General features: G+C 49.7%; 1 protein-coding gene across 3 annotated transcripts; it reads right to left on the minus strand.

Annotated features, from left to right (window-relative positions):
• Positions 1 to 6,530: 6,530 nt before the first annotated feature.
• On the minus strand, positions 6,531 to 37,129 carry TMEM273 (transmembrane protein 273). Of its 3 annotated transcripts, none has more exons than XM_036356030.1 (6): positions 37,014 to 37,129; positions 21,425 to 21,478; positions 20,518 to 20,658; positions 19,163 to 19,193; positions 17,995 to 18,018; positions 6,531 to 7,678 (listed from the first exon to the last, which is right to left on the minus strand). In XM_036356030.1, the coding sequence occupies exons 1-6, from the start codon at positions 37,057 to 37,059 to the stop codon at positions 7,654 to 7,656; spliced, it is 321 nt and encodes a 106-aa protein (XP_036211923.1). In that variant the 5' UTR covers positions 37,060 to 37,129; the 3' UTR covers positions 6,531 to 7,653. The 3 variants fall into 3 exon arrangements, 1 of the variants encoding a protein (XP_036211923.1); XR_004975218.1 differs by lacking the exon at positions 6,531 to 7,678 and adding an exon at positions 19,838 to 20,017; XR_004975217.1 differs by lacking the exons at positions 6,531 to 7,678; positions 17,995 to 18,018 and adding an exon at positions 19,838 to 20,017 and having other exon boundaries at positions 18,042 to 19,193.
• Positions 37,130 to 71,621: the final 34,492 nt, after the last annotated feature.

Genomic DNA, 71,621 nt, shown 5'->3' on the forward strand with positions numbered 1-71,621 from the left:
TTCCCGTTTTGTTTTTTTACTTCAAAATAAGATATGTGCAGTGTGCATAGGAATTTATTCATAGTTTTTTTTTAAACTATAGTCTGGCCCTCCAACGGTCTTAGGGACAGTGAACTGGCCCCCTGTTTAAAAAGTTTGAGGACCCCTGTGCTAAGCTGCTCAACTGCTAGCTATGATGTGCACTGACCACCAGGGGGCAGACAGTCGACTGGTAGACCAGTCGCTATGATGTGCACTGACCACCAGGGGACAGACACTCTGACCGCTAGCTTAGCTTGCTGCTGGGGTCCAGACAATTGGGACTAAGTGAGAGGGGCCGGACATGCCCTGGAGCCCTCCCACGGTCCCTCCCTGGTTGGCCAACCTCCCGTGTCCTTCCTTGGCCCTGATTGTGCACTGGTGGGGTCCCTCGGCCTGGCCTGTGCCCCCTTATAATCCAGGACCCCTTGAGAGATGTCGGAGAGCCAGTTTCACCCCAAATGACAGGTCACTATATGCACACTGACCACCAGGGGGCAGACACTCAACGCAGGAGCTGCCCCCTAGTGGTCAGTGCTCTCCCACAGGGCGAGCGCCACTCAGCAAGAAGCTGGGCTCACAGCTGGCAAGTGCAGTGGCAGTGGTGGGAGCCTCTCCCGCCTCCGCAGCAGCGCTAAGGCTGTCTGACTGTGAGCCTAAGCCCACAGTTGGACACCCTCCTAGGGCTCCTGGACTGTGAGAGGGCGCAGGCAAGGCTGAGTGACCTCCCATGTCCCCCAAGTGCATGAATTTCATGCACTGGGCCTTTAGTTCTCATATATTTATAGGTCATTTGCTTTTCTTTGTTCTTGGTAGCCTCAAATTTTACTTTCATTTTTCTGGGCATAGCTGGCTTCGGACTTATCTCACTAGAGCCTTCCTTTAAACTGGGTTTTGGCAGCTTTCTGCAGCATGGTAGTTTATTCTCTCTTTTGCTATGTCTCTTTGTTCTGCTTCTCACTTCTCCAAGCACACCTGCTACATGACCATCAGCAGTTCAGAATCCTTCCCTTTATCTCTGACCTGTCATACATCCACTCACTGTCTTTATGCAACTTGCTTTGTGAAGGAGAAACAGAGTTCATAATATCCAAACAGGGCACTGAACATCTTGGCATCTTGCCTGCAGCACAGGCTTCCTGCCCCTCCTCCCTGGAAGCCTGACCCTGGCACAGAGGCTCCCTGGCCCTTCTTAGCATCACCATGGTCTTCCACAGCCCTGGGCATTGCCACATCAGGTCCCAGGACCCTCTGCCCTCTTCCCTGGCACAGAGCTCCTTGCGCCTGGGCCGGGCACCACTCTGCTGTGGTCATGAGCCTTTCTTCCTTCCTGGGTTCCACAGTGCCCTGTGCCTGCCTCTGGAGTGCCTGTGCTGGCCCTGCTTGCCTGCAGCTTCCTGCACGTAAGCACCACACCATCTGCTCCCACCGCGGCAGGTACCCAGCTTGTAGTGGGTAGCATTGTAGAGCATGTACAAGTTCCGGACACTGTCCAAACTGTTCCGCATGCATAACCATTGGGAACTCATATCGCCCCGCCGTGGCCACTCTCCCCAGGCGACAGAAAGGGCATTGAGGTCAAGCCGAGGGACTGGGCAGAGTCATGCACAAAGGAAGTGGCAGACAGAGGAATTAGAGTTTGGCATCTGGGTTAGAGCCCATACTCTTAGCCAGGCCCAGAGAATGGTCCCGCCATGAAGGAGCACGTGGGTTGCTATGGTGAGCGCAACTACGTCTACAAAGCTTGGCTTGGAGGTGCAGACAATTTAAATGAATAAAGTATCCATAGGGTCTAGGTGACGGTGGCAAGTGTCTGAGCAAGTTTTCTCTTGTTCTGTCACCTACCTTCCTTCTGAAACCAGCCATTTCTTATGGACATCAGCCCCACACATACCCAACCCGAATGCATGTGAATCAAGGCCTGAGGGGGCATCGAGTGGTTCCTGTGACCTGACCTCTAAAGCTGGTGGAGCTGCACCAAGAGGCACCTGCATCAGCGAAGGCAGGCTCTGGGGGATGGGGCCCTAGAGCAGCCGTGGGCAAACTACGGCCCGCAGGCCGGATCCAGCCCATTTGAAATGAATAAAACTAAAAAAAAAAAAAAAAAAGACCGTACCCTTTTATGTAATGATGTTTACTTTGAATTTATATTAGTTCACACAAACATTCCATCCATGCTTTTGTTCCGGCCCTCCGGTCCAGTTTAAGAACCCATTGTGGCCCTCAAGTCAAAAAGTTTGCCCACCCCTGCCCTAGAGGATGGGCCCTGGAGGGTGGGGCCCTGGAGGGTGGGGCCCTGGAGGATGGGGAAGAGTCCACTCTGAAAACAGCCCCCAGGCCCTGGCCCAGGCTGCCCTGCCTCCAGTAGAGACCCCCACCCCATCAGGAGGCTGGCCGGCCTGCAAACTGCCCCAGGCCCCTCACCCAGGCCACCCACTTCCCAGCAGAGACCCCCCCCCCCGAGGGGGGGTGTGGCCAGCCTGCAAACAGCCCTCAGCTGGCCAACCTGCAAACAGCCCCTCGCTCAGGCTTGCCACACCCCACAAGGGGACCCTCACCCCTATAGGGGCATGGCCAGCCTGCAAATGGTCCTCAGCCCCTCGCTCAGGCTGGCCCCTTCCCCTAGCAGGGACCCCCCACCCCTATCAGGGTGTGGCCTGCCTACAAACCTCCCCAGGCCCCTTGCCCAGGCTGGCACCACCTCTCAAGGGGACCCCCACCCTGATCTGGGACCCACTTCAGGGCAGATCAGCCGGCTCCCACCTGTGCACCAGGTCTCTATCTTCTATACTAATAAAAGTGTAATATGCTAATTAGACTGGGAGACCGTCTGGGAGACTTTCTGGACGTCCTTCCGGACAAAGCCATGGTGGTGGGGCTGAGGCAGAGGTGGTTTGGGTGATCAGGCTGGAGAGGGGGTCCAGTTGAGGGCAAGCAGGCCAGCTGGGTGGGGCAATCAGGCTGGTAGGCAGAGTGGTTAGGGGTGATCAGGCAGGCAGGCAGGTGAGTGGTTAGGAGCCAGCAGTCCTGGATTGCAAGAGGGATGTCCAACTGCTGGTTTAGGCCCGGTGGGATCAGGCCTAAACTGGCAGTCAGACATCCCCCGAGGAGTCCCAGATTGGAGAGAGTGCAGGCCGGGCTGAGGGATACCACACCCCCATGCACGAATTTCATGCATTGGGCCACTAGTTCTATATAATAAAAGCCTAATATGCTAAGTCTCTGGTCATCTCGTTGGCAATTCAACCAATCAAAACATAATATGCTAATGATACGCTAAGACCACTCAACTGCTCGCTATGACATGCACTTACCACCAGGGAGCACTCTGACTGGTAGGTTAGCTTGCTGTTGGGATCCGGCCGATCGGGACTGAGCAAGACAGGCTAGATACACCCTGGAACCCTCCCATGGTCCCTCCCTGGCTGGCCAATCTCCCGTGTCCCTCCCCGGCCCTGATTGTGCACCAGTGGGGTCCCTTGGCATGGCCTGCGCCTTCTCGCAATCCAGGACCTCTCGGGGGATGTCGAAGAGCCAGTTTTGGCCCAACGGTGTAAAGACCAGTCCTATGATGCACACTGACCACCAGGGGGTAGATGGTCAATGAGGGAACTGCCCCCTGGTGGTCAGTTCATTCCCACAGGGGGAGTGCTGCTCAGCCAGAAGCCGGGCTGGTGAGCGCAGCAGCAGTGGGAGCCTCTCCCACCTCCACGGCAGCCTAAGGATGTCCAACTGTCAGCTTAGGCCCACTCCCTGAGGGCTCCCGGACTGCGAGAGGGCACAGGCGGGGCTGAGGGACCCCCTGGCCCCGAGTGCATGAATTTCATGCACAGGCCTTTAGTTATGTATAACAGGATATTATAACAATTAAGTTACAAACTTTTTATTAAAACATTTCTTACATACCGTTATATTGGCTGGGCCACAAAAATATTCGTTGTGGGCCCCATGTGGCCTGTGGTTCATGAGTTTGAGATGCTTGTACAGAATGCCTGCCCAGCATGACTTTGAAAGGTCAAAGTCATCAAAAGCAAGAACAGTCGGAGCAACCATCACACGGTGCACTCGGTGTCCTGGGCAGGTCCTAGTGCAGAGAAGGAGTACGAGGGGGAAACTAAGGAATCCAAATTCAGTCCAGACTTTAACGCATACTAACGTAATCATGCTGGTTCATTAATCGCGACATATAAACCAGACCCGCCTAAGATGTTACTTTAGTGCGGGGCTTGTGGGAACTCTTCGAACTACCCTCACAACTTTTAGGAAATCTAAAACGGTTCTAAAATTAATTTTTATTATAAAAATATATTTTAAAATTATATATTTCACCTGAAATTTCACCGACAATGAAAACTTTCTTAATCTCAGTGCCTGGATTTTGGGATGGGATCAAAGTGGACCCAAACCCGTTGTAAGTAATAGGTCCCATTTGCTGAGTGCCCATGACATGCCAGTGTTGTAAGAGGTTTATGTGAGTTACCTCATTAAATGCTTCAAAGACCCTATTGGGCAGGGACATCTATTAGCCCATTTCACAAATGGGGACACTGAGGCACCGCAAGGTTACATAGTTTGTCCAGCTCACAGAGAAGCATGTGGCAGGAGAGCCCCCATGCTCGACTGTGGTTCTGCACTCTCAGAGGGACCACACCTGAGGAGAGAACCTGCCAGTTGAAATTCCAGGGCCGTGGACACTCAGACCCAAACGCACTCAGTGAAGCTCATGTTGGTGGCCGGAGTGACTGCCCTGCAGCCGGCACGCAGCCTGGGAGAGGGCTGTCGCCAGCGACAGTGCACATGGGCAAAACCACATTCTCTGCAGGATGATTAACTCATCTGACACACCTGGGATTCCGACACATGACTCAGGAGGGAGAGAACCAGCCCGCAGGATGGACCCCGGGCACAGCTGGCCTGGCCTTTCGGCTTCATGTCCAGGCATCAGCCCCTCACCTGCACCGGCTCAGCGCCCTCCGTCTGCACACCCCATCGCCTCCGCTGACTCGCCCCTGCGCTCTCTCCTGGGCGCCGGAGCACATTTGGCGCGACTTCCAACCTGTGTGTTTGTAACCCCAGTTCACAAGCTTGAACAGCTGCAGGAGTGTGGGCTCGCACTCTCTCCAAAAGCAGCCCGTGCTTTGGCTGCTAGTAGTTGCAGACGAGCTGTAGACCTTTCCCAAGACAGGGCCCCTGGGTCCTCCACACCCGGGCACTGACACCAGGCCTAGGAGGTGGTGCTGAGCTGGCCTTTCCCTCACCCCCAAGCCTATCTGGCCACAAGTCTCGCCTCTTCACCTCCAAACAGCACCCAAGCCCATCCTCCCTCTGCACCTTTGCTGCCAGCATCCGCCCAGGCCACTCTCACCTCTTGCTTGAATTGGGCCAGGACTCGGGCTGAGGAGTGTTGCTGCATATCATGACTCACTTGAAAATCACAACTCTGATATCCCCCTCTCCACCTGCTGTTTGTCTATCTCTCAACTATTTTAAAACTTGGATGATGAAAAAGGATGCCATTTATTTACTTATACAAGCCCCATATACTCTAGAATAGAACATACCAAAGAATATATTAGAATTCTATGATATGTATACTTTCAACACACATAGCAGAACATAAACACATACTGATTTAATTTTATGTATGGATTTAGTGTATGTAATAAACATTATCATTAAGTTTGTGGATATAGAGATTAATACAGACTTAATTTTTGATCTTGCCAGATAACCCTCCCCCAGCTCACCTTCTTCTGGCCCAAGTACTAGGTTCTGGCATCAGCAAAGCCACCTGCAGCCGCCTCACCTACGCAGGGATGGCTCTTCCCCTGGTGTCCAGTGTCATCTGTCCCCTCGGCTTTGGATCCTGCCCACCAAGATGGACTGTCTGGGACCCGCATGTGTCCTGGGGGCCCAGGGCCCACTGGCTTATTCCAGCCACTGGCCTCTGCTGGCACGCTCCCCACGCACAGCCCGAGGCCATCGAGATGTCCCCACTGCAGACATTGCACCCAGAGACACAATCACTTCCCAGGCTGCTCCCAAGCACGCCCAGGAGGTCCGCCCGCCAGCACCTCCATCCCCAGGAGCCGGTCCCACGGCGAAGGGCTGTCGAGGGGGAGGGCTGTAGGACTGCCACAGAAGGGGGCCACGGAGCTTGGGTTTGGATATAAGCCCAGGAGACCCATTGCAAAGGGCCCCCAGCCCTTCCGCCTCCCGGCATGTTAGCCCCTACAACCCGAGGAGAGAGCACTGGCCTCCACACACTTCTCCGTGCTCTTCCACAGGAGGCCTGGTGGGGGATAAACACAACCAGAGCCCAGAAGAGGAGCTGGGAAAAGATGGCGGAGGTGGGGATGGGGAGCGGACCCCACAGTTCTGTCAAGTCCACAGAAAATGAAAGGATTACTGAGCACTCAGAGGCATGCCCTTCAGTTCACAGGTGTCTCTGCCTTTCACAAAGCCGATATCTTAATTAAAATGCTGCCGAAAGAGACAAATCAGTGAGCAGAGAGCTTGCACGATGGTTTATTCTCTTACACACAGAACACTGAATATGATGATCGCATTGCTGCTTTCGGTTATCAGTTAGCAAGGGCTGCTAATGAGCTACATTATTATCAAGTCAGATGAAAGACGCCCTGGGAATCCAGGCAAATTGTCGAAACGCAGCACTTCATCCTGTGACATAGCTCACCTGTCATCACACACGAGGAGAGTAATCCAGTCCAAAGAGCACCGTCCATAGAACCACCGATCTCTGCCGCGTGCAAAGGCCAGAGGGCTCCAGCCGCAGCCCCACAAACACAGGTCAGCATGACAGGGCAGAGCCGTGCGGACGGGCTGGGCCGCAGAGCCTTCCATTGATGGGAACAGTAAAAAGATGTTTCCGAGCCTTGTTACAGTGTGACAAGGCATGCACACTGAAACAATAACCAGGGAGTAATCCTGTGAGTGTAACAACCATCGCTTACACTGGAATAGCTTTCTCCCAGGCACAGCATCTGCTTCCCATGCAATTCTGTACTGGCCACCATGAGCGCTGCAGGGCTGCGGGTCAGCCTGTGGCCAGCAGACATGCCTCTCGCTCCAGCCTGCCATCTCTTCTTTGGAAGATCAGTGTTTCGTCTGTAGAAAGAGAGACTGCTCACGGTCTCCGTGCATCAGGGCGCCTACATGTTCCTGGGGCTTCTTCCGGCAGCTACGAAGGTGAGGCCAACAGTTCTGGAAAACGCCGCTTACCTGTCGCCAAGATGCTGGTGCTTAAGAGGCTGTGTCTTGAGTTTGGCTCTCATTCCCTGAGCATGCTCTGTGGGGAGGTTCCATCGACTGGAGTCCATGTCACCATGGAAGCCTGAACAGCTCAGCGTGGGTACCACGCAGGCAGGGAGGACAGACTGGCTTCCATCCTTCCTCACTCCTGGATGCGGTGCTCATGCCTCCCGCTGTGGGCAAGCTTCTTGCAAGAGAGGTGATGCTTTCCTCCAGGGCACAGGCACGATGGGTTCTGTTCATGCTATTATTTGCCCGGATTTTGACGTCCATCACCAGCTTTGGACATTCAAATTCAAGACATTCCCCACACTGCAGTAGGCAACATCAGACTGCCAGGCCCCGCCGGAAGTGGCTGCTCATTTAGAGTTCAATCACTTGTGCCTCTCTGGAAAGAAAGAGAACCATCCGGAAGACTTACTGACGCAATGACTATGCTGTAACTAGTTGTGACATATGCTATGTGACACACCATTAAACAGGTGTGAAAGGCCATCAGCAAATCTCAGCAAGGGGCATTTCCTCACGCAACACAGCGAGGGGCCTGGGGGCCAGTGGCTTCTATGGAAGAGGAGAGTTTTAGGTGGAGCTCAACCTGCGGCTGCTTTCTGCCTACCAAACCAAGACCACCACACCCATCCACCTCGATGACAAAAAGGGAAGAAGTCATTCCCCAAGGGTGCTAGGCACATCGAAGGGAAAGTGCCACTTTGAGACCTTGAAGAGTTTGCAAGATCTGGGCAAATAGAAGAGGAACAGGAGGACAGACCTACAGGAATGTAACTGGAAAGTGATACCTTCAAGTCTGAACTATACACTGTTATCGAGGTGAGGCGATGCTGTACTTAGTGCATCGGCTTTGACGGAGGGAACGCAGCACAGATATATATTAAAACCCAGGAACAGAGAAGAACAGGTGAGCTCACCAACCCACATCGCAATACAGTAGAAAGTAGGGCCGAGACCCTGCGGTGGCCCCTCCCAGCTAAGAGCCTCCCAAAAGCTCCATTTTGTGACTGAACTCACCTCAACACTTAGTTTCACATAAATATTACCTATAGTTGTTGCAGAAAGACATAGTTATGCCTACATTGCATACTTGCCATTCCATTGTGTGTATTTAGTCTTAATATCTTGATGTTTAATTAAATCGCCCCTTGGGGGAAGAAGCAGCAATAGCAGAAGGATGGGGCAGAGGAAACCACCAACGGACCAGCCAAGCCAACGGCCATAAAAGGGGCAGCAGGCACTTACCCACCCTTGTGTGGGGGAGCAAGGCAGAGGCTGGGGTTGCAGAGTTGAATGGCAGCAGAGCCGATGGAAAACAAGCAGTTGGAAAGGAGCAAGGATGGTAAGAAAGACCAGTGGGGAAAGGGCTTCTAAGAGTGGGCCTAACTGCGGTCAGGTGATGTGCTTCTTCTTGAAAGTATGATGGGCCAGGAGGACATAGCGTTCAAGTTGGCCTTGAGGCCCAGGCTCAACAGAAAGCTCATTCTTTCTGTTGTCTTGAACGAGTCCTGAGTTGAAAGGGCCCCTTCAGAGGAAGCCTGCAATGGCTGTCCCTAGCCAGCACTTGCGCTTGAATTCCTGATGCCCAAAGAAGATGGGCAGGTCATGAGACCATCTCTTCCCATCCCCGATGGCCCAGAGCTGGGGACAGACACCTGCAAGCCACCTCCCGGAGGAAGTTGCTCTCTGCCAGGGCAGCCATTCCTCTTCGGGTGGCTATGTCACCAGCCTGGCAGAGCCAGCCACAGCCTGCAGGAGAAGATAAGCTGGGAAGGAGCTGGGAGAGCATCGCTGGCTAGATTAGCAGGTGAATTAGGCTGGAGACCTAGACTGGACATTAAGAGAAGGAGAAAGTCTTTTGGAGACTGTAGGATTACAGTGACGGCATAAACCCGAGTCTTCTTCCACATCCTACAACAAGTATACAGATCAACAGGGTGAGGAGGAAAAGAAACAAAAGCTCTAATAACCAAGGGTCTATCCAGCCTGGTTTGCTAGGAGAGTCCCCGGGTGAGCTAATGCCCGTTCATGCTGAAAAGACTTGTGACCAAATCCAACACACGTTTCTGATTTTAAAAACTCAATAAAATAAGAATTGATGGGCACTTCCTTAATGTGATAACATGCACATACTTCAGCCCTCAGGCCAGCGCTTACTTAATGGAAAGCACTGGTGTATTTCCCACCAAGATCAGGCACAAAACAAGTCTGCAAACTGTTTCCACTGTTATTTAGCATTGATGTTCTTAGCAGATACGATCAGAGAGGAAAAAACAATTACAGGCATAAGAATTGAAAAGACCTGGAATTTGACATGCCATCATAAAATTTAGAACATGACAAAGGTGACACATAAAATACCAAGAAGGAAACCAATGCAAACAATAGCAATATCCAATAAGGCAGCTGCTACAATGTTAACCTGCAAAACCAATCCAAAGCAATCAATCACCAAGGAGGAGATGAACTAGGAAACTCCATTTACTAAAGCAACAAAAACATCAAATATTTAGGAATAAACAGAAACTAAAGTGTGGAACACCCATGAGAGTAAAATCTGAAAAATCTTCTGGGACGCACAAAAACAGACTTGTAATTGCACACCAATATCCCTGGTGAACATAAATGCTAAATTCCTCAACAAAATATAAGCAAATTGGATCCAGCAACATATTAAAAAGATCATACACCATGACCAAGTAGGATTTATTCCAGAGATGCAAGAATGATACAATATTCTCAAATCAATAAATGTGATACATCACATAAACAAATTGAAAGACAAAAATCACATGATCATATCAATAGATGCAGAAAAAACATTCAACAAAATCCAACACCCATTTTTGGTAAAAACTCTCAGCAAAGTGGGAATAGAGGGATCATACCTCAACATAATAAAGGCCGTATATCAAAAATCTACAGCCAACATCATACTCAATGGGCAAAATCTAAAACCATTTTCCCTAAGAACAGGAGCAAGATAAGGATGCCCACTCTCACCACTCTTACTCAGCATAGCACTGGATACCCTAGCCATAGCAATCAGACAAAAAGAAAACATAAAAGGCATCCAAACTGGAAAGGAGGAAGTGTAACTGTCATTATTCACAGATGATATGATATTGTACATAGAAAACCCTAAAGACCTCACCTAAACACTACTAGATTTAAAAAATGAATTTGGCAATGTAGCAGGATACAAAGTTAACACCCAGAAAGCTATGGCTTTTTTTATACACCAATCATGACCTCTCAGAAAGAGAAACTTTAAAAAGTCCCATTTACCATTGCAACAAAAAAATAAGATACTTAGGAATGAACTTAATCAAGGAGATAAAAGACCTCAGAAAATGATAGGACATTGAAAAAAGTGATGGGAAGATATAAAAAAGTGGAAGAGTATACTATGTTTATGGATTGGTAGAATTAACATCATTAAAATGCCCATGCTACTCAAAGCAATCTATAGATTCAATGCAATCCCTATTAAAATACCAATAGCATCCTATCTAATTAAAGAGAAACATGGTAATTAGCGTACGACCGCTACCCTTCCCATTGGCTAATCAGGACAATATGCAAATTAACTGCCAGCCAAGATGGCGGCCGGCAGCCAGGCAGCTTAAAGTGAACATGAGGCTTGCTTGCTTCAGTGACGGAGGACTCCAATGTTCCCTGCCTGCCGCTGCAGGCCTCTGAGCTGCAACTCTAAGCAACTATGTTACAAATATAGGAGCTAAACAGAACCCCAGAAACCTGCTTTAGTCCGTCGGGCTTCAGCCAGCAGGATCGCAACATTTTTTCAAATACAAAAGGTAAACAAAGGCCAGAAACCTGCTTTCAGCAGGGGAGGCCTAAGAGCTGGAGCCAAGCCTCAAAACTAAAGCTGGCCCAGAATAAAAAAAAAGAAAAAAAGAAAAAGAGGAGCAGTTTGGAGCTTCAGTCACCCCCAGCCTGAAAACAGCCCTCAGCCCCTCACCCAGGCTGGCCAGACACCCCAGTGGGCACCCCCACCCTGAAGGGTGTGTGACCAGCTGCAAACAGCCATCATCCCCTCACCAAGGCTGGCCAGGCACCCCAGTGGGGACTCCCACCCTGAAGGGTGTGTGACCAGCTACAAACAGCCATCATCCCCTCACCCAGGCTGGCCAGGCACCCCAGTGGGGACCCCCACCCTGATCCAGGACACCCTTCAGGGCAAACCAGCCGGCACGCACCCGTGCACCAGGCCTCTATCCTATATAGTAAAAGGGTAATATGCCTCCCAGCACCGGGATCAGCAGAGCCGTGAGGCCTCCCAGCACTGGGATCAGCGGAGCTGAGAGGCCTCCCAGCACCGGGATCAGTGTGACAGGGGGCAGCGCCCAAACCCCCTGATCACCCTGCGGCTCTGTGTGTGACAGGGGGCGGGGCCACAACCTCCCTATCCACCCTGCTCTATTCATGACAGGGGAAGGCGCCCCAACCCCTGATCAGCCCTGCTCTGTGCCTGATAGGGGGGAACTCCCCAACCCCCTGATCGCCCTGCGGCTCTGTGTGTGACAGGCTGCGGTGCCCCACGACCGTCCCCCCCAACGGGCCCTGCTCTGTGTGTGACGGGGTAGAGCCATAACCTCCCCATCGGCCCTGCCCTGAGTGTGAGAGTGGTCGCGCCCCAACCCCCTGAACGGCCCTGCTCTGTGGGTGATAGAGGGTGGCGCCCCAACCCCCCCTCCATGGACCCTGCTCTGTGTGTGATGGGGTAGAGCCATAACCTCCCCATGGGCCCTGCCAGGAGTGTGACAGTGGCGGCACCCCAATCCCCTGATCGGCCCTGCTCTGTGGGTAATAGAGGGCAGCGCCCCAGCCCCCTGATCAGCCTTGCTCTGTGTGTGACTGGGGGGAGCTCCCCAACCCCCTGATTGGCCCTGCTCTGTGCATGACAGGGGGTGGCACCGCAACCTCCTCATTGACCCTGCCTTGAGTGTGACAGGGGGCGGTGCCCCAACCCCCCAGTAGGCCCTACCCTGAGCGTGACTGAGGGTGGCATCGCAACCTCCTGATCCGCCCTGCTCTGTGCATGACAGGGTGCAGTGCCCCAATTCCCAATCGGCCCTGCTCTGAGCCCGACCAGGGGCTGCACCTAGGGATTGGGCCTGCCCTCTGCCACCCGGGAGCAGGCCTAAGCCAGCAGGGCGTTATCTCCCTAGCGGTCCCAGACTGTGAGAGGGCACAGGCCGGGCTGAGGGACCGCCCCTCCCCCCCAAGTACACAAATTTTTGTACACCGGGCCTCTAGTATTTTATAGATCTAGAACAAATACTCCAAACATTTATATAGAACCCAAAAAGATTCCAAATATCTGTAGCAACCTTAAGAAAAAGAACAAAGTTGTGGGGAATTTCAATACCAGATATCAAGTTATACTACAAAGCCACTGTAATCAAAATAGCCTGGTATTGGCACAAGAACAGACATACAGACCAATGGAATAGATCTGAGAAGCCAGGCCCACTCCATTACTCTCAGTTAATGTTTCACAAAGGAGGCAAGAGCATACCATGGAGTCAAGACAGTCTCTTCAATAAATGGTGTTGGGGAAATTGGACAGATACATGGAAAAAAAATGAAACTAGACCACAAACTTACCCTATACATAAGAAAAATCCAAAATGAATAAAAGACTTAAATGTAAGCTGTGAAACCATAAAAATCCTAGAAGAAAATATAGGCAGCAAAATCTCAGACATCTCACAGAGCAGAATTTTCACCGATACATCATCTAAGGCAGTGGTTCTCAACCTTCTGGCCCTTTAAATACAGTTCCTCATGTTGTGACCCAACCATAAAATTATTCTCATTGCTACTTCATAACTGTAATGTTGCTACTGTTATGAATCTTAATGTGACTATCTGATCTGCAGGATGGTCTTAGGTGACCCCTGTGAAAGGGTCGTTCGACCGCCAAAGGGGTCGTGACCCACAGGTGGAGAGCCGCTGGCCTAGGGCAAGAGAAACAAAGGAAAATATAAACAGAAGGGATGACATCAAACTAAAAAGCTTCTGCCCAGCAAAGCAAACCAGCATCAAAATGAACCAGGACCCCACTGTGTGGGAGAACATGTCTGCCAATGATACATCTGATAGGGAGTTAATTTCCAAAATACATGAAGTCCTCATACAGCTCAACAAAAGAAAGACAAGCAATCCAATTAAAAAAATGGGCAGAGGACCTGAATAGACATTTCTCCAAAGTGGGCATACAGATGGCCAAGAAACATATGAAAAAATGCTCAAAGTCACTAATCAGAGAGATGCAAATTAAAACCACAATGAGGTACCATCTCACAACTGCCTAATGGCTACCACCAATAAGCCAACATATGACAAGTGCTGGCAAGGTTGTGGAGAAAAGGGAACCCTTGTGCACTGTTGGTAGAAATGCAGACTGGTGCAACCACTATGGAATACAGTGTGGAGTTTCCTCAAAAATGAAATATAGAACTTCCATTTGACTCAGTGATCCCACTTCTAGGAATATATCCTAAGAAACCCGAAACACCAATCAGAAAGAATGTATGCACCCTATGTTCATAGCAGCATTATTTTTAATAACTAAGATCTGGAAACAGCCCAAAGGCCCATCAGCAGATGAGTGGATAAAAAAAGTTGTGGAACATTTATACCATGGAATACTGTGTAGCTGTAAAAAAAGAAGGATCTCTTAACTTTTGGAGGCACCTGGAGAGAATTATGCTGAGTGAAATAAGCTAGTCAGAGAAAGACAAATATCACATTATCTCACTTATTTGTGGAATCTAATGAACAAAATAGATACAGAGACATGGAAACATGCAGCAGACTGATGAATCTCAGAGGGAAGGCAGGGGAAGAGATTAACCAAAGAACTTACATGCATATATGCATAGACCATGGACAGACAGTGGTGTGGTGAAGGCCTGGAGAGGGCTTGGAAGTGGGGAAGAGGGGGTCAATGGGGGAAAATAGGGGGCATCTGTAATACCTTCAACAATAAAGATAAATTTAAAAAAACAACACTGGGGAAATAGGGTGGTTTTAAAAAATGATATTGAGATAACTGAGTTGCCAGATGGGAAAAAGAGGAAACTAAATCTTTATCTCATACTAAACACTGCAACAAATGCCAGTGGACAAATAAAAATATAAACCCACACAGGGACTGGAAAAATTGTATATCTGTGTATATACTAGAGGCCCGGTGCATGAAAATTTGTGCACTGAGTGGGCGGTCCCTCAGCCCGGCCTGCCCCCTCTCACAGTCCAGGACCCCTCAGGGGATGTCCTACTGATGGCTTAGGCCTGCTCCCCAGGGGGAGTCTGGCCTCCCTCTGCAGGAAGCGACCAGGCTGATCAGGTGAAGGTGCCGCCCCATCACCTCGCTGCTGCTGCCATTGCCGGCCGCAACAGCTACAAGGCCTGAGCCCCGGGCCTCGCAGGTGCTGTGGCTTTGTCCCGGTGGATGTCCGGAAGATGTCCACTCTAATTAGCATATTACCCTTTTATTAGTATAGATAAAACATTTATTTAATTTTATAAAATATTGTATATATGTAAAATTTTTAATCCATTATAATTTGTGAAATGAACACAGAAAGGGTAAGATAGAAACGATTGGCACCAGTTGCTCAAGGTGTGGTGGAGTGAACAGGGATGGGAGCAAGACCTCGGGGTTTGCATGCTCTTCATTCTCAAAAACACAATTAAACTAAAGGATTAAGAAAGAAAACAGGAACAGGGCAGACAGACTCAATCAAATATTTCTCACTGCGTCAAATTGGTAATGCAACCTCAAAGAGAAATAAACTCAATTTGAACACAATACTCTGTACACACAGAGGCTAAATTCCAAAAAAAGAAAAAAGAAAAAGAGGAATGGTAAAAGAATGTTCAAGTTGCTAAGTAAGTGTGTAGCTGTGCACTGTTGTAACTCTGTCAGTGTGTATATTATATGATACAGCAAGCGAGTAAAAGCTTTCATATGGTTGAGAAGCAGGGCCTTCACTTTGGAGAAGCCAGGGGGAAATATAAAAAAAGAAAAGCTTAAGAAGAACCTTAAGGTATTGAGTTTGTGATTTTAATATACATTTCCTGACTGTCCATTGAGAGGGTGTAGATGCAATAATGCTTCAGTAGTTATGAGCACACATTGTGCCCAGACCTTGGTTTGTGAAAACTATTCCACATCAAGAAAAGGAAGGGGAGAGAGGGAGAAAGGAAGAAAGGAAAGGAGGGAGGGAGGGAGAGAGCCAGGCAGGGAGGGAGGGAGGGAGGGAGGGAAGGAGGGAGTCTGGGGGAAATGTGATTCCAGTCTGAGCAGGGACAGTACAAGGTGAACTGGCATTACTGTGTTGTGTCAAAGTCTAGGAAATGCTCAATGACTAATGGGGTCCTGTAAAAGCCATGAAGAAGTGACTTGTACTGGATAAACTTGGGATAATTAGAGCATAAAAAAGATTCACGATGGCAATGAATTAAAATGCACTGAAGTTCATAGGAATAATGTTCAACTAAATGAAAGAAAATGGGCTGGGGAGAAAAATTCCTTCTTTGTAGAATACCAGCTGTTACATATAGAAGAAATGTTAGAATTAGAAACTAGGTATTTTGTAATTCCCAGTGAATAATTGATTCAAATGTAACTCATGAAGATACATTAAGTCACTGGGTGAAGAACTGTTGAGCACCCTTGGATTGCTTACTGGTTACCAGGGGGAAATCTGACCTCAACTACGTGGAATCCAGCAGTTGCTTCCTGGACCAGTGAGCAAACACAGCACCCCCCCTCCCCCCGGGGGCCTGGTGTGGGTGCCTCCTAAGGTGGCACCACAGAAGATGCAAGGGTCACCTCTGTGGCAGTCTCGACAAAATTCTCCATCTGGATTTACTCAGGAGGACAGAACCTAACAAACCAGAAAACGGGACATCGGACAGGGACAGGCTTGGGTACTGCCAAACTGGCAATGCCTCAGGGCAGCGATTTTCGCCCCGTGCAGCGCGGGAATGTTTAAAACCTGGAGTGCCCGGCTATTTACTCAGGGGCACCGGCCTCTTCCCTTCGACTGTCACATAAAAAATGACAACAGCCAACACAACAATAGCTGTCTGGTGTGAATGAATTAAAATGATAGCTATTTTTTTGTCAGATATGCAAAAATATATCTTTTGGTGTGCCGCAGAATTTTAGTAATTAGTTATGTGCCATGAGATGAAAAAGGCTGAAAATTGCTGGCATATGGGAGGGAAGCAGAGGGATTGTCCAATAATGAGAGAGAAAATAAAGAGACAAATCAAATACAATGATCCTGGCTTAGGGAAACAGAGCTATAAAAGATGCTTTTTAAACAACCAGAGAACTTTGAAGATGGGCTGCATAGATGATATTGAGTTATCATTCATTTTTCTAAACACGGCCATTGTATGGCGAGCATGTGGGAGGTAACAGGATAAGGTATTCAGGATGAAATGTCCTGGTGTCTATACCAGTTGTTAGTGGAGCAGGGGAAATAGATATATACAGAGAAAACGCAAGTGGCAAGTGCTATCTGTGACTCTAGGGCAGCGGTTCTCAACCTGTGGGTCGCGACCCCTTTGGGGGTCGAACAACCCTTTCACAGGGGTCACCTAAGACCATTGGAAAACACATATATAATTACATATTGTTTTTATGAATAATCACTATGCTTTAATTATGTTCAATTTGTAACGATGAAATTGGGGGTCACCACAACATGAGGGACTGTATTAAAGGGTCGCGGCATTAGGAAGGTTGAGAACTACTGCTCTAGATGAAGGGTGTGTATGTCTGTCTTTATTACACGGTCCTTTCTGCTTTGCAGTATATTTACAATGTTTCCCAAGAAGGGAGAGTGAGGGCATGTGGGCAGCGCCGGAGGGCAGGCCAGCAGGCCCCGGGAGTGTGAACCAGAACCAAGGATTCGGATAACCCAGAGGAGGTGCCTCCTTCCTGGGGAGCAGGTGCCCCCTCTGCTGGCCCCGCCCTGCATGTGCAGGCCTTGTCCACTGAGACCCCAAAGCAGAGGTGAGCATCCGATGCCTCGCCAAACTGATAGCTTGATGACACAGAGAAAAGTTTGGAATTTTTTTTCATCAAATGGAATAAATGGGCTATCTGTTTGACAGGCCTCTGTCAAGAGAAGGTCTCAGTAAATAAAATTAAAAAATTAACGGCCTGAGCAGTGTGGCTCGGTGGTTGAATGTTGACCTATGAACCAGGAGGTTAAGGTTCAGTTTCTAGTCAGGGCACATGCCTGGGTTGCAGGCTCGATCCCCACAGAGGGGCGTGCAGGAATCAGCCAATCAGTGATTCTCTCTCATCATTGATGTTTCTATCTCTCTCTCCCTCTCCCTTCCTCTCTGAAATCAATAAAAATATATTTTAAAAAATGAACTATCTTGCTGTTAAATCCCAGTTTTCTCAGCTCTAATCGGGCAAATGCCCCATAGTTTCATTTTACATCTTGCCAAAGTTCCACCTGCTAGGATTTTCTGCAAGTGTCCCTAAAAGCGGCCGGCTCCTGGTCTCGCAGCCTCCCTGGCCCAGGACGCGCGCCATTGGCTAGTGGCCACTCCGCTCTCGTGGCGTGAGGCGAGCCACCGCAGGCCGGCCTGTCCTTCTCCTTCAGTCAGTGCTGACTCCTGCAACCAACTCACCTTTCGGAGAAGTTGAGGTTCGACCTGCAAAGCAGAAGAAGAGGGTAGGCATCACTCCTATTTGTGATAAGTTATGGTAAGTGATTTATTAAATCGTTCCTGGGTGACAGAAAGCACATGCAGCTTTGCTGTAAGAGACTGACTTGCTTGTCCTTCGGTCTAACTTCTCCTGACTCAGCCTGACTCCATCTAGTGTCAGTTTCAGAAATCTGAGTTGTGCCTCCCTTTGCTTCGAGAATCCCTGTGCTGGTGGGGAGCTCCCATAGGCCCCAGGCCAGGAGCAGCTCCCGCACAAGGGGAGGGCACGTCCCGGGGGAAGCTGGGCGGCCAGCGAGGCCCAGCCACCCACCTCTCCTCCTTCGCTGCTTCCTTCCTTCCTCCACCACCCTTCCTCCTGCTGCCTGCAGCCCCTCTCCCTGAACCGCAGGCACAGGGCTTGTTGCTGGGTGACCATCAGCCACCTGGCCTGCAGTGTGGAAGTCGCTCCCTCCGGCTCTGGCGTGTCAGAATGATCCAGAACTCACACACACGCAAGATGGAGGGTTCCCTCTGACCCGGTCACACACAGCAACAGGAAACCAGGGGCTACCTGCTTGGGTTGCACTGTCCACAGCAGATCTTCCCAAACTCAAGCGTGTGTCAGTCATTCGTCCCACATCATCACAGCCGCTGCCGCCCCACCCTGCTAGTGGCCCATAGGCAGACACACGGCCAGGGTAAGCAGTGGGCGTGGTGAAACCTGACATTCTTGTGAATTCCAGTTCTAAGAAGTCCCTGAAGCAGAGCCTGCGACCAGCTCTGGAGACTTCCAGGGGCCCTGGAGTTTCCAAAACTAAGTTTCCTGAACTCAGAGAGTCCCTCTCGGCGTGTGGGCGTCCGGCTGGCCAGGGAGCATGGCCCAGCCACTCTGCTGAGGCTCCGTCTGAGCCTTCACTCCATCGCCCGGACACAGGCCCGGAGTGGCCACATGGTCTGCAGCACGTGCCCAGTGCCCAGGGCAAGCCCAAGCCCACTTGGCTGCTACACCCTCTCATGACACCTGCCCACAGCCAGAGGAGCAGAGTGGGAGGAGGGGCCATGGGAAGTGTTTCAGAAAAGGGCGGGGCTGCCAGGCCGGGAGCAGAACAGACGAAGCAGGCGGGACATGGTCCCCCAGCAGCAGCCTTACCGTGGAGCTCTCTTCTTTGGCGCGATGGTATCTAAACAGAGAGAGCAGGGCGTTAGGAAGGAGGCGCTGTGGTTGGTGTGCAGCTCGCTCAGTGCCAGGCAACGGGGGATGAGGGGGGGGGGGCAGAGCCACCTGGACTCGGGCAGGGTTAAGAGGCTCCCTAAGGGGGGGGGGGGCACTGGGGCAATGGTCTTGAGCTGAGGGCTCGCCGCCCCCCCCTTGGCACTGCCAGAGCCTCTCTATTCAGCTCCTGCCCATGACAACTCATAGCTTAGCAGGCAGGGGAGGCTGAGCCTTCCCTAAGCAGCCCGCCCTCCCCTCTTCTCCACCTGCAGCCCCTGGAGCTTCTGCCCTCAGGGGTCTGACGTGCACCTGCTCTGTGATGAAGAGGCTATAGCTCTCCCTCCCTCCTTGTTCGCAGGGATACAAAATCAATGGTAAATAAACTCCTATGGCAAATTGAGCCCCTCGTGCAATTAGACACGCTAGCATCCCAGGAAGGCCCCGAGAGCTGCTGCCCCCCCCTCTTCCTGGCCCAGACTCCCCCCTCCCCCATGCCTTCTGCATATCTTCACAGATGACCATTGCATTTTCTGGAGACATGCTGAGGCATCTCCTTCCTCGCCCTCAGGAAAGCCTCATGGAAAACTGCATCTTCCATCATCATGCCATTACCCCGTTCAGGGGGGTGGCTTTTGCAGGCCCCGTCTTGAGACAAAAGGGTGTCAATCGCTGTTGCATTCTGCCATCAAAAGTCACAAACTGCGCTGGCTGGTGTGGCTCGGCTGTGTCCCATGCACCAAGTTTGCCGGTCGATTCCGGTCAGGGCACATGCCCGGGCCGCGGCCTCGATCCCTGGTGGGCGGAGTGCAGGAGGCAGGCCATCAGTGTTCCCTCTCACAGGGACATTTCTCTCTCCCTCTCTCTCTAAAGAAATCAATAAAAAATCTTTTTAAAAAGCCACGCACAAACTGACAGCTCAGCGTCTGCGTGCGCTGTGCCCTGCAGGTGCCTCCTGGATTGAGGACTCCCTGTTTTTGAAAAAATGCAACTGGCCACACAGTCAGTGCTGGCAGCCCCTTCCGCCCGCCAGCCTCACTACCCCCAGGATCGGGTCCATCTTTCCCACCTTCCTTCAGGAACCCGATTCTTAGGACATCGGAAGCCACTAAGGAGAAAGACACGGAGACAGACGGAAGGACGGACAGGGCGGGGGTCACTCTATTTCTTCGCAGCCGTGCCTTTTAGTTTTTCTCTACCAAGGGCTCTGCAGTGGCCCTGGGTGCCTTGTGGGGTGGCTGCCGGGAACATGTCCTTGTCGGGGACAGAGCCCGGCTGAGCGCCCGTGTCCTTACCGCTGACTCCCACATTTGCGCTCCGCAGGTCTGAGGAATCAAAATCGAACAAGTGCTTCCTGATCATGCAGATCTTCAGGGCCAGGAAGCCCGCTGAGATGGCCACGCCCAGCGCCGTCCCGATGAGGGCGTATTTGATGTCTGAAGGGTGAGGAGACATTGAACGATAGCTCTGAGGGGCAGCACCTGCCAAGGGCGTCCAGGCAACCTCTACATTCTGGACGAAGCCCACGGTCACGCGTGTGACCCACTGAGGCTGACCTAACGTCCACTCTCCGGAGGGCACATAGGCTCCGGCTCCTTTACCCAGATTCTCCTCTCGGAACTCCGCCCGGGTCCCCTGGGCTGTGGGATCCCTTCCAAGGGACCAGCAGTTCCTTCCTCTGGCCTCCTGTAGGCCTTCCTCACTACACTTCCATTAGTTCCTCTCATTGCCTGCTCTGTGAGCGCTGAAGGCAAAGGAATGAGGCCTGGCTCCCGGGGAACCTGCTGGCCGCTGGGGAGCACAGGGCTCCCTCTAGTGCCCGGTGACGGGCCAGGCTGACCCGGGAGGCCACTCTCCTGCAGGAGGACACCCTGCCTGCCATTGAACTCCCAGCTGGAGAAGAGCTGATGGTGCGGGAGGGAGGGGCCTGGGCACAGAGCAGGGCCAAGCCTGCTGTTGGGATGAGGCTGCGGGCAGGCCAGTAGGTGCTGGAGCTGCACATCAGAGTGTGGACAAAGGTGGCCCGAGGACTCACATTCCCTTAGGACAGGCCCTTGGGCAGGACAATGTCCAGGACAAAGCTGCACTAGCCACTCAGGCAGGCCTGCGGGAGTGCCCTTCCTCTGTGTGACAGCTGTAAGAGGCCCACCGCCGCCCCACCCGCCTCGTCTCCCGGGCAGAGTCAGCTGGGCAGGCACCTACCAGTTTCCGCCCCAGTGGACTTGCCCGTTGCCAACACTTGAGCTCCTCCAACATCTGCAAAGAAAGAAATCCCCGAGTCTGTGAAAGCAGAACCGCTGGTGTGAGCAGGCCAGGCAGGGCTGGGGGGCCAGAGCCTGTCCCCGGCCACCCCCTCCCGCACGTCGAGAAGGCCTGCTGCAGAGGCCACTCCTGCTGGGCCGCCACCCTCAGGGGCACAGAGGTGGCCCTGGCTGCCTCCGACCGTCTTGGAGTCTTGATGGATTGCCAGAGCCCCACAACGCCCAGGCCGGGAGAGAGGGTCCGTTGGTGCAGTGAAGCCAGGCTGGAACTGGGACAGAGAAAGAAGAAAGGACACAGGTCAGAGTGAGTGAGGTGAAAAGAGCCAGAGAGCCAGGAACACAGAGAGAAACGCAAGGAAACGTGCGCACAGGGACACGCGGAGGGTGCGCCCAGCTCAGCCTGCAGGCCGGAGCAGGGAAGGAAGAGGAGGAGGAATGTCTAGTGTTGAAAGGCCTGGCACCCAGCACCCTTCCTCAACCTCGCCCACCAGTAACCCTGACCTCTCAGCTTCTGGCCCTCTCTAGCAGGGAGCCCATGGCCTGGGCTCAGTTCAACCCCATGCTCCATCCTGTGTCCACCCCAAGCCCCAAGGCGCCCCTACATCCTCGGCCCAAACAGGCTTTCCAGGCTGTCCTGCCTCCGGCCCAGGGTCAGGGACTGAGTGAGCACCCGCCCCGGCCACTGCTCTGACAGCTGCAGGCACTCAGGCAGGCCACATCCCTCCCCAGGAATCCCTGCTGGCCAGCTGCTGCAGGCAGCTTGTCCCTTCTGGGGGAGGGAAATCCTCCAGGCAGCCCTCCCCCTGCACTCCATCTCTGCCCTGAGCTCTAAGGAGCCGCTGTGTGAGGTCCATCCTGAGCTGCTAGCCTGCCGACCACACCCCTGCCTCCTGGGCCTTAGGCCCCCTGCAAGTCCCACGTGCTGATTTTCCCAGGCTCTGCAGTGGACGGAGGATGGAGGAGGATGGAGGGCCCTAGTGGGGCTGGCCTGCAAGCACAGCCAGGGGCTCTCAGTGCTCCCACGGTCGGATCTGAGAGAGACACGGGAAGAAGCCAGAGCCACTGCACTTGGAAGTTCTGGGTTCTTTTCAAACAGGAAGAGGGAGCCAGCATTCAGAGGACAGGCTCTCAAACCAGGGGAGGTCCCCGCTGCTGAGCAGGAGCTGGCTGTCCCAAGGCTGGTCTCCCCCGGGGGGCAGGCAGGACCAAGACAGCCGGCAGACGCACGGGGCCGTGGTAGCAGGCACAGTGCGCGTAGGCAATGCTGACCAAGTCTGTCTTGGCGGCCGGCGCTCCTTGCACTGTCCGGCTGAGCCCGGAGCGGGGGGAGCCGAGGCGAGCACTGTCCAGCTGAGCCTGGAGCAGAGCAGGGGCTGCCTCTCCCAGGGGGCGGCTCAGGCTCCAGGGTGGCCTCGCCCACACAGTGTCTGCATGTGCCCAGGTCGGGCCCTGAACCCAGGAGCTCTCGCCAGGCACACACCTGAGGCTATGCCTGCCAGAGGCTGCCTCCTTTGGCTGAGGAGCACAAAGGCACTGTGCCTGAGTCTAGGGTCTCTGCTTCTTCCTCATGCCCATTGGGACATGCTGTTGCCAGACGACCTGGTACTCTACCACCACTTCCCCCCCTCCCCCCGCCAAAAAAAACAGCTGGTTTTCAGCCCCCTCTCTGCAGCCCCTCCCACCTCAGTCCCACAGAGCACCTTCTGCAAGTGCTTCCCCACAGGAAGGAGCCTCCTGCAGGAGTCAGTGGGGGAGGCCGGGCCCTGGGTTCCCCGGAAGGGCAGCCAGCAGGCCTGCTCCCTGCTCCAGAGAGTGAGCAGAAGGCGCAGCGAGGCCTTGGCCCATCTCCCTTGGAATCTGACCCTCGCAGCGCCGTCCCTGACATCTAGAGCCCGTGCCGTGCACCCTGGTGGGCCCGCCCGCAGGGGGCCGCACTCTGCGCGCCCTATTTGCGAAGAGTCGGGCTGTGTGGTTGCAGCGCGGGGCAGTGGGGCCGTGGGGCCGTGGGGCCATGGGGCAGTGGGGCCGTGGGGCCGTGGGGCCATGGGGCCGTGGGGCCGTGGGGCCGTGGGGCCGTGGGGCCGTGGGGCTGTGGGGCCGTGGGGCCGTGGGGCCGTGGGGCCGTGGGGCAGTGGGGCAATGGGGCCGTGGGGCAGTGGGGCCGTGGGGCCATGGTGTGCATGGCGCTCCGATGTTGTTCCATATGTATCTGAACTAAAATATGGAAAGGTTCCCGGAGTGTTTGTCAGCTGAGGCCTGGCCATTCTCACCTTGGAACTTAAATATTGCAGAATGGCTTCTACCTTTGTATTTCACAAATTCCCACATTCTCAGCTACAAGAAAGACCCCAGTGTCTAGAAGAGGCATTCATCACCCCCTAGCTGAGTCCGCACTAGGAGCGAGACACTGCCGTGTGCTCCCCATGGCCTGGCAGGGAAGACAGGGTTGCCCTGAAGAGGAGGCCAGCGTCATTGGTGATCCTGACACCTGCCTGAGAACCTCGCCTCACAACCGGCAGGGAGTCTGAGCGGCTCCTGTGCGGTGGACACTCGCTGTGCGGCTGGCCCGCCTCCCCTGACCTTGGCCCCTCAGCTACTGGCAGCACCTGGGTTTTCCTCTGAGAATCACCTGCATGCGATTGCCCAGGGCTGGCTCCAGGATGGACCTGTGACCCATCCTGATTAATTAGCATATTCCTTCTTCCCGTCAGCAGTGATTGGTCATGGGCAGGGCAAGTGATCCAATTCAGGTCAGTGAGGCTCAACTCTGGGACTTCAGGGACAATATGAAGAAACAGGGGCCTCTTCCGGAATTGGTCCTTGTGGGCTCAGAGAGCCCCCCCGGGTGGAGGGGACCTGTGAGATGGAAGCGCCCCCAGAAGAGGGTCAGACCGGGACCAAGTCCTAAAGACAGCTCTGAGCCCTTGAATCCAGCTGTGCCTAAAGCACCTCTTTTCTTCTTGACGATTCAGTCACCTCAGAAGAAAACACCTTCTCCATCCTGATCTCATCTGAGCCAAGTAACTAACCTGAATCCGAAGGGCCCACGACATAGGTGGCAGGTCCTTCCCGGGCGCCCCTGGAACTCGGGTTGGCAAAGCAGGAACGCGACAGAGGACAAGGGTTTCTGAGCGCTGCCTGCCGCTCTGTGCTTTCACCGGCTGCCCTTCTGCGCGATGGCTCCTGTCCGTGGAGCGCTCTTGCTGATCCTGAAGACTTACCACCAAGGCCCCTCCTCTGAAGTCCCGTGCTCTCTGTTGGTCCAGGATCACCCTGCCACCCCGTCTGAGAATGGAATACCCACGCACCCGGTGGGACGCACGGGAACACTCCTGCAGCCACTGCAGGGCTGCGCCCGAGGCCGAGGCCGTGGGCCAGGTCCCAAGCCAGATCCCCTGGAGAGCGCGGAAAGGGAACTGGAGTGCCAGTGAGAGGGGGCAGCACCGTTGTGCTTCACACAGTTTGACCCTGGCCTCCCTTTTCTCATCTGAAGATGGGGTATAAGCCCCTGACATAAGAGAGGACTCCCCAAGACAGTTCCCTTCTCTCTGCCATTTGCAGATGAGGCCCACGAAGCCCAGATGTGGCAGCTGTGGCCCGGAGGCGCCGGAGGCCCAGAGCAGGAGGCTGGCCACCGTGAAGCAGGCCTGGGCTCTGCCGCGCTCCTGCTCCCGTGGCTGCTGGGTTTGCACAGACCCTTCCTCTGACCCGGCTTCGACTCGCAGACACCACAGGCTCCCTGTGCACAACCCAGAAACCATCTGGAGTTGCTCTTCCTCAATGCCCTTCTGGACTCATTAAAGAGACCGCAGCTGCCAAACCTCAGATGAGCAGGCCGCCCGTCTGGCTCTGCTGTCCTTGCTTCCTCTGAAGCCACGAAGGCTGGGGGAGCCGTGGCTGCCTGAGCTGTACAGTCTTGAGACAGAAAGCAAAGGAAAGAGAACAGCAAAGCAGAGAAGGGGAAGGGGAAGGGGAAGGGGAAGGGGAAGGGGAAGGGGAAGGGGAAGGGGAAGGGGAAGGGGAAGGGGAAGGGGAAGGGGAAGGGGAAGGGGAAAGGAAAGGACAGGGCAGGGCTGCCTCCAGGGACCATAACCCTCATTTCAGGGGGAGCGCATAACCCTCTCAGAGTCCCAAACCCGAATGAGGGGGTTGAACCCGGCCAGCTGGGCTCCACAGGAGTCTCTTACATGGGCCCGAGGGGCGGGGGCGAGGGGAGGAGCACAGTGGCTCCAGGCTGCCTGCAGGTCACACTGTGTCCTGTGGCTCAGGTGGAGCCTAGAGGGTCTTTGCTCTTTGTGGTGCCAGGTCACCTTAGGAGCCCTCCCTGAAGGTCCCCAGAGCCTTCTTGGCCTCAGTCCATCCCTGAATTCTGTGGGGCTGAGCACAGTCAGCAGAAAACTGTGACAGACAGGGCATCCCAGCCAAGTCCTGGGTCTCAGCCACGGGCCCCAATGTCCCAGGACAGCCCTCCTGCCCCTGCAGCTGCCCTGCCTCCTGGCTGCTCACCTCCCTCCACGTGGCTCACCTCTCAGCCTCAACTCAGGCCCTCCACCCATGCGGCCCCGCCACCCCTCCTGCCCTTCCGTCCCAACCAGATGTGGTGCTGGGGACCCCCTCCGTGCGCCTCCACTCACAAACAAGTGCCAGTCAGGGCACACAGCCGAGCAGTGGCTGAGCGAGGGCAGATTCCTGCCCTGAAGGAGGCCACAGCGCAGCAGGGGCAGGAGATGCCAAGCAGACTGGTGTGAAAGCTGTGCTCCTGGAACCCTGAGGAGCACGGAGTGAGCGTCCCTGGCCCAGGGGATGGCGCACAGTCCACAAAGGGGTGGGGCGATGACGTGAGGAGGCCTGCAGACCACAGGGCCAGGTGTATAATGGTGGGGTTGGGAGCAGGAGCAGGGGGTGGGCCACGTGAGGGAGCTGGGGCCTGTGCACACAGCAGACACTTTGGTCCGCCCTGCAGCAGTGAGCAGCTGCTGAAGGATTGCAGCAAGGCGGAGACATAATCAATCTGCTCTCAGCAGAACTCCTCCTCCAGGAAGCCCTCCCGGACACCCTGGGTTGGATTAAGGACCCTCCTCTATTTCTCTCTGTGTTTCCTTCTGGGCTGAACTGTCCTCCTGATAGACTGTCTGCCCTTGCAAGTTGGGGCCTGACTCATTCATCATTGGGTCCCAGAAACACCTCGTAAAAAGTCAATATTTGCTTAATGTAGGAGAAAGCCCTGTGTCCACGTGCCCCAGGCCTCTGGGACAGCCTTCACCTCTCCGCCTGGGCCGACTCCCTGGCCACGAGGCCCAGGCTTGCACAGGCCCCAAGGGCACAGGCCCGCCCTGGGCAGGAATTCCCAGCTGCGCGAGCATCTGTTCCTTCAGACAAGCAGGAGAGCGCGAGCAGTTCATCTTCCTGGGAACCATTAGCTGGTCATTTCGTGGAATCAGATTTAATAAAAGAAGTGGTTCAAGCCATTCTGGTGGGTAAATGAGGGTCTGGGTGTGACAGGTGCTTGCGGCCACTTTAAAGGGGAAGCACACACGGTCTGGCTGGGAAGTGAGTGAAAGTGCGCGGCCAGGCCAGCACTGGCTTCTCAGCCTCTCCACTGTGGCCCCACCCAGGGAGCCAGGACCACAGGGGTCTCCTGCAGGCACTCTGCCAGGAGCCCCTCCTGCCTTCACCTCCTGGGGCAGTTCGCTGGTGACAGCATTTAGAACAGTGGTTCTCAACCTTCTGGCCCTTTAAATACAGTTCCTCATGTTGTGACCCAACCATAAAATTATTTTCGTTGCTACTTCATAACTGTAATGTTGCTACTGTTATGAATCATAATGTAAATATCTGATATGCAGGATGGTCTTAGGCGACCCCTGTGAAAGGGTCGTTCAACCGCCAAAGGGGTCGCGACCCACAGGTTGAGAACCGCTGATTTAGAGGAATGAAATGTGAAAAAGCGAAGATGCTGCATACTGACCTCCAGAGAGACACCCCTGGAACCAGTGCTGGAAGTGACCCCTATAAGGCTAGGAGGGGTTGGTTCAATACATTTAAGAAAAGAAGTATTTGTTTATAGATTAAAGAGTACATTAGACATGCACTGTGTATAAGAAAGGTTGAAACAGGGAGTCATATAGGGGTCGGGGAAGAATTAATTCAATTTACATTGTTTCTAATGGGGAAAAAGTGATTCAGTTTTCAAACAAATCGCTTCTCCAACAGCCTTCTGAATGAATTACGTTCAAGAACCAAGGTTCCACTGTATTGAAAGATTCAACCACCCTATCAAACAACAGGACCCAACACTAGCAGAACACACATTCCCTGTAAACACTCCTGTAAAATATATTAAGATAGACAATACTACAGGTCAAACCTCAACAAATTTGGAAGAACTTAAATCATACAAAGTGTGTTCTCTGATCACAATTAATTCAACTGGAAATAAATATTAGAACGATTACATGAAATTTTCCAAACACTGGGAAACTAACAATACTCCTAAATAATTCATGGGTCAAAGAAGTCCCAAGAGAAATCAAAAGATTTATTAACTAAGAACAATGAAAACACACATATCAACATTTGTGAGACACAGCTAATGCAGTGCTGAGAGGGCAATTTATAGCCCTGAATGCCATTTTTTACATTAGAAAAAAGGAAAATCTTAAATTAATAATCTAATATTCCACTTGAAGAAACCAGAAGAATATCAAAATAAAACCAGAGCAAGCAGAAGGAAGTAATAAAACAAGAGCAGAAATCAATGAGATTGAAAGCAAAAATAATACAGAAAATCAGTGAAACAAAATACTGGTCCTTTGAAAAGATTAATCAAAGTGACAGATGTGTGGCAAGATTAACAAAGGAAAAAGAGAGAAGACATCAATTACCAAGGTCAGAATGACGCAGAGATTTCACCACAGACCCTGCAGACCTCAGAAATAGAAATAAGAAACTACCACGAAAAACTCTATATACATAAAAACCTGATGACTTACATAAAATTCCTCAAAAAGTCCAAACTATCACAGCCCTGGCTGGGTGGAGGGTCATATGGTACACCAAAGGGTTGCAGGTTCAATTCCCAGTCAGGGCATATACTAGGCTGTGGGCTCCATCCCTGGCCCCAGTGCATATGGGAGGCAACCAATCGATGTTTCGATGTTTCTCTCTTACATCGATGTTTCTCTCTCCCCTTTCCTCTCTCTAAAATCAATTAAAAAAAAACATATCATTGGATGAGGATTTTAAAAAAGAAAAGAAAAAAAGTACAAGTTATACTAACCCACCCAATATGAAATTTGGGACATTGAATTCAAAATCTACAAACTCCCCCAAAGGAAATCTACAGATCTAGAGCATTTTATGGGAGAATTCTAACAAATGTTTAAAGAAAAATTAGCACCAACACTCTACAACCCCACCCAGAAAACAGAAGAGGGAACACTCCCTCATTCGTTTTATGGCGACAGCATTATCGTGACCTTAAAACCAGACAAAAACAATGCAAAAAAAAACAAAACAAAACTGCAGACCACTGTCTCTCAGGAATATAGATCCAAAACCCTTACCAAAACGTTATCAAATAGAAGTCAACATGATAAAAGAATTATACATGTGACCAATGGAGTCTATTCAGGGATGCAAGACCTGTTCGATATCAAGAACCTATGAAGGTAATCCACCCTAGTAACCAGCTAAACAAGGTAGACATCACACAGTCATATTCAGTGAGGCAGAAAAGGCATTTGACAGAATTCCACACCATTCATAACAAAAACTCTCAGAAAACTACAAACAGAGGAAAACTTCTTCAACTTCTAAAAAAACAAAACACAAACCATAGCTAGCATCATACTTAATAGTGAGAACCAAGATCATTTCTCACTAAGGTCAAGGATAAGGCAAAGATATCAGCCATCACCATGCCTCTTCAACATAGTACAGGAAGGTCCTGCCAACCCAACAAGGGAAGAAAAGGAAATAAAAGGTCTAATACTAGTACCATTTAGAAAGGGAGACACCACTGTTCTAGGTGCAGATGACACCATGGTCTATGTAGAAAATCCCAAGACATCTAAAAAATAACTCTTAGAACCACAAGTGAGTTCAGTAGGAGGTAGGGTACAAGACTAACACACACTTCGATTGCACTTCTGTGTACTAACAATTACACACACAGAGAGAAAATGTAAATACAACACAATTCACAATCACTTAGAGATGCTTAGGTGCAAGTCTGATAATACATGTACTGGTTTCATATGAAAAACTCTATAAGGCTGATAAGAGAAATAAAAAAACTTAAATGGAAATATTTATGAAATTCATGGAAACTCAGTATGGCAAATATGTCAACTATCCCCAAATTGATAAAGAATTAATGTAATTCTATCAAAATCCAAGCAAAATTTTGTTGTTATTGGTAAGATTATTGAAGGGTAAAGAAACTAGAATCGTTAAAAACTTTTTTGAAAAGAAGAATAATGTAGGAGTTACTCTCCCATCTTAAAATACATATACCTACAGAAATCAAGACTGTGTGTTATTGGCAAAGTACCAGACACATCTATATAATAAAGAGCCAGGGTTGTAAGACCAAAGGTTGGATCAGACCAGAAGTCAGTGCTGGTGACCCAGCACTGACTGGGGCAGTACAGACCCAGCACTGACTGCTTAGGGGGCTGCACATCAGGCCTAGAGAGAGGCCTGCAGAGAGAGAGGCAGGGTCTGATCTGAAGCCTCTGTGGCAGCCATTGATCAGAACTTGCCTCTCTTTCTCTCCCGGCCTGGCCAACAGCTCTGCCTCCATTTCTCTCCAGGCGTCCACAGGGGCTGCTGATTAGCCCCGCCTTTCTAATTAGGCCCTGTTGATAGGCCCAGAGACACTGACTGGCATAGAAACTGACCAATCAGAACCAAATCTGGGTCAACTGTGAGGAGCCAATAGCTGTCTAGGAGGTGGAGCTTTTGATGCTGACTGGCATAGAAACTGACCAATCAGAACCAAATTGGCCAGCAGAGGAGGGCAGTTGGAGGCAAGATCAAGCATGCAGGGGAGGACAGTAGGGAGCGAGATCAGACTGGCAGGGGAGGGCAGTTAAGGGTGATCAGGCCAGCAGGGGAGGACAGTTAGGGGCGTTCAGGCAGGCAGAGGCAGTTAGGGGCAATCAGGTTGGCAGGGGAGAGCAGTTAGGGGTGAGCTCGTGCTGGCAGGGAAGGGCCATTGGGGGAGAGATCAGGACAGCAGGGGAGGGCAATTGGGGATGATCAGGCAGGCAGGCAGAGAGGTTAGGGACAATCAGGCAGGCAGGCAGGTGAGTAGTTAGGAGCCAGCGGTCCCAGATTGTGAGAGGTGTGTCCGACTGCTGGTTTAGGCCCGATCTCTGTGGTCTGACATCCCCCGAGGCATCTCCAATTGGATTGGGTGCAGGCTGGGCTGAGGAAACACCCCCTCTGTGTACAAATTTCGTGCACCAGGCCTCTAGTGTATATATATATGTATATATATATGTGTGTGTGTGTGTGTGTGTGTGTATATATATATATATATGATTGCTTAAATGATTGCTACAACCGGACACCCAGACCAGATAACCAGTCGGTAGCTATAACATGCACTGACCACCAGGGGTCAGACACTCAACACAGGAGCTGCCCCCTGGTGGTCAGTGCACTCCCACAGCCAACCTCCTGCAGTCCCTCTCCCTGGCCGGCTGGCCCCAATCAGCTCTAATCGCCAGCCAGGCCGAGGGACCCAATCCGTGCATGAATTTGTGCACCAGGCTTCTAGTCTATATATATAAGAACCTAAGAGACCATTTGAGTATTTCACTGTTCAACCGGTACCTATGACGTGCACTGGCCTGCAGGGATCAGGCTGAAACCAGCAGTCTGACATCCCCTGAGGGATCCTGGAATGCAAGAGGGCACAGGCCAGGCCGAGGGACCCCACTGGTGTATGAATCCATGCACTGGGCCTCTAGTACGTAAATGAAAAGGAAAGGGTAACTCAGAAATTGTCCACAGAAATATGACCACCTGGTTTTTGCCCAGGGAGCAACATCAGTTCAATTGAGGAAGGTGGGCTTTCAGCCCAGCATGCTGAAGCAGCTAGGTGTTTATGGGGAATAGTATCTTGACCTAAATTCACAAAGGAACTTAAAGTGGGTAAGAGATTAAAACGAAAAGTATAAAACTATATCACTGTTAGAAGAAAATGTAAGATAAAATCTTGATGACTTGGAGCTTGGTGAAAGCTTCTCAGACATGATATCAAAAGCATGATCCATAAAAAAAATCAGTAAATTAGACTTAATTAAAATGAAACATTTTTGCTGTGAAAGATCCTGTGAAGAGAATGAAAGACAAGCTAAGGGACTGGGAGGACATATTTGCAGATCATATATCTGATTAAGGACTCATGTGGAATATATTAAGAACTCTTAAAATTCGGTATTTAAAAAAAGACAACACAAAATAAAACAAAACAACACACAGGCAATCCATTTAGAAAATGAGCAAAGCCATGACAAAAAGTCTCTCCGTATCAGGAAATCTCTCTTGCTTCCTGGGGCCCAGCGTCTCCCTTTCCCCAGGCTGACTCTCTGAGAGGCCTGAGGTACTCGTTTCCTGTGTTACATTGTGGTGATTAGTTACACAGAAAAAGGAACAATTCATCAGGAGCTCTCGCTCTCACTGGAATCCGCACACCATCTGAGCCATCCTCTTGGCAGGAACCTGGAGCCGGGGAAAGCTGTCAGGAAAGATTTTTACAAAGATCTCAGGGACTCTGAGCCAAGGAAGAGAGTGATGACTTTGACTTGTAAGATAAAAACGAATTTAATTCTCTGTACCCTGCCTCTGCCATCTTTTCATTATAAATTAAGGGGAGGGAAAAGGCTGTTCTCTTCAATAACTCTGGCTCCTTTAATGAAGGATGTTTTAGGCAACTGGAACATAATTAAAGTGATATTGTATTTCTTTTATTAACGTGATTATAGTAATGCATAGATTTCAGCGGGTGCTTTCCAACGGGATTAAAATGGAGACAGATGGCTGGCATTTGGGTTGGAATTAGAGTCCATAGAAATATATTACATGCCAGCTTTGTAAAAGGAAGGTGCAGCCCAGCCGGTATGGCTCAGTGGCTGAGCGTCGACCTAGGAACCAGGAGGTCAAGGTTCTATTCCCCCTCAGGGCACATGCCCAGGTTGTGGGTTCGATCCCCAGTGTGGGGTGTGCAAGAGGCAGCCAATCAATGATTCTCTCCCATCACTGACGTTTCTATCTCTCTAGCCCTCTCCCTTCCTCTCTGAAATCAATAAAAATATATTTTAAAAAATAAAAAGGAAGTTGCAAACCTCAAATAAAATGTCTAAAAATTTTATCAGTTGTTTTCAATAGCTATTCTTAGAACAATATTTTAGCAAACTTTAAAAATATTGATCGGTTGATGGTTAAATTGCACATAATTTATTTAGCATTGTGACAAGCACAATCCAAAACCTAGTTGTAAGTCTCTGTCATTATGCCCAAAGCAGCCAGCCTTTCTCAGCTGGTGTCCTGTGGCTCCACTGTGACTCTGCAGGGCACAGGGCAGTGTGCCGCTCTCCGGTGGGGAAGGGAAACCAGAGTCTAACCATTAGGCTATCGTGCAGGCCCCAAAGGTTCTATGAAAAATGTGCTGTGAAAGAAAGGGAGGGAAGGTCTAAAATGCCAATGTCATGAAAGAGCAAAGGCTGAGATGTGAGGTCACAGAAGGCGACGGGCGTGGCTGCCGCGGTGCCCAGCCTCCCCGCGGGCTTTGGCTCAGGCGCAGTGAAAGCTGCAAGGGCGCCGTGGGTCAGCCGGGGCCATGGCAGGTTATGTAACAGCATTTGTCGCTGTTAAATTTCCTGAAGCTGATCGCTGTGCTGTGCTTATATAAGAGATTACCTCTGGGGAAATACACATGAATGTTTTTAGGGGTTAAAATGAAACCACACACACACACACACACAAACATGTTGTGTGCAACTTACTTTCAAATGACTCAGAAAGTTCTCTCTCTCTCTCTCTCTCTCTCTCTCTCTCTCTCTCTCTCTCTCTCTCTCTCATAGATTTGATTATATCACATTTAGAGACTTCTGCAGAGCAAAGGATGCCACGAAGATGAAAGATAAACAACATACTGAGAGAAGATATTTGCAAATATTTGCAACACATGGCACAGACAAATAATTAATATCCAGAAAAAATACACAGAAGACCAATAACCAAATAAAACTAAAATGAAATATACAGAAAAGGAACCTAACTGTGTGGTAAATATAGGAAATGGTTCTTCTCATTAGTAATCAGGAACACATAACCTGAAAACTTGGCAATAACATTTTACAATCCCCCCACTGGCAAAGCATGAGAAGTCTGACCACACCGAGTATGCTGGATCTGTGGGGGGGCAGAGAGCCCAGCCCTCCCGGTGGGAAGCGATTTGGCAATAACCAATAAAGGGAGCCATGCACACCCTGACTCAGCATCTCCTCTCCCAGGTGCGCCTCCTGGCACACACTGCGTCCCAGTCCTGGGGGCGGGACCAGGAGGGCTGGTGGCAGCAGCGCAGCCATGGAAAGCGAGGAGCCACTCAGCCCCACGAGCACCAGAAAGGACCAGGCAGCCACGTGCAGTGTCGGGACCAATGGCACAGGCAGCTGCACGGGTATGTCTGGTTCATGTGGTCAGATGGGGTGGGCGCTGCCGCGTGTGGAGTGTGCTGCGTGCACCCAGGTCACGTCTTTACCACCTAGAACGTGGCACAGGAAGGAAGTACAACCAAACCCAGGCGTGGGGGGGGGGGGGGGCGGTAGGGCACAAGACAGAGGAGGGAGCCAAAAGGCTTCAACTCCATGTCTGATGTGGTTTCTTTGCTGAATATGTCAACTTATTATCTAGATACTTTTAAATACATTTACCTTTAAAACAACCAAAGTTTTAAATGTGTTAATTCATGATGTCGGGTCCATGAATGTTTGTTATATTGATCAGTTTTTTAAAATATTTTTAGTCCTGGCCTATGTTACAGGGACACAGGTTCAATTCCCAGTTAAGGCAAATCGATGAGTCGCTCTCACATTGATGTTTCTCTCTCTCTCCTTCTTCCCCTCCTCTCTTCCTTCCACTCTCTCTAAAAATCAATGGAAAAAATATCTGCAGGTGAGGATTAATAACCAAAGACACCTTTAGGACATTCAAAAACCGTTGTTTCTAAACTGTCCCATTACTGTGGGGCCCCCCTGAGAGCCTGATGTCACTGGGGTGACAGGCAGAGATCCTCCTCGCTGTCCCTGAGGCCTCCCACCCACCCTCACTCGGCCCCCGAGGGACCCGCTGGGTGCCTGGCCTCCAGGTCATCATTAGTAAGTTGTACTGGGTAACCCCTAGGGCCCTCCCCCAGCCCATTAAGGGAAAACCCTTCTCCTTGCTGCTTTCAATAGGCTGCCATATTATACTTTTTTTGTTCACAGAAATTTATTTATTGGAATTATGAATATATATGATCATTATGAAAAATTCCAACACAGAGAAACTAAAAAAAAATGCCAGGTCATCCTATTTTCTATGAAGAATAAAGGATAGTATTCACCATTTGCAGTCAGGCTTTGGTTAGGTGAGCAAACAACCGCAAAATCTAACCGCACCATCGTGACTGCCGGGCTGCGGCCGTGTCACTTCTCGGTTCGCATCAGGCCTGGGGGTGTCTTTCACCAAACACCCTGGGTGTTTGAAACCACAGAGCACAGGGTGTGAGCCAGATTCCTGCCGATACCACTGTTTCTGCTTTTCACTGTGGCCAGCAGTGCTGGGTAAGAGTCTATTAAATATTCGGGGAGCTTCGCCCTATTATTTCATTAAGATAAACCCTGAAGTTGGGATTTCTGGGTTATTGCCAAATTGCCTCTGGGAAGGTTGGATCAATGAGTTCCCTGAGAATCCGGTGGTGAGTGTGCAGCCCGTGTCAGATGCTGGCTGCGGGCTGGGTGCTCAGCACGCGGGACAGAGCGAATTCCCTGCCCAGCCCTGGGAGGGGTGCTGTCAGCACCCCCACGTCACAGAGAGGAAATGCACCCGCGGAGATGAGCAACCTGCCCCTCTCTGAGCTGCTGAGTCCAGCCAGGGCGGACGCTCAGGGGGTTAGGCCAGAGGCTCACTCCTAACCACATCTCTGCTAGGAGTTCTGAAAGCACCACTGGCTGGGACCCCGTGGCCACGTCCCAACAGCCTCCCCCGTAAAGTGCAGGCAAGAGCGGGACCTGCTCCCGCTGCTGTGGGCAGAGTGAGCGCATGCAGCGTCTAGCGGAGACAGCAGGCCCGCACGCCCGGGAGGCACTGGGAGACCTCAGGTGTGTTTGCTTCTTTCCTTACTGGTGAGCTTGGTTGGTAATTCTTTGTATAATCTGCACATTTGGGGTCGGGCTTCTTAAACTTAACTTCCTTTTCCCACAGGACAGATGATCTAAATAGGTCAAAAGCAGAAGTGGGGTTAGAACTTCTGCCACTTTACCGAGCGCACTTGGCACGAGCTGCCCTGCAGGCCCTGGTCGTGCTCTCTGGGCCTCCCGTCCCCCGTTGCCACTGTCAGGGAGCGTCCCCATGTGTAATGTGCTGGATGCTGCGGCTGGCTGTCCGCAGTTTTCTGCTGGGCTTGCTGCCGGCTTCAGAGTCCCTCTGTGTGGGAAACATGAGGCGGCCTGCTTGCCTCTGAGTCTTGGCCCAGGGCGAGCTCTGGGAAAGAGCACCCTTGTCTGCATGAGGCGCCCATTGCCTTTTTAAGACATAACAGTTGCTGGCAAAGGGGGTTTTGCCAAGTTGCGTGGCTCTGGCCTGCCCTGCCTGCCTCCCTCTAGCACATTTCTACCGTCCCTCTGTGCCTTCCCTCTGCCCCTCTCGGTTTCTTCCTGTGTCGCTGGCCATCTGCTTCTCCACCCACATCTGGCTGTGCTTTTCGCTGGCCTCTGCCTCTGCCCTGGTCCTTCTTTGATGCACAGGGTTAGAGGGTAAGGAGCAAAGGTGCCTCCGCCTAAGGCGGCCGCTTCCCTCCCTGACAGAGGCTCCCACCAGCTGTAGAGGGGCATCCACAGGCCTGCACTTTCTCATCTTGTGGAATTATTTTGATTTGACTTGATTAAGTTGAACTTAATGTGCACACTCTCCTAAAAGATAAGCATTATCACCCGTTCTATTGGCTCAGAAACTGATGCTCAGAGGGCCTGAGGTTTGCTCTGTGGGCAATGGAGCCACCACGGTCACAGCCAGAGGTGTCTGGGTCCCAAGCCCAGAGCTCTTCCTGCCACATCACCCTTTCCGGTTCTCCCAGGCCCGGGAGCATTTGTAAGCTGCAGCTGGAGTGAACCAGACAAGAGCAATGCTCGCTGTCCATCAAAGTGAGCACAGGAACACAGCCATGCTTCAGGGACTGAGCCCGAGTGGGCAAATGCTCACCCAGTTCCCCACCCACCCCCAGCAGAGTAACACCCCCTCACCGCACCCCCACTTACCCAGGAGCAGGAGGAGGGACCTCAGAAGGCCAGCCACCCAGCCCATGCTGGCTGCTCCTGGCCCTGCAGAGCAGCCGGGATGCTGTGTGGCCCGAGCTCCTGGGGACCACAGCCAAGCCCACAGGTCGGAAGGGGGAGGAAGCCGCTGCCACGCCCCACACTGCTTAGTTCCTCCCCAGCCTGTCTGTGGGCAGGGCTGCCGGAAGGCCAGACCCGGCCTCTGCCAGGGGGCGGAGGGCTGTGGCCCACGGTGAGGGCCACTGAGACATGTTAGGCACTGGTTTGCTTCCTGTAACCCGCCTTCCCCCCCCTCCCCCCCAAACACACACACACAGCACAAGACGGAAACACAGCTGGGTGCAGATTCCTGCCCAGAGACCCAGGCCTGGGAGGAGGGAGTGGGTAGAGGGAGGACAAGGATGTGGGCAAAGCCGCTGGGCCTGGTGCCCAGCTCCTGCAGGGGTCAGTCCCCGCCTTGGGCAGGTCAGAAAGCTGCCCTCCCCGGCCCACGTCTCAGAATAACATTTTAAATTCCTCAAATAAAGTGTAGGGATTATAAAAGAAGCCAGCTAATACTGAAATGCGGTTATAAAAATACTTAGAAAAAGGACTTATGACATAAAAATATATGTGCTTCTATATCCACCCAGTAAGTGGGAGGGCAGCATCTACCGCACTGACGTCGGAGGGTGTGACGCGCGGGCGTGTGCGCACTGGGCGATGCCCACACTGATGCAGCAGGGGCACGGGGTCAGGCTGGCGCTCCCAGGAGGAAGGCGAACTTTCCAGGAGACGCTGCAGACAGACGGGACTTCCCCTCCAAGCGCACAGACCCGCGGGGCCCAGGCGTCTGTTCTCCTTTTGACACCCGCCAAGCCACGAACTCAAGTGTGTAAGAAACGCCGCTGTTTGACAGTGCAACCTGGGACTATGGTTAGCAGAAGGAAGAAGGTAAAGGAAAGAAATGTAGGCATTTAGGGGCAGGCCACAGGGAATCATAGAGATAAATGTGATCCGGTCTCACCATAAGTCCATATATATGTGGTGTTGTTTCACTATCATTTCCTCATTATAAAAGTTATACTTATGCCTTTACATATGGCTTAATTTCTTTCCTTATCTCTGTGTAACTGTACACAGTTCTGTTGCTGACCCAAGAATAATATTGTGATTCTAAATTTTCTCAAATATGTCCAGGTCATGATAAAACGTATAAAGTCCATGAAGGTACTAATGCAAATTTCATTATTAAAGTAATTAATCCTGAAATAATGAAAGCAGCAAAACCCAAAAGCAACTTTCATTTTCAATTTTTTCCTAGTGCTTCGTGGGAGCTGAGAACCAGTGCGGTCGTTAATGTGACTTTGGGGAAGCCATGGACTAACGCCAAGTTCAACAGCTCAAAGCTCCTTTGGCTCAGGGCTCCAGCCAGAGAAACCTAGCATGGCTGCTAAGAGCCCACTTCAAGGGGAGCTTGGGGGACAGAGCATCTTCTTCCCGGTGGGCATTTCATTTCATCCACACGTGGCCACCTGCAGGATGTGTGGGAAATAGGAAACTCTGGTGTATGCAATATTTCCCTCACTATTGAAAAGAGGAACTTCATTGTTAGCCCATATCTCTTAGAAGGTTGCAAAAGTTAGCATTATCAAATTTGAAGACCAGCAAAAATGCAAACCATGCAGATGCCCTGTGTCTTGACTTCAACCTTGGGTGATGGATTGTCTGTTATCTGGGCGTCAGGCAGCTTCTAAGAGAAGGCTGCAAATGACGGGAGGTCTCACATTCTGCCCATCTTGCCAGGAGGGATTACAATCTTCCCTGGCTTCTCTGCCTAGGAAATGAGCCTTGAGTCATTTACAAATTCTCAATTCGCAGATGGGATTCTGCCTAGAATCACAAGAATTTAGTACAAATATTAATTTCCTTTGTAGTAACAAATGTTATAATCTAAATAAAGATTCTAAAAATGGACCTACACGAAAAATCTCTTCTTACCCAAACAACTCCCCAAATCTAACTGCTTGGGAAATACCCCACCAGGGTATTGCTTACTAAAGCAGAAAAATAAGACAAAAACGTTGGAGAGAGAAATAGTGTTGGGGTTGAGTCAGGCTTGTTAAAAAGAAGTTAAAAGTCAGTTATAATGTAGTGATTAAGAGCACAGAGTTGGGGGCCAGATGGTCTTGACCCAAACTTAACCTCTCTGCTTCTTAGTTTCTTTATTTTTAAAAGAGAAATAAAAATGTACTCATAGGGTTGTTATGAGGAGTAAGTGAATAAGTACATATGTTCCTCCTAAAACAACGATTGGTGCATTGTAAATATGAGTGTAAGTGGTTGATGTAATTTTTTGTTATGTTGATTTACAAAAAGTAAACCCAATTGTGAGTGGCCTATAAAATGAATACTACAAATCTATACTGACAGATACAAGGGGTGACTTAACTAAGTGGGGACTTCCCACACATTCTCTCGTACATGAGCAGAAGGCCCCTGGGGACCAGCACAGGGCTTCACAGAAGAAAACTGGTGAGTCCCTAAGGGCTACACTGACAATTGTGAGAAATCGTGTGGAGACAGAAGGTGGTTGGGTCTCAACATGTGTGGTGGAAAGTGGCACCACACACCACACACCACACACCAGGCAGCACACACCAGACTCAGGATCAGGGAGAGCTCTCTACTGGACCTTCCCTCACGTACATCCCTGGATGAAGCAAAAATACAGCGGCCAGCTGGAGGTGGTGCTTATCATCAGGGCAGCACCGGAGGGAACTGACCAATGACACTCGGATGTTGACTGGCCTGCCCCTGAGCACGTTCCAGCACTGCCTCCGCCCCTTCTCCACTCTCAATACACGTATGCCTACAGCACGGAAGCCAGCTGGATCTGGAGCTGAGAGGAGGGCCAAATTGCCGAGCACCCCATGAGGACTCCGAGGCTTTACGGCTTAGGAGCAGAGGAAGCATGCAAGCAAGCGGTGCTTGAACCCAGAACCTAAAGCCAGAGGAATCTCCACCCATCGCGGCACAGCCCTCTGAGTACAGCACAAGTGGAGCTGGGATTTTGCTGGTGTTCAGTGCATATCACTAACCAAGGCAACAGATCATCCTAAAATAATACGCGTTCACAGGGAAAAGTAACAAGACATCTGAAAAGCACAAGTGTTAAATATGCAAAGTAGAAAAGCCAAAAATATGATGACAGGAATTAGAGTTAATGGAGCAGAAAAAAAATACACCACACAATAATTTAACATAAGCATAAAAAATATACCCAGAGAAGTAAGAGAGGCGAGTGAAAAACAGAAACAAGCAGTAATGGGGGGGGAAAATGGAGTCACTGGGTATAAAAGTATGTAAGTAAGGAACACCATAGAGGACATGAACAGAAGAAAAATATAGCAGAAAAATTAATTAGTGTGATTTTAAAAGGTTTAGTAACTCTCTCTGAAAACAGCATAAAGAAGAAAAAAAATAATAAATAAATGTTTAGAAGCTTGGAGGGCAGAAGTAAAAGTGTCAGCATCAATATAATTGGAATACTGGAAGAAGAGAAAAATGAAAAGGAATATCTGGAGAAATAATAAATTAAGTTTCTCAGAATTAAAGATTAATGATTTCAGACTGAAATGGCTCAGGAATGTTAAGAAGCATATATTCAGGTGGGGCAGTATATTTTATTTAAGTATATTCTATTGAAATTGAATAACATCATAGAAAAAGAAAATTTTCTAAGAGCTTCAAGAGAGAGAATATACATCACTGACAAAGGAAAAAGAATCAGGTTATATCCAATATCTCAACAGATACAATGGAAGTAATCATAAAATGGAGCATGAATAAAAGAAACTTTAAACCAAGAATTTTATATCCAGCTAAACTCATTTAAATGCAAAGACAAAAATATTCTCAGTCATGCAAAATTGCAGAATCTCTTTCAAAACACTCACAAGAAATACACCAGCAAAAAGAGAAATCTAAAAAGCCAATGAAAGATAATGGAAGTTAGTGTTAAAAAATGTTTTTAAGTCTATTACTCAAATGTGGAATTATCCAAAGAATAAAGAGAAATATATTTCTTTTCTTACATTGCTTCTTTTTCCATTCCTTACTTTCTTTCTCTTTTGACTTTTAAAATAATTCTGGATATACACACAAGCAGACATTTTCAGAATTAAAATTCTAGATATTCTAAGGTGCAGTGGGAAGTGAGATGAACATAAAGACTGGGAGCACCTCAGGTGGAAGTAAGCACATGCCAAAGCCTATTGCAAGGAAGACAGAGGTATTGGTGAGCTCAAGAAATTTATGGGGAGAAAATCATAGGGATGGATAATGAGAGGTTAGGGATAGATATCAGAATAACAAACTTCGACTATTTAAATTTTAAATAAACAGAAGAAAAATCAGTTTTGTAAAAGGAGAAAAACAATAAACAACAACAAAAAGTAAAGTGAAAGGATAAGGTAAAAGAATATGGTGCAAATAAATTATAACATAAAATAATTATGAAATAAGTAAAAGTAAGTGGGAAAATATCACTGTGATTTAGGCATAAACAAAAATTTAAGACAAAAATTATAATAGTAAAAATTGATAAATTATACTTCATTGAAATTAAAAACGTGCAGCAAAAGACATAAATAGCAGAGTGAAAATACAACTCATAAAATGAAAGAAGATATTGATAATACATGTATTTGACCCAGCCCTCATTTTTAGGTCTTCATGTTTCTATAACACAAGACAATTCTCAATAGAAAAATGGGCAAAAGACTTGAGGAGGCACTTCACCAAACAAGGGCTATGTCAATAGTAAGAAATATATGAGCAGGCGCTCAGTTACATTTGTTAGCAGAGAAATACAAATTAAAATATCAATACAATTCCACTACATACCCACCAAAATAGTTAAAATGATAGAAACAGAAAATACCAATAGTTAGTAAAAATGTAGAGCTACCAGATTCTTCAGACACTACTAAACAATATTTGGCAGTCTCCACTAAGGTTAAACATACACACACACAAAACAATCCAGCACTTCCGCTTCTAGTTGTTTACCCAAGAGAAATGTATATGGGGAAACGTGCGTGCGCCACCAGACATGCGCTGTAAAATTGTCATAGCAGCCCAGTTAGCAATAACAAAACCAGGAAATCATCCAAATGGATTCTATAGTGTAAAGAGCACAAACTCATCAGCATCTTCACACAATATAGATTGATCTCACAGATATAACGTAAGCGAAGGAAGTCAGTTACATTTATGGAAAGTATGAAAACAAGCCAAATTAATCTATGCTCTTAGAAGACAAGCGTGCCTTCCTTTGGGGAGTAGTAACTGCATGGGGCACAGGGAGACTTCAGCGGTTCTGATAATAGACTGGAGGGTTCAAAGGCTTGCTTGCTTTTTATGGAAAGTCTTTGAGCTCTGTATTTTAACATATACAATGCAGTATGTATATTGAACTTCAATAAAAATTAAATATGTTAATATGGGTAACTCACTAATTATAAGACAGAAACCCTAATATTGGATTTTTTTAAAATTCTGCATATGTTCGCCATATATTGTTAAAAAGATATATTTTTAAAAGAAATTCATAAATATTGAAAATAAACAAAAAATAGCAGACAAATACAAAATACAGAGAAGTCATTTTAATATTGGATAAAACAAAATTTAAGGTGCAAAATAACATGAAAGGAAACAGTGGATATTATACTGCTAAAAAACAAAGAAAATATTATAATAATATACAGTAGACACCTAAAGATATAATCTCAAAATATAAAAATTGACAACTGAAATAATTACAGGCAGAAATAAACAATTATAGTTGAAGGGTGTCACACATCTATTTTGAAGGGTGTCACACAGATATCAGTTAAACAAAAATAAGCAAGAAGTATACTGGTTGAATATTGTCATAAATAAATTCATATTAAAATATTTAGGTTCAAAAAGGAGAGAATACAAATTTTGTGACACATCATTCCTCTTATATCTCACTAGTATTCTGGTGCACGGATTTGTGCCCACTGAAAGGAAATTAATTAGAAGAAATATTTTAATATCGCTATTTGCCCTTTCTCTAAAATAGAAGTGTCAACCAAATTCACAATCGACAATGACAGATCAAAACTGGTGCCAGCGAGAGCTTTATATGTATCGTGCATGTGCGAGTCAACTTAGCCTTTTATAGTTATAGAATGAACTTGCTTAATTAGACCTGCTTTCTGATTTAGCTAAACTTTTTCCAGCCCAGTGAAGCACCTCAACTTCTCTTTCAGGTAATTGTCAGCAACACAGCAGTAAATATCAACACAAAGCAGATTATTATTGTAGATCACGCAGGGAGAACAAAGGGTGAAATATTTAACTGCAGCAGTGTTTGACTATATTCTGCAAAGTGAGAAAACCTGAAGTCATTTTTAAGGTCCACCATTTCTTACTTCTTTTCAGTCAGGTCAAGTTGCTAAACTTTCTAAATCTCTGTTTTCCGGCTAATGAAAAGAAAATAGGATTCCACCAAGTCTCCTATCTACCTACTCCAGGACTTCTGTGAGGATCAAATGAGATGAGGCACGTTAAAACGCTTCACAGACATTTGGTTAAACTGTAAAATGTTTGCACCTGGTGATAAAGCAAGTCGTGTTCCTGGGCTGAAGAAACTCCAAGGAGGCTGGTCACTAGGGAGAGGAAACTAGGCATTGCTATGTGACATCATTACCTGGAACCCACAGCTACCGTTTCCAGGCTGGGCTGGGCTGGGCTGTGGGCTGCATGTTTTGCCATGGGGTCTCAGCAGCATTGGCTGCAATTTGGTGGAGTGGTGCTCTGGGGTGGTGGCGGGGCCTGTGTTCCACCTGGGGAAAGCCAAGTGTTGGTTTGTTGGCGCCAGGTCCATGAAGCCATTTATTTTTAAATTAGAGACCTGGTGCACAAAATTCATGCATGGGTAATGTCCCTAGCCGTGGCCAACGATCAGGGCCGATTGGGGCCTTCCTTTCCCTGGTTGCCGGCTGCTGGATGCCGGCTGCCAGCCAGGAACTTCCTTCATTCTGCACTGCCCGTGCGTGGTCAGTGCACATCATAGCAAGAGGTCAAACTTCCGGTCAGTCAAACTCCCAAGGGGACAATTTGCATATTAGCCTTTTATTATGTAGGATGGCCAGTGCGCATCATGGCAGCTCCTGTGTTGAGCATCTGCCCCTTGGTGGTCAGTGTGCAACATAGCTACTGGTAGGATGGACAGACACTTAGCCTTTTATATATATAGACTAGAGGCCCAGTGCACAATATCACGCAGCCCCACACACCTGTGCTCGTCCCACCCACCACACTCGCAGCCCTGCCCACCCACCGCCGCACTCACAGCTATGCTCACAGCCACGCTCACAGCTGCACCTGCTTCACCGCACCCACCTCACCTCACCCATCCGCCTGCTGACAGCCAGCCTTGCTGTGATCGAAGCCTGTGGACCACAGGGGAGGACCAGAGAGGTGCTCCATGCACCTCATGGTGACCGGTCGTTTGGTTGTTTTGGTCTTGTTGCCTCTTGGCCTTTTATTATTATGACTAGAGGCCTGGTGCACAAAATTTGTGCGTAGAGGGGTGTCCCCTTAGCCCAGCCTGCACCCTTTCACAATCTGGGACCACTGGCTCCTAACCACTGGCCTGCCTGCCTTCCTGATAGTCCCTAACCATTCTGTTTGCCTGCCTCATCACCCCTAACCCTTCTGCATGCCTGCCTGATTGCCCCTAACCACTCTCCTGCCTTCCTGATCGCCCATAACCATTCGTCAGCCTGCCTGATCACCCCTAACCACCTCTGCGTTGGCCCCCTCCACTGCGGCTTCATCCAAAGGGAGGCCCAGAATGATCTCCGGAAGGTTGTTTGGCTGTCCAGCCTAATTAGCATATTATGCTTTTATTATTATAGATTGGCAAAAACTTAATCATGTTCTTGACCACATTAACTTCAAAGAGGCTGGAAAATAGTCTTGCATCCACAAGCCCTGCATAAAATTGAGGGCTATGTTATAAATGATTAACAAAACATTGTTTCAAATACTAATACAATAGACCTCCAGTAAGACTTATCAAGGGGGAAAAGAGAAATAACATAAATAAGATACTGTGGCATAATTGAGAGTTTTTTAAAAGAATTTTATCAATATTTACATAAATAAAAATAAAAACCTCAAAGAATGGACAAAAATTGGTAAAAATATAAAATGCCAAATTTAGTACAAGAAGAAATAGACAAATGTACCAATAGCCACAAAAAAAATAAAATAGATAATCAAAGACATGCTTCATTTTAAAGGTCCATGTTTATATTCCATTATAAGTGAGTTCTACCAAATTTTATAGGAACAAATCATTCTTCTACAAATTTTTACAGAAAAAATGGAATTAAGTTGATAAAGCTTGTATTTTTTGGATGCCAAAACCCAAATAAGGTTAGTAGAAAAAAGATGATAAAGATAAAGATTATAAATATAAATAAAGATCTAGATAATAATATAAATATAAATGTAAATGTAAATATAAATATAAATATAAATAGTTTTACATGAAATATTAGTAAGTTAAATTTAACTGCTTACTTAAAAAAAAACTAAAACCAAAAACACATAAAAACTATGACCAAATTGGGTTATTCAAAGAATTCAAAAATGATTTAAAATAAAAAAATCTATCAATATAAGTGACTGTAATTGTGAATCAAAGGAGAAAAATTACATGATCTGTCGCAGCTGACCAGTAGACTCTGAGCAACGGATGAATGATTACTCTGACACACATTTCTGTGAAAGAGAGGCTAAGGGACTGCTTGGCTATAGGAACAAAATGGCCCCATTTGCCTGCCTCCTTAGGCTTTTTTTGTAACGACAGCCTAAACTAAAATTAACTTCTATCAGCAGTTAATATACAATCAGCTGCGTAAGTATCCTTGAGAAGACACATGCATCTGCAATGTCCTTTAAGCAAGGACGTCTGAAGACCAAGCATAAAGATTTCAGTAAACACCCAGGGGCTCAGACTTGTTTGGAAAAGTCAAGGCAGGGGCTACCGCCTTTGGCAAGGTCCCCCTAGAGGCCCCCAACCTTTCGGAGATTCCTCCTTACAGACTTTCCAACCAAGTTCCATGTTTCCCCACATCAAATCATCCGATACAGAAAACACATTTAATAAAATTCAACACTTGGTTATGGTTTTAAAAAAAATTGCTTTGTGTTAAACAGGAAGAAACAAAACTGTCATTACTTCCAAATGAAATGACTACCTAAATAGAAACCTCAACAGAATATACAATTATGAGAATTAATAAAGCAGCAAAGCCAGGAATTTGAATTCAAAGCAACTATATAAAGCAAGAGCTTTTTTTATACAATAAAAAAATTAAATATATTCAAATATTAAGATCTATTCACAATGGTAACATAAATGATAAGTTATATAGAAATTTATTCAATGAAGAATGCACAAATCACTTTTGGAGATAAATCTCTGGTGAAGTACATTAAAAAAGACAATAAATGCAGAGAATACCATTTTTATATATGGAATAAGTTAACATTATAAAAATGACAGTTGTCTGCAAACTAATGTATAGATTCAATAAAACGACAAAAACTTCAGGTGAATTCTTAGAAGCTTCACATACTTATGTAAGAAAATAGAAAACAAAGAATAGTTAGAAGATTTTAAAGAGAGCGTGCAGACAGGACGGGGATGATGGTGTTGGTGGAGAGGAACTTGCCCTAACAGATGCTGCTACTTACTAAGTGACATGACAGTGATGAAAACATGACGATGCAGGCACCGATGACGCCGATGATGCCGATGACACCGATGGCGCCGATGGCACCGATGATGCCGATGACGCCTATGACGATGATTTCTTTATACAAATATCCTTCCCATTGCTCTCCGCTCCTCACTGCATCTCTCGGCTTTCAGCTGGGGTCACCTTCCTCCTTGAAGAGCATCCTCCGTTTACTTTTCAGTGTGAATCTGCTGATGACAAATGCTCTGGTTTTTTGTTTTTTTCTGAAAAAGTCTTTATTTCATTTTCATTTTTATTGGATTTTTTTTGCTGGAATTCAAGATAAGTAATACTTTTCCTTTACCATTTAAAATATTATTTCATGAACTTTCATTAATTTTGTTTAAAAGGCAGCTTTATCGGACGATCCAAGTTTTATGTAGTCAGAAGCTTATAATATTTAGTAATGCTTATCTAAAAAGGAATACAAAGCTATAAATGCAAAATTAGGTTAAAATTACAAATTTATAAAAAGTTAAAATACTACATAGTCAAACCTAGAAAGAGAAAATATTTTCATTACCTAACTACCAGACAAAACTGTATAATACTTTTTCCTTTATTTTTTGCAATATATTTTTGATGTCTCTTCATATGTCAAATACTTTTAAGAGTAAAGAGAGCCCAGCTGGTGTTACTCAGTGGTTGGGCATCTACCATGAACCAAGAGGTCATAGTTCGATTCCCAGTCAGGGCACATGCCCCGGTTGCCAGCTCCATTCTCAGTAGGGGGCATGCAGGAGGCAGCCAATCGATGATTCTCTCTCATCATTGATGTTTCTATCTCCCTCTCCCTCAATAAAAACATAAAAACATTTTTTTAAAAGAGTAAAGAGAAAGTTCCCTCTAACATGTTTGAGATTTAATTTTGTTAATTGTTTTAAAATGTTTCTTTAGCATCATACTTTATTAGCAATTTTTTAAAATGTATGATTATTGTCAAAATTGGGAAGAGTCACATCAAGTTTTTTTTCTATGTGAGCTGTAAGATTTGGAAGAGTTCTTTGTAGACTTGCTTCCAGCTTCTGTGTGCTTCATGCTGTTAGCTTCTTTGCTTGCCTGCTTATTTTTTTCTACTGCTCACATCCCTCCAGTGTGGCTCCAGAACATTCTTATGCTAAGACGCAACCTTCGGCTCTTTTGAAGATCTTTTTTCTTTTTCTTGCTGCTTATAAGTTTTTCTTTCTTTCATTTCCACCAGTTTCACTCTGATGTGTCCGTGGTTTTCTTTTGATTTATTTTGCTTCAACTTTTTAGGATTTCTTCTAAGTATGTGACTTAGGATTTTTCATTAGTTTTAGAAAATCGTTGGCCATGATCTCTTCAAATACTGTTTCTGTTTCATCCCCTCCTTCTATACTTTGATTACACATATGTTAAACTCTGTCACTTTATCTTCTGTGTTTTTCAGCCGTTTGTCTTCCCATGCTTCTGTATAGATATTTTCTTCTAAAGTATCTTCCAGTTTACTAATCCTCTCTTCAGGGGCATATAATCTGATGTTTAGCCATCTATTGAGATCATTTTGGTCATTGTAATTTTCAGTTCTACAATTTTCATTTGAAACTTTTTTATATTTTCCAATTCTCTGCCAAAACAATCTTATCTTTTGTATCTTTGAACAGGGTAGGTATAATTCTTTGAACACTTATATTCTAATAGCTCAATTTTCTGGGTTGAATATGGGTTTATTTCTATTGTCTATTATTTTTCTTGTGTTTTTTTATTTCTAATGTGGTTTTTAATCTTTTTATATACCTTTTTTTAATTGACTTATTGATATTGTAGGTGAAAAATTAGAAAAATAAAATTATTTAAAGCCTAGGACAATGTTATCTTTCTTCAGATGGATTTATATTGCTTTTGACAGCCTTTTAGTTCTCACTAGAAAAAACTGCAACACCTAAGTGCAATGCCAGAGGTAAAGCTGAACTGAAGCGGGACTTCAGTCCTCTGAGAGCTGGTTTAGTTTTAGCTCAGCATTTCTCCTGGGGATTAGCCCTTCAACATCATGACCTGAAGTTGGGAAGGTTCCCAGGGCCCGCTTCCTTAGCAGGGTCTGGGCTGTATGTGCCCAAAACTTTTCTCGTTTCTCAGTCTCGCAGCCTCCTCCGCGAGGACTGAAAGATGCCCAAAAAACTCTTCAAAACTCATCTGCAGTTTCTTCTCCCAGATCTTGTTTCCATGTTTCTTCATCGCCTTATTACCTCTCTGATGACTTTAAATAGATGTTTACAGATACATTTTGTCTAGCTTTTCTGCTCATTCTTATTGAGAAGAAGGATCCAAATGACATAATCTATATTCCTGGAAGTCCAGGTCCACACAATCAAACTTAGTGTCATGCAAAGCAATCCCTGTGAGTATGCTGGCCCCCTCAAAGCTCCCTATTTATAGAAATTAAGGCCTTCGAGCAGAAGGGTTTCATGAAGTTGTTAACCAGCTGCTAAAGACTCAAAAGAGTCTGATTATTTCTATTAGCATTGCTTGAGGAGTTGTTGAATCCTTTAAAAATGGAAATTCAGATCCCATCCCTAAGCCGACTTCTGGGGGCACAGTCTTGTCATACCTTCAGGAAAATGAACTAAGATTCTCAAAGGCAAATGGAGTCTGGAATGGACATCCCACACCCTGCGCTCATACGATCTAAGGTTTTGCCCCTCTCCCATGTGCACTCTACCTGCTACCAAGAGGTCCCAGTCTCTGAGGATCTTCCCAACTAGAAGAAATCTAGGGTCAGTCTTTCCTTACCCAACCCCAGACTTTCTTGCACAGGTAATATCAGCCCACGTGCCTTCTCTCTCCGCACTTATCTGTTGCAGTTCAGAATATATACATTTAATTAATTCAGCTTTACCTCCAACCTGTAAATGGTGGAGAAGTGTCAGATTTATATGGTGGATAAATAACAGGGGTTTTCCCAGGAGACTCCATCATGGTGAAAGAGGGTAACTGTAATTTTTAGCTGTGAGTAATTGTACATAATATAATCCTAAATGATTTTTCTTCTGTAATTTCATTAGAGTTTAGAAATTTAATTAGATTTTGAATCACTCTGAAATAAAGTAGCAAAACACCGAGAGACTGAGCGCGGTGGTTACTTTGTCCTTGGAGGCCACATGCTTGGTCTCAAATTGGCATGTCTTCATTAGGAGGAAGTTTGCAGAACTTCTTGATATATTATTGTCTTGCAGAATGGACTCTGAATAGGTCTTCGGAGAGCATTAGAAGAGCACACAGTTATTATGCACACTCTTCGTGAGGTTTAAGATCATCTGCCTTGCATATACTTAATAAAAATATGTCTCTGAAGTTGTTTAAGAAACTGTGAAGATAGGAAAGATGTTCCTTGAATGCCCCAACGCTGTTCCCGGATTATTAGCAACTACCTGTACATTATGATGCAGTGAGGAGCTGTTTGCTTAACTTTAATGATTATGTAAGGTTTATGGTTATTTTTATTGCTGAAACATATGAACTGTCATGGTGGCTGTAATTAGAGGCGAGCTGAAGTGTTCCTGCTGCCGTGCCCGGGGACGGGGAAGCTGCTTCCTTCTGAGCAACTTCTCCTCGGAGCCAGAGCTGGGGGAAAGGCACCAACTGCATGAACAGTTTCTACCTCAAAACAGAGTCAGAGACAAAAATATACAAAAAAGCATTGCAACCCCAGGCCAACAGCTGGGACCTAATGAAGCGGCAAGGCACCGGTCCTCTGGGCCCTGAACATCCGCGTCTGTGTAAGTCTCTGAAGGGGCATTGCCCACGTCTTTCCCCACGTCTCCCATGAGGCCCGGCGATGGCAGAGATGCTCCAAGGGGCGTCCGTCTGTCCTGGCCACACTGCTGCTGCCTCTGCCCAAATGTCCTCCCAGGCCGGGGCTCAGAAACAGGAGGGGCAGATGCACAGAGAGCCCAGCCAGCGGCTCTGGGAGGCCTGGCTCAGAGAAAGGCCGAAGCACCAGAAAGTCAGGTGGTCAGGCAGACCAGGGGCACAGCCAGTCCACAGAGGGCAGGCGGCCTGGGAGAAGCGGATGGCACAGTGATAGACTCAGAAGAACTGAGCTTCTGTGCGGGAATACCAGGGCCTCAGGGGCCAGGGAAGGAGGCAAGAGGAGAGGGATGCTAGGGACAGGAGAGGCAGCCCCGGGGCCCTGGGCCTAGGGAATGGGAGCCTGGGCCTGGCGGGGGATGGGGGGGCAGAGGGGGGGCACAGCTGCAGGGGCCTCCACAAGGGCTGCTCAGCCACAATGGACTCTGGGCCATGGCAGACTGAGCACCAGGGCGCCTGGCCCCACCTTCACCCACACAAATTAACGCTGGTTCACTACCTGCCTTCTCTTCTAGTCACGAGCTCTCTGAGCAGCCGGATGTGTCAGAGTCATTCTGTTTCCAGGACACACAGCGATTTCTGGTGGCAGCAGGGGTGAATGAATGCATGCATGAATGAATGAATGAATGAATGACCAGTATCAGAGTGTAGCTTAGAGAAGCCTAAGCCACTGCTATAAGGTGGAACGCTGAGCCTTACCCCACGGACAGTAACACTGCCGGTGGGGCCTCCTTGAGAAAGACAGTGGATAATTTCTAACGAAATTTTCCAAAATGGGTGTGTTTTTTGACATGCAAGCTGTACTGCCGGGGATTTTCTCTAAGAAAAGAACCTCAAAGATGGAAAAGAGCCTTATGCACAAGCTTACCTATAATGATGAAAAGTTAGAAGTAAACCAAATGCTCAAAGAGGAACATAACAAATCTGGACACACACTGATAACAATGTTTTCTCCAAAGTGACAACATGGAGAAGCCCATTAGAGGAGAAAACAAGATACACAATGTGTTTTCACAGAATGGTCGCAAAAATGCTGGAGAAATGACGAATGAAACATATCAGAATGGCAAGCCAGGAGGGAGTGCCTCTCACACCCTAACCCGGTTCTCACAGAGAGGTCTGCACTGGTCTCATGTGCCTGACACAGTCCAGGTAGTCAGCAGCGGGGAACACCTGGTGGGGGGCAGTGCTGGGAGGTGTACCTACTACAGGAATTCCTCTGGCCTCTGTGCACTGCACGGAGCATTTCACTGCAGCACTGGCCCTGACACCATTCCCCTCAGCACAGGACCCACAGCCATTCTCCTCAGCACAGGACCCACAGCCATTCCCCTCAGCACAGGGCCCACAGTCATTCCCTCAGCACAGGGCCCACAGTCATTCCCCTCAGCACAGGTCCCACAGCCATTCCCCTCAGCACAGGGCCTACAGCCATTCCCTCAGCACAGGACCCACAGCCATTCCCTCAGCACAGGACCCACAGCCATTCCCCTCAGCACAGGGCCTACAGCCATTCCCCTCAGCACAGGGCCCACAGCCATTCCCTCAGCACAGGACCCACAGCCATTCCCTCAGCACAGGGCCCACAGCCATTCCCCTCAGCACAGGGACCACAGCCATTCCCTCAGCCCAAGGCCCACAGCCATTCCCCTCAGCACAGGGCCCACAGTCCCTCCCCTCAGCACAGGGCCCACAGCCATTCCCCTCAGCACAGGACCCACAGCCATTCCCTCAGCACAGGGCCCACAGCCATTCCCCTCAGCACAGGGCCCACAGCCATTCCCTCAGCACAGGACCCACAGCCATTCCCTCAGCACAGGGCCCACAGCCATTCCCCTCAGCACAGGGCCCACAGCCATTCCCTCAGCCCAAGGCCCACAGCCATTCCCCTCAGCACAGGGCCCACAGCCATTCCCCTCAGCACAGGACCTACAGCCATTCCCCTCAGCACAGGGCCCACAGCCATTCCCCTCAGCACAGGGCCCACAGTCCCTCCCCTCAGCACAGAGCCCACAGCCATTCCCTCAGCACAGGACCCACAGCCATTCCCTCAGCACAGGGCCTACAGCCATTCCCCTCAGCACAGGGCCCACAGCCATTCTCCTCAGCACAGGACCCACAGCCATTCCCCTCAGCACAGGGCCCACAGTCATTCCCTCAGCACAGGGCCCACAGTCATTCCCCTCAGCACAGGACCCACAGCCATTCCCCTCAGCACAGGGCCTACAGCCATTCCCTCAGCACAGGACCCACAGCCATTCCCTCAGCACAGGACCCACAGCCATTCCCCTCAGCACAGGGCCTACAGCCATTCCCCTCAGCACAGGGCCCACAGCCATTCCCTCAGCACAGGACCCACAGCCATTCCCTCAGCACAGGGCCCACAGCCATTCCCCTCAGCACAGGGACCACAGCCATTCCCTCAGCCCAAGGCCCACAGCCATTCCCCTCAGCACAGGGCCCACAGTCCCTCCCCTCAGCACAGGACCCACAGCCATTCCCCTCAGCACAGGGCCCACAGCCATTCCCTCAGCACAGGACCTACAGCCATTCCCCTCAGCACAGGACCCACAGCCATTCCCTCAGCACAGGGCCCACAGCCATTCCCCTCAGCACAGGGCCCACAGCCATTCCCTCAGCACAGGACCCACAGCCATTTCTCAGCACAGGGCCCACAGCCATTCCCCTCAGCACAGGGCCCACAGCCATTCCCTCAGCCCAAGGCCCACAGCCATTCCCCTCAGCACAGGGCCCACAGCCATTCCCCTCAGCACAGGACCTACAGCCATTCCCCTCAGCACAGGGCCCACAGCCATTCCCCTCAGCACAGGGCCCACAGTCCCTCCCCTCAGCACAGAGCCCACAGCCATTCCCTCAGCACAGGACCCACAGCCATTCCCTCAGCACAGGGCCTACAGCCATTCCCCTCAGCACAGGGCCCACAGCCATTCCCTCAGCACAGGACCCACAGCCATTCCCTCAGCACAGGACCTACAGCCATTCCCTCAGCACAGGGCCCACATCCATTCCCCTCAGCACAGGGCCCACAGTCCCTCCCCTCAGCACAGGGCCCTCAGCCATTCCCCTCAGCACAGGGCCCACAGTCCCTCCCCTCAGCACAGGGCCCTCAGCCATTCCCCTCAGCACAGAGCCCACAGCCATTCCCTCAGCACAGGACCCACAGCCATTTCCTCAGCACAGGGCCCACAGCCATTCCCCTCAGCACAGGGCCCACAGCCATTCCCTGAGCCGAAGGCCCACAGCCATTCCCCTCAGCACAGGGCCCACAGCCATTCCCCTCAGCACAGGGCCCACAGCCATTCCCCTCAGCCCAAGGACCACAGCCATTCCCTCAGCACAGGGCCCACAGCCATTCCCCTCAGCACAGGGCCCACAGCCATTCCCTCAGCAGAGGACCTACAGCCATTCCCCTCAGCACAGGACCTATAGCCATTCCCCTCAGCACAGGGCCCACAGCCATTCCCCTCAGCACAGAGCCCACAGCCATTCCCCTCAGCACAGAGCCCACAGCCATTACCTCAGCACAGGGCCCACAGCCATTCCCTCAGCCCAAGGCCCACAGCCATTCCCCTCAGCACAGGGCCCACAGCCATTCCCCTCAGCACAGAGCCCACAGCCATTCCCCTCAGCCCAAGGCCCACAGCCATTCCCCTCAGCACAGGGCCCACAGCCATTCCCCTCAGCACAGGACCCACAGCCATTCCCCTCAGCAGAGGGCCCACAGCCATTCCCCTCAGCACAGGACCCACAGCCATTCCCCTCAGCACAGGGCCCATAGCCATTCCCCTCAGCACAGGGCCCACAGCCATTCCCCTCAGCACAGGGCCCACAACCATTCCCCTCAGAACAGGCCCCACAGCCATTCCCCTCAGCACAGGGCCCACAGCCATTCCCCTCAGCACAGGGCCCATAGCCATTCCCCTCAGCACAGGGCCCACAGCCATTCCTCTTAGCACAGGGCCCACAGTCATTTCCTCAGCACAGGGCCCACAGCCATTCTCCTCAGCACAGGGCCCACAGCCATTCCCTCAGCACAGGGCCCACAGCCATTCCCCTCAGCACAGGGCCCACAGCCACTCCCCTCAGCAGAGGGCCCACAGCCATTCCCTCAGCACAGGACCTACAGCCATTCCCCTCAGCACAGGACCCACAGCCATTCCCTCAGCACAGGACCTACAGCCATTCCCTCAGCACAGGACCCACAGCCATTCCCTCAGCACAGGACCTACAGCCATTCCCCTCAGCACAGGGCCCACAGCCACTCCCCTCAGCAGAGGGCCCACAGCCATTCCCTCAGCACAGGACCTACAGCCATTCCCCTCAGCACAGGACCCACAGCCATTCCCTCAGCACAGGACCTACAGCCATTCCCTCAGCACAGGACCCACAGCCATTCCCTCAGCACAGGGCCTACAGCCATTCCCCTCAGCACAGGGCCCACAACCATTCCCCTCTTCACAGGGCCCACAGCCATTCCCCTCAGCACAGGACCCACAGCCATTCCCTCAGCACAGGGCCCACAGCCATTCCCCTCAGCACAAGGCCCACAGCCATTCCCCTCAGCACAGGGCCCACAGCCATTCCCTCAGCACAGGGCCTACAGCCATTCCCCTCAGCACAGGGCCCACAGCCATTCCCCTCAGCACAGGGCCCACAGCCATTCCACTCAGCACAGGGCCCATAGCCATTCCCCTCAGCACAGGGCCCATAGCCACTCCCCTCAGCACAGGGCCCACAGCCATTCCCTCAGCACAGGACCTACAGCCATTCCCCTCAGCACAGGGCCCACAGCCATTCCCTCAGCAGAGGGCCCACAGCCATTCCCCTCAGCACAGGACCCACAGCCATTCCCTCAGCACAGGACCTACAGCCATTCCCTCAGCACAGGACCCACAGCCATTCCCTCAGCACAGGGCCTACAGCCATTCCCCTCAGCACAGGGCCCACAACCATTCCCCTCTTCACAGGGCCCACAGCCATTCCCCTCAGCACAGGGCCCACAGCCATTCCCTCAGCACAGGGCCCACAGCCATTCCCCTCAGCACAGGGCCCACAGCCATTCCCCTCAGCACAGGACCCACAGCCATTCCCCTCAGCACAGGACCCACAGCCATTCCCTCAGCACAGGGCCCACAGCCATTCCCTCAGCACAGAGCCCACAGCCATTCCCTGAGCACAGGGCCCACAGCCATTCCCTGAGCACAGGACCCACAGCCATTCCCTCAGCACAGGGCCCACAGCCATTCCCTCAGCACAGGGCCCACAGCCATTCACCTCAGCACAGGGCCCACAGCCATTCCCCTCAGCACAGGGCCCACAGCCATTCCCCTCAGCACAGGGCCCACAGCCATTCCCTCAGCACAGGGTCCACAGCCATTCCCCTCAGCACAGGGCCCACAGCCATTCCCTCAGCACAGGGCCCACAGCCATTCCCCTCAGCACAGGGCCCACAGCCATTCCCTCAGCACAGGGCCTACAGCCATTCCCTCAGCACAGGGCCCACAGCCATTCTCTCAGCACAGAGCCCACAGCCATTCCCTCAGCACAGGGCCTACAGCCATTCCCTCAGCACAGGGCCCACAGCCATTCCCTCAGCACAGGGCCTACAGCCATTCCCCTCAGCACAGGGCCCACAGCCATTCCCCTCAGCACAGGGCCCACAGCCATTCCCTTCAGCACAGGTCCTACAGCCTTCCCCTACAGCACGGGAACTGTGCCAGGAGTTCCTATGTGCACTTGTCTTGCCTTTCTTCCTGGCAGCTGGTATCAGGCAGAAGCAAGGGCTGTGAACCTGTTGTGTAATGGGCAGGAGGGCGGTTATGAGCTGAATTTGCCCTGTAATTGTCTCAGTTCTCACTTTACCCAAAGGATTTGGAGTCAGGTCTGCAGAAACTGCTTTCTACCTCAAAGGCCAGAGGCAGACTGGTATTTTGCAGTCAGTCATCTGAGACGAGGCAGGAAGTTGGCTGAGTGAGAAACTGGAGGCCTGAGCTTAGTTCTCAAGGCCAAGAGCAGAGGTTGGGCACAGCCTCACTCCCTTCCTGAGAACCCATGTTCTCCATTGGGAAGGAAATGGGTTACAGTTCCAGGATCAACTTCATGTAAACCTCAGCTCAAATAATTTCATTCCATCATATTCTTTTTCAGAACATACAACATTAAGCAAAAGAAGAATGTCTATGTACAAAACATCTCTCTATTTAAAGAGCTTCAGCTTGGGTCAGGTTCATTGCTTTGAGCTAAAAATGTGTAATGGGGTTTAGACTCACGAGCAAATAAGCCAAATCTTCAGAGCGCTCCGTGTTCAGGGCGGAGCGATTTGGGGAGCACAGCTGCAGACAGTCAGCACTTCTAAGGCAGTTCATGAAGGGATCGCCTGGCAGCCGCCACATGGATTTCTCTGGACCATCTACAATCTCTGCAGTGCATGCAGGGCCGCTGCACAGCGGGGTGACCGCAGCAAGAACGGCGCCGGGTCAGTGAGGGCCGTCTGAGGAGTGGATTCCTGTGCAAGCTGTTAGGACAGCAGGGATTCTGGACAAAACAACTCAGGGACCCCGAGCTGGGCGGGTAGGGAAATGCTTTTGGTCAGGCCATGTGTTCCATCGTCCACCTTCAAAAGCATTTCCTGCTACAGTTTGGTTGCCACCGGGTCCCCACACCTTGAGGGCCTTCTTAGTGCTGCATTCATTGCTCATGGGTCTGCCATCCCCCGGGCAGCCGGTGTCCATGAAAGCCCTCCCAAGGGAGGAAGCGCAGACTGATCCGCTGGAAGGGACCTGAGAGAATCCCTAGACCACCCACCTGGAGCACGCGAGGCCTGGAGACAGGAGGGGACCTGCTATTACATCAGTGGCCGGTGGCCTGGCTCAGGTTTCCTGTCTCCTAGATTCCTGTCTCTCAACCCCGGGTCTGAGTGACTTCCTCTGCTTCTCTCCAAAAGTGAACCTGGCTTGGGAAAAAAGCTAATGTTCCCCTAAGTCAGGCTGGAATACCAGATGAGAGCCCTGGGCAAAAGGCCATGAGTTAGATGAGTGTTTCCTGTGGCCTCCTGGTCAGCCCATGTCCCCCACCATCCAGGGAGGCCGCTCTCTGAAGCTTTGATGCACCTGAAATGACCAGCACCAAATGGTTCGGAGATGTGCCCGTCAGCATCCTGCCTGTCTCCCCAGATCTGCGCTGTGACAGGTGTTCCCTCTCTTCTCCCTCCCTCCCAGGCACAGTCCGGACTCCGCCTTTTGCTCATTTCCTCTCCCAAAACATTGCACGCTTACAGAGAGCAAAGTTTGACTTGATATTCTCTCACACACAGACTGTAGCTGGCGGGATTTGTGGTTTCATGTCTCCTTTCACCAGAGTTAGCAAATATCTAATTCCCAGAGATACAAACCAACAATTTGAGAACCCAAACAGCTTTGCTTCAGCTCGTACGTAAATCAAATACATGCTGAGGTCATGAAAAGAGGGGCTAAAATTAAGTCAGACAGCCCGGCTGGAGCCCCGGCCCAGGCATATCGGGCCAGCCAGCAGTTGGGAGGCAGGGAGCACTGTTCTGGGCACTCCACAGGCTCCACTGCATGACAGACGCCATCAGTGACTCTCAGCACAGCAGGTGGGTGGGGGAGTGTGCATCCCGCTCAGCCTGAGCCTGGGGTTGCTCCCTTCTCTGCTTCTGAGCTTTCCTGGAAGACACACATCCCACTCAGCTCATAGGCAGCCTAGAGATGTGGGGGCTTTTGCTTCCTGGACAGCTCTAAGTGCTGGGGAATGAAAACGCAAATGCCTCAGCCTCTTGAGTTTCAAACAGATGATTCTGGGCGAGGCATCTCAGAGGTCACGGCAGAGCCCAGCTTCCACTGTCTCGAGAAACCACCTTGTGCTACACCCTGCTTCCCGCCTTACCTGGCGCTACACCCCTACTTCCCAGCTTTGCCTGGTCCTACACCCCTGCTTCCCACCTTCACTTGGCACTACACCCCTGCTTCCCAGCCTTGCCTTGCCCTACACCTCTGCTTCCCACCCTCATTTGGTGCTACACCCCTGCTTCTGAGCCTTGCCTTGCCTTACACCCCTGCTTCCCACCCTCATTTGGTGCTACAGCCCTGCTTCCTGGCCTCGCCTCCCAAATGTATTTTTGGCACCAAGGATTTGTCTTGGGATCCACTCTGGGGAAACACAAACTAAAGCAACTAAAATAACAGAAGGAAGAACTTTGCAATTTATATTCTCAGCTGTCTTCTCAGAAAGGTGAATGTCTATAATAATAAAAGCATAATATGCTAATTAGACCAGACAGCCGAACGACCTTCCAGACGAAGCCAGGCCTGCAAAGGCTGAGGCAAGCCGCCGCAGCTGCAAGGGCCAAGCCCTTGCATGAATTTCGTGCATCTGGCCTCTAGTCTATACTGATAAAAGGGTAATATGTTAATTAGACTGGGTCAACCATACATCTTCCGGATGTCCAACTTCCTTGTGGACAAAGCCACGGTGGCAGAGGCTGAGGCAGAGGCGGCTAGAGGTGATCAAGCCAGCAGGGGAGCAGTTAGGGGCAATCAGGCTGGCAGGGGAGCAAGCAGTTAGGGGATCAGGCCGGTGTTGGGGAGAAAGCAGTTAGGGGCGAGATCAGGCCAGCACGGGGAAGCAAGGAGCTAGGGGGCGATCAGGTTGGCAGGGGGGGGGGCAGTTGGGGGTGATCAGGCCAGCAGAGGAGCAGTTACTGGGGTGATCAGGCTGGCAGGCACAGGTGGTTGGGGCAATCAGGCAGAGGCAGTTAGGAGTGATCAGACAGGCAGGTGAGCGGTGAGGAGCCAGCAGTTCCGGATTATGAGAGGGATGTCCAACTGCTGGTTTAGACCTGATCCCACAGGGACATCCCCCTAAGGGTCCCAGATTGGAGAGGGTGCAGGCCATGCTGAGGGACACCCCCTGCCATGCACAAATTTTGTGCACTAGGCCTCTAGTTATTTAATAAAGGGCCAAGTGGCCTGCTGACCGACCCTCCGAGAGGTTTGGATGTGAACATGAGGAGAACAATTTGAAATCCCTGGGTCATTTAATGCAGATGGGAAGAGGGAGGTGCAGAAGCAAAGTGCGTGAGAAGGCAGTGGGGGCTTGGAGGAGAGGCCACCTGTGGGGACTTCTGCACAAGAGGAATCAATGCATGACTTCAGTTGTTTGCACTGTGCCATTCATGGAAGTCCTCCCAGACCCATTTCCACAGTGCATGAGTGACTGGGTTCTCTGGAGCTCAGCCCCACCCTCGTATCAGTTCACAGACAGACCCCAACCAGTGAGGTCAGGGCCTCCAGGCAGAGCAGTCAAAAAGATGACAGGCCCTGGGAAGTCGGGACCTGGAGCCCCGAGAGGCTTTCCCGATAGCTGGGATTGGGGAAGAGCCCCCCCTGCCTGGACTTTTAGAGGCAATGAGCACCTCTTCCAGACACAGCCCAGCTGCACTCCCTCCAGCAGTTCTGGGAGGCTAAGATGGAGGATCTCAGAGTGGGCTAGAGAGAGCTGGGGCATTCATCCAGATTAGCACAAGGAGGAACCAAAGTCCAAATCTGGGCTTGTCTGTCTCCAAGACGTGTACCTTGCACAATACCAGGATGTTCCAAAGGAAACACATTGTTTAAAAAACCAGCAAAAGGGTTGGACTGAGGATGCCATCTGTTTCCTGGGTGTTTCAGGAAGGGCGGCTGCCTTTAGAAGGAATCATTATTCCTATGTTGTGGTTACAAGCGCGACTTGGAACACTTTGGCCACTTTGAGTGGCTCTTCACGTTCCTGGAAAGCTCTAGATGGCTCCTCTATTAACTGCTGGAGGGCGAAATGAGAGTTGTAGTGTCCAGTGAATGTAGAAAGGAAATGGAGACCCTGTTAGTGCTGAGCCAATGAGCAGCGCACACCTCTGGTTCCATGATCTTGTTTGGATAACAGAGTTCTCTTTCCTTGGAAGTGGGTCACCAACATGTCTGACAAGCTGGCTTAGGGGCCTGGTTTTCCACACATGCTGCACACACATGTGGTCTGGGGGACACGGACATGCTTTGGACTCAGGTCACAAGGAACCTAGGAATGCTACAGCTTGAACCTTTGCCACTGTAGACTCCCTGCATGGTCTGTCATTATACTTATTCACCAGCTCCAGTGACAGTGTGTACCCTCAAGAGAGGGACAGGGTGTTGTACATAATAAATGACTATTTTTATATTAACTGATTTGCTTCTTCAAGGGGAAAAAAAAAAACACAGTAGGATGTGCTGCCACTGTGAGCTGGCACTACTAGTGCCTTCTCTTTTACAGGAAAGAAACGGAGGGATAGAGGGCTTCCCTCTCCAGGATCACACAGCTAGTGGGAGAAAGGGTGGCAGAGCTTGATGTAAACCCAGGGGGGGTCTGATCTCAAAGCAGATCTTAATTACTAATCTAGACTTTCTCTAAGAATGGCTAGGGGTACCATATCTGATATCATCACACCATCCTGAGCATGGTAGTGGTGTAGAAAAGTTTGCCTCAACACAAACTATTCCATACCTGATAAACTGTTTACATGATCTACTAAAACTCCTGGAGTAAGATAGAAGATAGTGAAGGTAGGAGAAAGGTCTGATGTTGCCAGTTAGAGATTGGTAAATACTGACCCAAATGATCCAGAGCCTGAATTATCACTCTCTCTTATCCTGGCTCTGGCTCAATTTTTTAATCTCTAAAGTGAAACAATGAGGATGGACTCAAGGGGTAGGTGTCCATTTGAGCAGAATAAATACCAATAAGCTGACAGCTACACACATCAAAGTAAAACTATAATAAATAAAACACAAATAGAAAATATTTGAAGAAGCCAGGAGGAGAAATAAAGACACATTATCTTCAGGATCACAACAACAATAAGACTAACACTGACTTCCCAATAGAAATGATGGGAGCCAGAGAACAATGGAATTCTATCCTCAAAGTCTGTAATAAAATCAACTGCAGACTTATAATTCTATGGCCAGCAAAAATATCTTTCAAAAATAAAAACAAAATAAAGATATTTTCAGGCAAACAAAAACATAAAACGTATCATCAGCAGACTGAACACTAAAGGAAATACTAATCATTTTCCTCTTTCAACAGAGGACAATGATTCCAGATAGGAGCAGAGAGATGGGGTGGGGGGGGAATAAAAAGAGATGAGCAACAGAAAGAGGAAATATAAGTAAAAGCAGATGACTCTTGACTCTGTAAAACAATAATAATGATGCCTTGTGGGGATTAAATAGGTATACAGTTGAAATGCATGCAATAAAACACATCAGGCAGGGCAAATAAATGTAAGTACAGAATAGCACCCTTACATTGTACAGGAAGTGATCAAGGTATTACTCTGTACTACAAATTAGTAAGTCAGTGATGCATGTGCCAGTCTTCAAGGTAACCATCAAAATCAGTAAAATAAAATGTAAGAAACTTTCTAATAAAGAGGAAAGAAGGAAATAAAAAATACTTAACCAAAAAGAAGGCAAAAAAGGAGAGGGAAAAGTCACATAGAATAGGCAGAACAAGTGGAAAGGAGTGGGAAAGGATAGCAATAATCCTGAAATATTGGATAATGCAGTAAGTGTGCATATAAAAATACGTGTGATGGGATGGAGAGGGGAGAGGGGATGGAGGTGTGTGGAGAGAGGATGAGGCCTGGGAGGGGAATGAAGGGGAAGTTCCGGCAGGCTTTTTCATGGCCTGGACCACCCTGGCCTTAGTGGGCAGAGGTGTGGATATGGAACCAAGGTCCCTCAGGAGACCCGTGTCTGCCCCATGCACACTCCGACCCACAGCCCTGTGCAAGGCCTGCGATGCCTGCCAGCTCAAGGGTGGGGCCATCTCTCCTCCAGAGAAAAAGCCCAGCATCGGACCACAGAGTCAGAGCAGCTGCTCCTCCCAGGAAGAACGGCTAGAGTGCTGGCCCTGGGACTGGGCGCTGTCCTCTAGGAGGCCCTCGTGCTGGTCGCGTGGGTGTCTGGGTGCCATTCATATGCTCGGCCGCCAGGGCCCATGGGACAGGGCACAGACAGTCCTGAGTGCCGGCACCTGCAGCACCTGAGAGGTCCTGGCAAAAAGTCCTGGGCTCGGGATCCTGTGCCTCAGGAGAACGTGCTGGAAGCCCAGCTGCCATAGTCTGAGGTAAAGAAGCAAGGTGTGCGGCCATTAGCTGCCAGGGAAGAGGGCAGTGCAGAGGGAGGGCCACCTGGAGAGCCAGCCCGGCCATCTGCAGCCAGGCCGGCGCTGGGCCCCACTCCTGACCCCTGCGGTCCGGCCCCAGGCCCCTCCTGGGCCTCCCCCCTTTTCCTCCGGAAAGGCCCCTCCAGGGGGCATCCGGCACCTCCTGCAGGTGAAGCCCCAGGTAGCGGAGGCAGCTGCTGGGCGGCGGGCCGCTCCTCCGGTCACCGGAGCAAAGCTCTTCAGTTTAAAATCCCATAAAAGCAGCAAAGCTCATTTCCTTTATTGGGTTGTATTTCCTAATTACCGTCCCCGAGGGAGAGCGGAGGGGAGCGGAGCAGCCCGGCCTCCTCTGTGCAGGGGAGAGAGTGCGATTAGAACCTATCGCCTGCCAGGGGACACCTGCCCTCCAGGCTGGGCTGTGAGCACAGAACAGAACGGACTCCTTGAAAAGATTATTAGTCCTGCTCGAAAGGAATTGCCACTTATTTTGTTTATCAGGCAAGCTCTGCTCATGACATCAGCTTAGACTTGACTGCATCCTGTTTGGCTCTAACTAATATTTGCCCTAATACTAAGCATAAATAAGTGGGGATTTCTCCTGAGACGCCACAGATATTACATCTTTAATGGGACTAATGGTCGGAGGCAGCCGGCGCCCGCTGTGGGATGATAGCGCACTCCGTTCCCCTTTTAAAGTTCACGCACGGAGGAGCACTCCCAGCCATTAGGCTTCTCCAAACTCGGGGTAAAAATAACCCTGCCTGCACGGAACCCCATGGCCGGAAGGTGCTGGCGTGCCGAGCCCACTCAATGCGCTGCCCACCGTGATCCTGGGAAGGGCCGGGGCCTTCCAGCCCAGGGTCTGCCCTTCTAGCCCCCAGCTGTTTGCAGGTGCTGGGCACCTCGAGGGAGGCACCGCCCTGCCCTCCAGCACATGCTCCTGCAGCCTCCCAGGCCGGCTTTCTCCCGTCATGCCACGGGGAAATCCGGATTTATCTCGAATTATGCAGCTGCTTTCTTCTCTGAGCATGTTTGGTGGTGAGGACCAGGGTCCCTGTGTCGAAGGCCACAGGGCCACATGGACAAATAGGCGGAGCCCTAAATTAAAGATTGTTCAGGCCTCCGGCCCAGGACCAGCCCTTCCAGCCCAGGACCTGCCTTTCCAGCCCAGGGTCTGCCCTTCCAGCCCAGGACCTGCCCTTCCAGCCCAGGGCCTGCCCTTCCAGCCCAGGGCCTGCCCTTCCAGCCCAGGACCTGCCCTTCAGCCCAGGGCCTGCCCTTCAGCCCAGGGCAATAGGAAGAGCATGATGTCATCTAACAAGGGTTTCTTCCAAAACAGAACAACACTGAGTGTGAACATCAGCAAGTGTCTATGCCTAATTGCCAATGAAAGGAAATCTGAGGCTAGAGAAATAAGTCCAATGCCACCTTTAGGATAAAACCAGCCCACCCAGACTGTGGAAGAAGATTCACAGGATAGATGACCAGTTCCTCCAAAAATAAGTTACATGGAAAAGAGGTGCTATTATACAGTATTTAAATTGCTTTAGACTAAGGACTTGTGTTTACAAGTGTGAAATGTGTGTGGATCTAATTAAAACAAAGACACTTTATAGAAAATCGGAGGAAATTAAACACAAACAGTATTGGATAATGTTAAGAAATTATTGTTAGTAGCCAAGATGATGGTAATTGTTAAATCAAATCTCCCAGCATAACCTGCAAAAGGAATGAAGGAAGGAGGGAGAAGAAGAGGGAGGGTGAGAGGGATGGAGAGAATGTAGGAAAGAAAAATAAAACTACACAAAAACCACACAATTAGAAGACAAAACTTGAAATTACTTGATGGACCAAATAAACAAATATATTGCGAGTAATATTTGTTCAATCTATTCTTTTGGTTAGAGACAGGAGTTACAGATATTGAAAGTGAGAGGGAGAAATGAAATCTGTGGTGTTGGATTAGAATTGGAGGAAACTTAGGTAAACTTATGTATGTTGAAAAACAATGCTATTTTATGAATTTTTCTCTTTTATTCTTTGGAATGATGCATACACCAATTGAATCCTGTCCATTTTGCTTTTCATGTTACCAAAGTCACATAACTAGCTGGTTGATGGATGCATATTAATTCATAAGCCAGTTAATACACTAGATCAGTGGTCGGCAAACTCATTAGTCAACAGAGCCAAATATCAACAGTACAACGATTGAAATTTCTTTTGAGAGCCAATTTTTTTAAACTTAAACTATATAGGCAGGTACATTGTTATTAGCTTAATTAGGGTACTCCTAAGCTGGCCTTTGCTAAAAAGTCCTCAATCTGATTGAGGTACGTTCTCTGAGGTCGACCCCTTCCAACTCTCCCATCCACACTCATCTTGTATACTTGTTTCAGACAGACAAGTGTGGATGGGAGAGTTGGAAGGGGTTGACCTCAGCGAATGTACCTAAAAACAATGTACCTCCCCACCGCTGGGCATCCCACAGCCTGCCTGCATCAAGTCTCCTGTCGCCGCTGACTGACCTCGCCCAACCGACTGACACCCCCCACTTCTAACGCCACTTCTTCAAAATAGACTCACCCAGGCCGAAAACCGACTTCTGCGCATGGGCCATGAAGTTTCAATCGCACTGTACATGCACACCCACACGTGGTATTTTGTGGGAGAGCCACACTCAGGGGGCCAAAGAGCAGCATGTGGCTCGCGAGCCACTGTTTGCCGACCACTGCACTAGATCATGCCTCTTGTTGAACTTGTAGCTTGCACTCAATGCACTCAAACAGGCAATGCTTTTCCCAACTTGGGTTCTTTGCTGAGGAGAGCGTTTCAGAAGTGGAATATGGATCAGAGATATGCTCATGTTTATGAATCTTGAAGCATTTTGCCAAATTGCTTTCCAAAAAGTAGTACACCATCTGAGACTCAATTTTCACCATCTGAGACTAACCATTAGGAGTGAGCATTAATTTTTTAACTGGTGCTGGGGTTGTGTCATTTGCATCTTCTGATTCTTCCTTTGTGAGTTTTCCTGTCTCTGTGCCTCTGGTGAGGTCTTAATGTTCTTCAAGCTCCGCATGAGTCTTTGAGTAATAAACATATTACCTTGCATATCGTGTTTGCCTCAAACGTTTTTCCTGAAAAATCCACTTTAAATGAAAGGAGATTGTGTGGCTTTAGCAACTAGAGAGCCCTGGTGATGTGCCTCTCGCATTCGCCCTGAGAGGAGCTCCGTGCCCATTTATTTACAAAATAAACAGTTATATTTACCCAGAACATAGAATATGATGAAATGACTTTCTCTTGAGATAACTTGCCAAAGACAACAAAACAAACCAAAGGGCCTGGCTTTGTTTCCATAATCAAAATAACTGGCTTTAAAAATGGCCTGATGTAGTCTTTGTACTGTTTTCTTAGCAACCAAATCAGACAGTCTCATGACTAGTAAAAGTAGGGCATTATAGGAGCCAAATAAACCTAATCCACAGGAAAAAAAGATGACACAACACTTATTTCTATAGGGAGGAAAAAATGTCTGTTTCCCCAGGAATAGATTTTTAAATAAATCACAGAAACTGTGATAGAAGAGAATGCCAGGACCTGACACCCACTTGTCCCGGTGAGCAGTCAAGCAGGTGGTGGTCGGCCACACCCTGCCCACCGGTGGCCCTCCCTCCCTGCCGTCTAGGCCTGCCACCCCGCCATGCCTCTTCCTCCTGTGCCTCATCTCTGTAGTGCACACGAGGCAATCACACACTAACGTGTGACAAGGTTAGTGCCAATAGGGAAAGCAGAGCTTTCATCTAAAAGGGTTTCTCCAGCCTGGCCGGTGTGGCTCAGTTGGTTGGGCACCATTCTTTGCACCTAAAGGCTGACAGTTTGATTCCCAGTCAGGACACACACCTGGGTTGTGGGTTCAATCCCTGGTCAGGACACATACGAAAGGCAATTGATCGACATTTCTCTCTCACACTGGTATCTCTCTCTCAGCTCTCTCTCTCTCTTTTCCCTCCCCCTCTCTCTCCCTCTCTCTCCCCCTTTTTCCTCTCTCTCTCTCCTCCCTTCTCTCTCTCTCCCCCTCTCTTTTTCTACCCCCCACTCCATCCCTTCAATCCTCCCAGAGTCACAGCACCCATTTCCACCTCACTTGCACTGCTGTCGCACTACAATGTCAGCATTGAGTGGCTGAGACAGACAGAATGGGCCACCAAGCCTAAAATATTTATGGTCAGGCCTTTAAGAAAAAGTGTGCCAATCTCTGGTCAAAATCTCCTCTATTAAAACCTCCACTTCTAGAGTTTCCCCAGAACCACTCAATTTGCCACTCCTTTCTCATAAGGAGAGAAATTTACTATTTTCTAGTTCCTGCCTTTAAACTTACACTCCCAAATCAGCAATGTTTTCATGTCTATGGAAGCCATTGCACAGGGCATGATAACGGTCTACTCTCAGCAAACAAGACTTCCGGTTAGCAGACCACATGCTTCTCAGCAGGCAGCAGGGGTATGTGAAAGAAAAGGTCACTTTGGTTTGCTGGAGCATACATGGCCTCATATGATATGTTTTTAGACATGGTCAGCCCTTACCAGAACGACCTTCAAGGCCAAACACAATGGAATAGAATCCCCAGGCTCGCCGCAGGCCCTCTGATGTCAGCCACAGGCTCGAGCTGTCCTGCACAGGAAGGAGCTCTGGGGAGGCCAGGCTAGGGCGCAGGAGGACAGAGGCGAGGACCAGAGGGGAGAAGGGGCTGCTGGTCTATTGGAAATGCAGGCAATCCCAGCTCTACCTCGCCAGGGGAGCTGAAGTTCTAGACAAATAACCACGAATGGGAAAGAGATAAAGGGGGAAGGCTGACTCTGAGTTGAGCCAGCCCTCCAACCCCAGGCACTACTGGGACTCAGTTTTCCAGCAAAGCTAAGCAGAATTTGGTGGCAGCCAGACATTCCAACCCACATTTTATCAGTAACAAACAGGAAAATATGCTTGGGCATCACTAGTCATCATGAAAATACACATCACAACCACAGGGAGATACCCACAAGGATGGCCAGCAGCAAAAAGTGAGGTGATGATAACTGTCGTCAGAAATGGGAGCCCTCATACACTGCTGGTGGAAATGGAACATGATGCAGTCACTCCAGAAAACAGTTTCTTAAATGATTAAACATAGAGTTCCCAGATGACCCAGCAATTCCACTCCTACGTGTATACCCAAGAGAAATGAAAACGTATGTCCACTCAAAAACATACACACAATGTTCATAGCAGCATTATTCACAATAGCCAACAGGTGGAAACAACATAAATGTTCATCACGTGATGAATGAATAAACAAATGTGGTATATCCTTACAAGGAATTATTCAGCCATAAACATGAATTAAATACTGCCATACGCTTCATCATGGATGGACCTAGAAATCAGCATGCTAACTTAAAGAAGTCAGGCACAACAGAACACAGAGTCTGTGATTGCATTCATACGAAGTCTGGGATGAGGAGATCTATAGAGAGAGAAAGCGCATGAGCGGTTGCTGAGGTGGGGGGTGAAGGCGGGGATAGGGGAGTGAGCTGCAGAGTATGGGTGCTTATTTGTTAAAGGTGATGAAATGTTTTAAAGCTGATTATGGTAATGTTGCACATATCTGCGAATGTTCATTTTATATGAGTGACTAGTATATTATGAGAATTATATCCAACGAAGCTGTATAAACAAAACCTGGACAGAGATAAACACAGATATGGAATTAATTAGGAAGAGGAAAGGAGAGAGACAGAGAATATATGTCCTTTAAAAATTTGAAAAGCTATAAACCATCTGTAATTGTTATCTCTGGGAGGGAGTTTGTTTCAATTTTACTGTAACTTGTTTTATTGCCCCCAAATTGTAGCCATGGACAAAAGCTGGGGCTGAGCGGTGTTGAGGGCCCCACATTCTAGAGAGTCCCCACAGATTTGCAGAGGAGGGACCAGCAATTGGAGTCAGGCTGCCCCAATTGTAATGGTTAAGTTCATGTGTCCACTTGGCTGGGCCACAGATCCCAGCTATTTGGTCAAATATTATTCTTGATATTTCTATAAGGCTGTTTCTGGATGAGATTTACATTTAAATCATTAGACATTGAGATTGTCTTCCACAATGTGGGTGGGCCTCATCCAACCAGCTGAAGGTCAGTATAGAACAAAAGCCCAACTTCCCCTGAGCAAGAGAGAGCTCTGCAGCAGGTGGCCTTCACACCGGACCTGCAGCGGTGGCTCCTCGGAAGCCTCTGCAGAACAACCTCCAGACTTGATCTACAGCATCAGCACTCCCTTGGGTCTCTAGTCAACCAGCCACCCCTGTAGATTTTGGACTTGCCAGCTTCCATAATCATATGAGCCAATCTCTTATCCTATATCATAAAGAGGTAATATGCAAATTGACCCTCACACCATGACACAGTCACAAGATGACGGCATGCACAGTGGGGGCGGGGCCGGCTGCTCCGGGTGCCTGCCACTGGAGTTCCCTCAGCCCCTCTGAAGGTGGGTCTTGGCTGCTGCTCCAGGGCCAGCAGCTCTGCACACCTGCCACTGGAGTTCCCTCAGCCCCACCATGGGGCGGGTCCTGGTTGCTGCTCCATGCAGCTTCCACCAGGGTGACCAGGCCAGCAGGGGAGGTTAGTTGGGGGCAATCAGGCTGGTAGGGGAGCAGTTAAGCATCAATCAGACCAGCAAGGGAGTGGTTAGGGGGTGAATAGGCTGGCAGGCAGGCGAGCGGTTGGGAGCCAGCAGTCCTGGATTGTGAGAGGGATGTCTGACTGCCAGTTTAGGCCCGATCCCTAAGCCAGCAGTCGGACATCCCCCGAGGGGTTCCAGATTGTAGAAGGTTCAGGCTGGGCTGAGGGACACGCCCCCTGCCCCCCAGTGCACGAATTTTGTGCATCGAGCCTCTAGTAATAAATAAATATATATACCATTGGTTCTGTTTCTCTGGAGAACCTGACTAACGCACACACCCTCACTCCAGCCACCTTCCCACCTTCACCCTATTAAATTCTGTAAAAGTAGAAGACCATGGCTAGGGAGGAGGAAGAGATGTGTCATTGGCTTCAGGAGGAATCCCCCCATCTTGGGGGGAAGGTTCACTCCTCACCCCTAAGCCAAGAAAGAGAGGGGTGCCTACAAAAAGGAAAGATTGGCCCCTCATTCCCTGGTTGGACATGTAGTTAGAATTATTCATCTGCCCTATACCTACATGAGCCAAGAAAATGGAATGGAAAAAAGATATGGCCAAGAAAAGGGTGATATGGCCAAGGAGAGGGTGATTACAAGGGGTCACACCCTTGAAATCTGAATAGCAAGAATATGAGTTACCTGTGTGCCAAGCACTGCCCCAGAAGGCTTGAGCTATCTTGTTGATGCACTATCCAAGAGCTTGATGGGATCAAGCAGAAGGAGGCTACTGGGAGCTGAAGGAGATGGTGCAGAAGTTCCCTTTCCCATCTCAGGAGAGGCCTTGCAGAAGGGTCCCCGAAGGCCTCACACACACCAAGGTGTGGACACCGATCACACCAAACGCACCAACAGAGATTCAACACCAGCCAGAGAAGCCAGGTCCCTTATGTAAAAGGCTTTGCCTTTTTCCTGAGCCATCCCAGCATGCCCAAATCCTATTCTAAAGGAAGGAGAACCAAAAGACGGTGGTTGTGAACCAAAAAGGAAGATGTGAAAGAGAGCAGACCATGCCCTCAGACCAAGATGAAATCTGGGCATGTGGCGGGCTCCCATGGCCTCATGGAGCAGGAAAGAGGTGCCCTGGGACCTAAGCTAAGTCCTCACTGTCCTCTGCCGCAGCCTGGCTGATCAGGTCACGACCTGGGATACTGTCCACTGGGGGCTATTCACCCCATTTGGCCCCAAGGTCTCTGTATCCACCATTTCCACTTGCCCACCGAGTCCCTGCCTATGACGTTTCCTAGAACCCTCCAACCTTGTGTCCCTCAGAACCAGTGTCCTGTCACCGAGGCACACAACGCTTCTGCGTCCCTGGCCTGGGACAGAAACCCTCCTGTGCTTCCTTCTCTCCCAGGTGCACAGCCAGACTGCGCTGTCCAGCCTCCCCTGCGATGGGGTGGGTGGGCCATAGGAACGAGCTCTGGCTAAGGTGCGGGTGGGAGTGGTGCACTCTGCCTGCCAGGCAGGCTCCGGAAACCCCTGTGGGATTTCCTCTTTTGCTGGCTTATTTTGACTGGTCAGTAGAGAGGATACAGCAGGGACTCAGAGCTAAGGCGGCATAAAGCCACTAAACGGAAGAGCAGGGGTCTCTGAATGACTGTGTGGCACCCCTGGCCAGACACCCTTCCTCCCGCGCATCCACCCAGCCGCCTCTCAGCCAGTGGCCCAGGGTTGATCCCACCACAGGTAAACTGTGGTTATGAATTGGCCCTTCTCTTCCCTCTAGGCCCAGAGCCTCCACGGATACGTGCAGGGGAGTGAGCTGGGCATTGCTGAGATTTGGGGGCTGAGCAATGTTTCTAAGCACAGCTGCTCCCATCAAGTATATCCCCAAGAGGGGAAAGTAAAGGCTGCATTTGCAGTTTGTCCTGCCTCTTCCTCTCTCCTGCTACAGCCCAGCAGGGTGGACGGTGAGCTTTTCACCTCCTTGTCCTCTGAGGCCGAAACCTCAGCAGAGTCTATGATTATATCATCTCCGAGTTTCTCTA

Source organism: Myotis myotis, unplaced genomic scaffold (genome assembly GCF_014108235.1).
Source record: "Myotis myotis isolate mMyoMyo1 unplaced genomic scaffold, mMyoMyo1.p scaffold_m19_p_24, whole genome shotgun sequence".
In the NCBI taxonomy this organism is placed as follows: domain Eukaryota; kingdom Metazoa; phylum Chordata; class Mammalia; order Chiroptera; family Vespertilionidae; genus Myotis; species Myotis myotis.

Coding starts and splice junctions, on each gene's coding strand:
- TMEM273 (XM_036356030.1), bottom strand. CDS start 37,059: ATGGGCTGGGTGGCTGGCCTTCTGAGGTCCCTCCTCCTGCTCCTGG. Junction 21,479..37,013: donor GTCCCTCCTCCTGCTCCTGG/GTAAGTGGGGGT, acceptor CTTTCTTTGCAG/ATGTTGGAGGAGCTCAAGTG. Junction 19,194..20,517: donor CGCAAATGTGGGAGTCAGCG/GTAAGGACACGG, acceptor CTCTCTGTTTAG/ATACCATCGCGCCAAAGAAG.